The 60948-nt window shown below is 37.2% G+C and overlaps 4 protein-coding genes across 11 annotated transcripts; 1 reads left to right on the top strand and 3 right to left on the bottom strand.

Annotated features, from left to right (window-relative positions):
- Positions 1–4110: 4110 nt before the first annotated feature.
- LOC103707108 (protein GLUTAMINE DUMPER 2) lies at positions 4111–5077 on the bottom strand. Its single transcript, XM_008791477.5, has one exon. It carries the CDS (start codon positions 4997–4999, stop codon positions 4526–4528), a length of 474 nt encoding a protein of 157 aa, XP_008789699.4. The 5' UTR covers positions 5000–5077; the 3' UTR covers positions 4111–4525.
- Positions 5078–10717: 5640 nt separating this feature from the next.
- On the bottom strand, positions 10718–15813 carry LOC103707109 (uncharacterized). Of its 2 annotated transcripts, XM_039128096.3 has the most exons (7): positions 15797–15813; positions 15169–15329; positions 15021–15047; positions 14853–14915; positions 11324–11399; positions 11190–11235; positions 10718–11098 (listed from the first exon to the last, which is right to left on the bottom strand). In XM_039128096.3, the coding sequence occupies exons 2-7, from the start codon at positions 15208–15210 to the stop codon at positions 11089–11091; spliced, it is 264 nt and encodes an 87-aa protein (XP_038984024.2). In that variant the 5' UTR covers positions 15211–15329; positions 15797–15813; the 3' UTR covers positions 10718–11088. The 2 variants fall into 2 exon arrangements, with proteins under 2 accessions (XP_038984024.2, XP_088563502.2); XM_088707376.2 differs by lacking the exon at positions 10718–11098 and having other exon boundaries at positions 11186–11235.
- Positions 15814–19940: 4127 nt separating this feature from the next.
- On the top strand, positions 19941–32065 carry LOC103707110 (uncharacterized). Its single transcript, XM_008791478.6, has 9 exons — positions 19941–20281; positions 20385–20564; positions 20664–20739; positions 22573–22699; positions 22780–22891; positions 28260–28351; positions 28527–28596; positions 28732–28814; positions 31614–32065. The coding sequence occupies exons 1-9, from the start codon at positions 20159–20161 to the stop codon at positions 31702–31704; spliced, it is 954 nt and encodes a 317-aa protein (XP_008789700.1). The 5' UTR covers positions 19941–20158; the 3' UTR covers positions 31705–32065.
- Positions 32066–37456: 5391 nt separating this feature from the next.
- On the bottom strand, positions 37457–53107 carry LOC103707135 (histidine kinase 5-like). 7 transcript variants are annotated; one of them, XM_089926172.1, is made up of 14 exons: positions 52760–53107; positions 51860–51964; positions 50788–51773; positions 50333–50389; positions 48750–48977; positions 45243–45336; positions 44942–45148; positions 44122–44252; positions 43453–43502; positions 42022–42347; positions 41762–41865; positions 39571–40407; positions 38058–38237; positions 37457–37666 (listed from the first exon to the last, which is right to left on the bottom strand). In XM_089926172.1, exons 3-14 carry the CDS (start codon positions 51493–51495, stop codon positions 37541–37543), a joined length of 3048 nt encoding a protein of 1015 aa, XP_089782298.1. In that variant the 5' UTR covers positions 51496–51773; positions 51860–51964; positions 52760–53107; the 3' UTR covers positions 37457–37540. The 7 variants fall into 7 exon arrangements, with proteins under 7 accessions (XP_089782298.1, XP_089782300.1, XP_038984025.3 ...); XM_089926174.1 differs by having other exon boundaries at positions 50788–51734; XM_039128097.3 differs by lacking the exon at positions 51860–51964.
- Between the last annotated feature and the right edge of the window lie 7841 nt (positions 53108–60948).

The following is a 60948-nucleotide window of genomic DNA, read 5'->3' as shown; positions in this document are numbered from 1 at the left end:
TATATATATATATATATAATATTAAGTTTGTAAGTTTTGGAGCCAAATATTTTATTTTTCAAGCTTTAATTTAAAAATTTTCCGAGGTAGTTGAGATTGGTAACTCACGAACTGCCTGGGCCTGGCCCATTTATGCCGCCAGTTGGGAGGGCCTACGGCCTGGAAAGAGACAGGACTTTTTTTTTTTTTTTTTGGTACAACAGGGGTGCAAATGGGTCGGGTCGGGTCGGGTCCTGGGTGACCCCGATTCGACCCGATTTTTTGTTCGGGCCCTAATTTTGGACCCAGACCCGACCCGGTTGAAGATCGGGTCGGGTCGGGTCCGAGTTGGGTCCGGGTCTGAGTCGGGTCGGGTTCGGGTCCGAATTGGATCCAATATTTTTGTATTTTTGGGAAAGAATTTGACAAATCTAATTTGGTCATATCATAATTATGAGGTGCTGGGTGACCCGTGACTTACTAACTAAGTCGGTCTACAAGCCAAATTTCATATCACACTATTTTTTGTCCATGTGACTGATTGGACGGAACTTGGTGTCTCCCAGCTCCCCTCTCACGAGGACAAAAAAATCCCAGACCTTCTTCCAAAATCTAATTCCATTGAAGAAAACTGGCACATGACCCATATTCAGTTCGGTGTTCCCTCACTTCCTCCCTGTAAAAGTTTAAAAAAAACAGAAACCAAAAAACCGATGAAAAAAAAAAAAGAAAAGCCAGCTACCGAGACACGACCCAGAGGTATCAACAGTGTAATAGACCGAGAGAGGATCCTGACGGACCAATAGTGCCACGACCCACACAAAAAAAAGAAAAAAAAACTCTCTTTTGCTTTTTCCCCCTCTCTTTCTCTCTTCGGGTCCATTCGGGTCGGGTCAGGTCCGTTCGGTAAACCCAGACCCGACCCAGAAAATGATTCGGGTCCAATTTTAGGACCCGACCCGGACCCGCGGGTCCTAAAATTCGGGGTCGGGTCGGGTCTACGCGGGTCGGGCCGAGTCGGGTCTCGGGTCAACCCGACCCATTTGCAGCCTTAACAGAGACAGGACTTTCAAAGAAGACAGGACGTATGCACGCACCTGTGCTGGGTGGTTCTATATACACCCCCCCTATTGCTCAGGACACCCCCAAAAATTAAAAAAAAATTAAATACTCTCTACACCCCCCCATTTGCTAAGGACACCCCTAAAAAATTAAAAATTCCTAAATTACCCCCACCCTCCCCACCCCCTCACCTAAATTGCTCTCTACACCCCCCAAACCCCCCCCACCCCGCTCTTCCCCTCTAAAACACCTCGCCAATGCCCAAAACCCCCCGTTCCCCCTTCTCCCTCTCGTCGCCGGCATTCTCCCGATCTCCGACCACCTCGCCGGCTTCTCCCGGAACCACCTCGCCGGCTTCTCCCGAAATTTTTTTTTTTCACGGTTCGTGCTCCGTTCGGCACTGGATCGCCAAACAAAAGGCTTCTGTTCGGCTGAACAGTGCCGGACAGAAGCCTTCTGTTCGGCACTGTGCAGCCGAACAGATCTGTTCGGTTGAGGGTTGCCGAACAGAAGGCTTCTGTTCGGCACTGTTCAGCCGAACAGAAGCTTTTTGTTCGGCGATCCAGTGCCGAACGGAGCACGAACCGTGAAAAAAAAAAATTTCGGGAGAAGCCGGCGAGGTGGTCGGAGATCGGGAGAATGCCGGCGACGAGAGGGAGAAGGGGGAACGGGGGAGGAGGGGTTTAAGGGGGGTTTGAGGGGTGTTTTTTTTTTTTCTTTTCAAAACGAAACGGAGGAGGAGGAAGGGGGGTGTATGAGAAAATTTCAAGGGCAATATGGTAATTACACTAAAGGTTAGTTTGGGTATTTTCTTTTTGGTTTTTGGGGGGTGTCCTGAGCAATAGGGGGGTGTATATAGAACTACCCACCTGTGCTCCCTAAAGAACATGAGAGATTTATAAAATGATCCACAGACTTCTGCCAAAATATCGGTATTGACCCTTAGCATGGTTACCTTCATCCTCCTATGGCTGAAAAAAATTGAGAGTAGAGCAAAAATTGCCAGGAAATAATGCTGACCTCCAATTCTTTACGACATTAGAATTGCTTTATAAAACAGAAAACACTTGTTAAAAAATCTTGAATCTATTGCATTATAACTTTTCTATTGCTCCTTAATTGGGGCAGCATGTATTCTTTCTATTGATTGGAGATTAAGTTTAACCCTCAATTATTATCTAAATCCATGAAACTAGCAATGAATACTTACAAATCGAAATTATCTTTCTTCAATTAGCTCCAAACTACTACCTCAGTTTCCAAAATTTCATACAACTGAAGATGCAGGGAAACACTAGTACAATCATTTTTGAGCCGTGATTGACCATGTAAATTGGGAGTTATGCAAGACTTTACTATAGTAATCAAAACTTTTAGAGTTGCTTATTCAATGGTGCATATTCAAAAATCTGAACCTGAATAATTATAGTATAGGTAGGTCTCTCTCTCTCTAAATTGCAGGTGCTCCAAAAAAAAGATGCAGAACTTGTAAGACCTATAAAAATAGTTATACTATGAAATTTATGATTTACTTGAATTTAAAACGATAAAGGTTATTGCTATTTTTAAAATAAGAAGCTATGAAATATATTAAGACGATTTTATTAATTTTTTTCACCATAAATAGAAAAGTAATTCCAAAACTCTCAATGTCACAATCTTCTGCATGCTTTATCTCAAAAAAATATTGTGTACATGCCCTGCCATCCATTTTATGATTCTTCTTTTTATTTTTTTGCGATAGTTTTTATAACTTGCACTAGTTCCACCAGAAACTTGCGCTAGAATTAAAGAGCACATATTACCTTGCCGAATAATACCTATCATCTAGGTTAAAAATATTATAAAATTATATATATGTAAATTAATCAGATTTTTTATTTGACATCATACATCTTCATGTCCGTCTCCTGTTTTCAGTACAAGCAGCTTGATGACTCATAAGATTCTTGGCATGGGCCAAAAGAAAAAGCTCTATGGTTAATTAAAGATAATCTTACTGTATATAATAGGAAATCTTTAGAAGTCTTTCCATGCAATGAATCTTCAAGGGACTTTAATAATCATCTCACATATCATTCATCAAAGTAGAAAAAGAACATATTGTGTGCTTCCTATCTAACTTCCACAACCTTCCTTTATTTTTAGGAAAAAAAATAAAATATCATATTTTTCCAACATTGATACCCTATTTAAAATACTATTCTACTTCTATTTTTTTAAAAAATTGCAATCATCTTAAAACTAAAAATGCATGCCCATCACATAACCGCATAAGGAACGACAATAGATCAAACATGAATAGGGCAGGGCTGGTAGAATTAAATAGAGCAGGATAGATCAGATAAAATTATAAAAATTAATATTTTTTAACATATAAATTATTTTTTATTTTAAAAAATTATGAAGTTATAAGTTTGGGGTGGATTTTTAATTATTTTTTTATCTATCTTATATCCTTCATGAGTTCGATAAAATTTATTTTACTCATATATCCAATGGAGCAGAGGAAATTACGACGCTCAACCGGGATAAAATAAAAGTAAGGGCACGCCCCGGGTAAAAAGAGATTAGACGGGACAAGTGGGTCAATTCGCCGGTCAAGGATGCTTCTGGAACCGCCCTCGCGCAATGAACCTGACGCGTCCCTGACACCGATTTCTCGTCAACAGTAACACCCAAAAACCGCACAGGCGGCAGTCCGCAAGAGTATGATTTTGACGCCGTCATCTGCCGGTTCGCGCTCTCGCCTCGCCGCGTCCCCCCCTCACGCATCGAAACCTCCGGCTGGTCTCCACCTGCCCCCTTCCATCCAACCAAAACTCGCCGCGTGGCGCGCATTAACTCCGTTTCAACTTTCCGCCTATCCAGATTACCTTCCCCTCCCCCAAGGTTTCCTCAGCAGCAAAACCGCAGGCGCCCAGAAGGAAAGAAGTTTTAAGATGTCCGCCTTTCCGTTTCTTTGTTTGTTTTTCTCGTGCTTTTAAAGTAAACTTCTATTTATTTCTAGGTTCAAGCGATTGCTGAAAGCTAAAAAAGAAAATAAAGCCAGAGAGAAATGTCTGGAGCCATGGGTTGCTACATGCAGAAAACAATGGAGCAAATTAACGATGCATGGAATGGGTGAAATTGGTCTTTGTCGAAAGAAGGGAAAACGCACGGCAAATGGTGGAAATGTGCCGCCGTCTTTGGCTCATTCGTCTAAATCAGTTCCGAGTTCTGCAAATTTTAATAGATTCTGGCAATCTAGAAGTCTGAGATTATGTGAATAGAAAACTAAAAAAAAGACAGAGAAATTGTGGGAACAAATCTTTCTCCATTCCAGTCCAGCTCAAATATTTACAACACCGAGTCAAAATGTTTCTTTTTTTTTTGAGAAAAAAAAAGAAGCAAACTCTAATAAAGGAGGAAAAAAAAGAGAAAAAGAAGAGGTATATTTCAGTGCTCTTGATTCTGGCCATGGCCTTGACCTTGGTGGTTCTGCTCACTCTCCTCCCTCTGGGGTCTGATTCGGCTCAACGGATGGTGCGTTTGCCGCGCTTCCCGGCTTCTTCCCGTTCTCAACGTTCTCGCTCTCGGCGGTGTCAACAGGTTGGTCGCCGCAGGAGGCGGCGCGGCTGGAAATGGGCGTGGCGAGAAAGGTGGGCTTACCAGCCATGATGACCACGATCCGCGGCTCGAAGCTCTCCGGCGGTTTGGCGACTGGGTCGGCACCGGGCTTGCCATCAGCGCCCCGATTCTCAGTATCGCCGTCTCCGCCCTCGAAGTAGCCGGAGAGCTTCCAGTAGGAGCAGGCGAGGATGAAGAGGGCGAAGGCGATGAGGCCCAGCATCGCCGCCAGTCCCCCGAAGAGGTACGGCACCGGAGAGTGCCACGCCGAGTGAGGCACCGACGACGAAGGTGGCGGCGCTGCCAACGCCGCCTCTCCGTTCACGTTGAACCCGGCTCCCGGCCTCATGCTTCCTCTTTCTGGACCTCTTTCTTTTTTACCGTAAAAGAGGGGAGGGGGGAGCTTTGGTCGCGGTATTGTGGATTGGGAGATGGAAAAATAAGGGGAGGGCTGAGGGGTATTTATAGAGGTGGCTTTACAATTTATGAGGTAAAGCTTTGTTTTACTGATGAACCCACCATGGTTATGTGGTAGTGATTTTTCTTTTTCTTTTTTTTTCTTTATAAACATTAACCTTTTAAGCTTCAATTTTGAAAAAAAAAATGGTATATTTGATGATAAAAAATAAGCTTTTACTTTATGATTATTTTTATCTTACAAATGATGATAAATTTGCCATAATGTCGGATGCAAATTTAATATGAATGAAGTCCATGCATATGATACGAACATTAACTACTTTTTGTGAATTCTGATGCATAAGATTTGATCCACACATATACAAAATCTAGATCTAGATATATGGGTATGATTAGGCACTAAACTTAGAATAATTAACCAACATAGATGGATGTGATAAAGATAGACAAGGACCAATATAGTGCATATGTACATCTCATATCAATTTGATTTGAACATATTAATTATAGCATCGGCACCTTTGGTCACCTAAATTTGATAGAAATTGCAGAAAGAGAAGATTAAGGTGAAACTCAACCACAATATAATCAATAATACAAATAGAAAGCCAATCAGCAAGCTAGTTCCTTTTGGATAGGTGATAAGTGTGAGACATGCATCTAAAGAAATACGCAAATTAAGAGATCAAAAGAAATTTGGGCATGACATAAAAACTATGATGACAAAACTAAAATCAACATTAATTTGGACATGGCATGAAAATTTTGATGATGAAACTAAGTGACTACAAAAAAACAATCATCTTCGATCCCAACACTAGCCCATGGTCTGAGGCATACTTAAGCCATTCCATATGGCAACGAGCTTTTTTAGACCTGAACTGCAAAAGTGAATCCCATATCAAAGCCACTATTTCATAGAAATAAAACTAAACCATTTATTATTTATCAACTCTACTGCACCATCTCATAGTTAAGTTTTAGTACGACAAAATATGAAAGGGATTCTAGTTATTGTCATCAGAGTTAGATCTAATAATTTAAGAAGTAAAGCGATATCATTAGAAATTTTATTAACCAAAACATATATTCCTTTTTATTCTCTGCTTTTGAGAAGCATGTTTTATTTGATTGCTACCTATCAAGGTGATGAATCTTTTTGGATGCGGAAAAATGTAATTGGATGTTGGTAGCTGTAAACTTATCCATTAGAGGGACCCACGCGATTCTAATATGCCTTCTCGAGGTATAGTGAGAGCAGCACTAGAGGAGAGCCGAGAGCGACCGAATGATTTAGTGAAGAAAGAGCCCGTGGGGTCTCTCTAGCCACCTTTCTCTCATTAGCTTCATGGTGTGATTTGATTTGAAGGGATGGAAGTACGGCTTATGCTCAACCACTTCTTTCTATTAATATATTTCCTAGGGGCACTAACAAAGTTTAAGATTGCATAAACATTTTAGAGGGCAAGATTTAGCAATTAGGGTTCTCCGAGTTTATTGATTGCATGATTTAAGGAAGTGAAATGATATGGATTCCACTCTAAGTTGCACTAATTGGTTGGGAAAAGTGCAAGCCCTTGGCTGTGATGCTTTGTTCGTCTTGGGAGCAGCACTCGGCCGTTTCTTGTTGGGATTCACATGTTTCCTCTTTGAGTTAGTTTGGTCACATGTTACTTCATTGAATTTGGGTGGTTACATGTTTATGTCACAAAGGGATGTGTCGCCAATTGGAGCCAGAATAGGTCATTATGATCATTGCGATGCACCATTTGAATTTTGGGTCTTAAATCAAATCATGCACTTTGTTGATTATCAATTGCTAGTTAAACCTTATGGTTCACAAGTGTCAAATAGATTTCATAGATTATGATGTTGGTTGTGTCAGCAAAATTGATGCCAGGAAAAGGTGGATCTTAGCCTAGAAAATCTTTATATTAAATAACAGTACATGGTTCTTCCTATATTTCATCGATTTTCTATATCCTTTGGATGGAATAACAGTACATGCTTCACCACTCAATTATTGTCATCTAATTGTGTTTAAAAATTTCATGACAATCTTTGGATTGTTCGCACACACTAACAAGTAATCATATAAAAACCTACCATGCCATCAAATGAATATAATTTGCAAAGAGCAATATCATTGATGAACACAAATAACATAGATAAAAAGGTGATGAAACAAAGGAAAGAAAGTAAGAAAGAAAAACACCTAAATATGTGGCATAAAATAGCATTTTACCACAACATTTATAAATTATACAAAGCATTACCTTCTACCATTCCATTGATGACTAGTGTAGAAATGACCATAAAGTAAATTAAACAAGCTAAAGGAATGTCTGAGTCAAACCAATGTATGGAGAACTTAATCAAATTGTAACAATCCTGCAATAAGGTGTTTTGCCACAAAGTAGCTCTAAGGATACATGTGGAGCAACGATGCATATACGCGGATAAGTAAAGGGGAAATGTAAGACTTCTACCAAATGGAAACTAATTAATTGTGATGAAATCACCACTAGAACACCTGTTTTTTTTTTCAGAGAATAAGATGATTCTAGCAAATCTTGGAGAAGAAATTTTGCACATATATACAGAACATTATTCTCATATCCAAGAAATTCATGAAGCCAAACTCTTCTCTACTTCTCCTCCTTTTTTTTTAATTTGAAATATATTATATAGAAGAAGCAAGTCTTTACTAGGATGCTGATAAAAGGAGCCAGCTTTGCCTTCTGGACCAGGGGTAACCTCACCGGTCAGCGGAGCATGCGATTCAGTTGCGCTGACGTGCGTGCAACACGGTCCCCATTCTCTTGCCGTAATGCCCGCTGAGCTGTCCTCCTCGCAACCAAGCCTAGAACGCGACACCCGGTAACTTGCTCCACCCGTCTCCACCGCCGCATCAGAGACCACTAGTAACGGATCGGACGGTCAGGAGGCTTTGATTGGCATCATGGTCCCGGAGGGCGGGCCCAGTGTGTGGAATTCGCAAAGCATCGCTACGTCAGCCACCATTTTTCCGCTGCCTGCCACCCGGTTGGGTGGGCCCGGCCCAGAGACCGCTGTCGCTGGGCCTCACATCCCACCGTACCGGAATATGACCTCCACCGAACTATCTTCCGTCGTTTAATTAATTGATTAAGATATTGATAGAGGACGGAACTAGGAAGATGCTAGGAAATTGGAAGAAAGCTTAAGACCGTTTCCCACAAACTCTGTGGTTTTATCTAATCATTTTTTGTTGTTCTCATCCCCTATCGTATATAGCAAACATGATAGCGAGGAATGGATATGACACGATAAAAATTCAGGAAAGATCCGATTCACTCTTGAGGTCTGCTTATATTCTCCCATACACCATTCAACTCTAACTAATGTTAATGAATTTGATGCGCAAATTTGAAAATAGTGCAGTAGTTTCAATCCTACGATAAGAGGCTGACGTGATAACATTTGTTGTGAGGGTGCAAGCTTGCATGCGTCTCTTCTACATTAAAATATCAAGATCCACAAGGCTGTCAACTCGTGCAAGAGGACATGCCTGCTTTCTAGAATTTCTTGTGACTTCAATACATATGACGTCGTATCATGCTAGCTAACAATAGAAAATAAGTTAGTCTGTCCTAGACAGAGTAGGTTCGGAATCAACATAGAACATGTCAACAAAAACCATTTTCGTTCACAACGATGCAACGGAGGTTAGAGGAGACATGTCTTGTCATGGCCAGTGAAAAAATAAGTAGATCCAAAGCAGTATGATGCTAGCGGTCTGGTTCTTATCCAAACCGCTATTCCATTCCCATGCATTCCCGACTAAACCAAACCCCGTCCCACAGTCAATAACTCCTTTCCCAACGTTCACACCAGGATAAATTCATAGCATCCAGGCTTTCACTAAAGCTAAGATGAGTTTAACACGCCAATAATTTTCCATGTTTAAATAATATAGGAAGCCAAAGGCTCACGTAATGGCCAGCAGCCTCATCTCCCAATGTTCCCGTCGTGCGGAATCCGTATCCATATATTTGTTTAATCTCGTAAGTGAGCCACTAAGCAAAGATAGTACGAGGGGTAGATGAGCAGCTAATGATGATGATGAAGTAGATGAATAAAGTGTTTGTTGGAAGTTCTCGTCACAAGTCGGGGTGGCGGTATCATGCTGCTGCCCCCCGCCCGGGTCATACGCCCCAGCCGTTCGCGCGGGCGCGCGAATTCCCCCCTTTGCTCCATCACCTGAACTCGCATAACACGGACGCAGCCTGAGACTCTGTAAAAGGTCTGTACCTTCCGCCACCTTTCACCTTTCAGTGGATGAAAGGCGAGAGCCAAAAATGTGAGATGTGACATCGCATTGTTAGGAAATAAAAATGTGTAGGGGCTAAAAATGGTTATCCTCCACGGTGACACCTTGCTTACTGGGGTCGCTGGGGTATGGATGGGTGGTCATTCGCAGGTCCTTTCTTTGTGTGGTTCGATGAAGAGAGCTCCACAATGAGTATGATTACTCTAACTGCTAATGGAGAGAAGCCATGACCTTCCCCTTTTTTTTAAGAAAAAAGAAAAAAAATGGAGTCCATTTACAGAAAAGTCATAAAGATCCCCCAACTTGACTCATAATGAGTAAAATGAAGAAAATGTTGCCCATTTTCAGAAAGCTCATAAAGATCCCCCAAATTTGATTCATTATATGAGTAAAAAATATAATCCTTCGAAAGTATACAAAGCCATGACATCCGTCTCTCTCCGCTCCCACCAAAACCCCAACCACAGAAAAAATGAAAGAGCCCTGGCTCCATGCCAGGCACAGTGGACATACTATGCCAAAGGCGCTTGACTTGACCGACAGTGAAATTTGCCTGCCAACCGTCATGGCGTAATCTTGCGTTTAAACATGCGAACGACATACAACTTAGTTTCAGCAAGTGTTTACGTCTCCTTCCTTGCATCGTCACATCAGGCACTTAACAATTTAGCTTAGTTTAGTTTTGGAGGAAGTGGTGGATAAAGGGCTAACAAGAATGATTATGCTGGCCATTAAAATACTTCGAGTTTCAAAGAACAAGACCAGGTTGGAAGAACAGTCAGATTTATCCATGGGACATTGGTCATGGTGGATTTGGGCCAAACATAAATCACTTATTTTAATCACCACCACAACCTAATAGGATAATGAAGAAGTGAGATTTGCTGGCATCACATATCACATTCAGATAAGGAAAATAAGAGAAAGGTGGGCTGAGCGGCTGTCAGCCCCACAAAAGCATAAGCTTTAATCGCGGGTGGCTCCGTTAACCATCATGATGACTTAAAAAAATGGCTATATCATATAACTGATTAGAGAACGAATGTGGCGAAAATTATATTCTTCACCACGGCCCAACTACAGGATAAGAGCAGGTGATGACAAAATGTCGAGGAAACCAAACCTGCATCCAGGCTGAGCTAACAGCCTTAACTCTTCTCGTCAGATGCTATACTTTGGTCCAGTGGGGTCGGAACAACTTTAGGTCCACATCAACCACATCCTTTTGGCAAAGGGGAAAACAGTGGGATTAAAAAAAAAAAAATCCTGTAAAGACTTAAAGATGCTACAACCCGAATACAGGAGTACGAGAATAAAGTAGTTAAAGACATCTCGTTGTGCAAGGTTCTGATGGTATATCACTTGTTTCAAACCCAATAAAGAGAATCGAGGTACCTACAAGCAAAGATTACATTAGGGAGCAACTGTGACAGGGGACATTCAGGAAGCCTGAATAAACAAGCCCCTTTTTTCACTGGGGCACTAAACAGAACTGAAGGTACCTTGGGTATACTATCTTTTCAAGGACTGCAGTTCAATCTAAAATAGGTAATACAAGGCTCAAATATCCAGAGAACTGTTCTAATATGACAGCCAGTTGGAAAGGCGCACAAACAAAGCTTGCGAATGCTAAAAAGTTAGCCACCATGTACTTCCAGATGAAGCTAATTCAAGCGGAGGTAAAAACTCCCGCAGCACAGGAGCTTTCATTTTCCCCTAAAATGGAAAAAAAAAAAGAAGTTTAAAATTAGAGCCAATAGGAAGAGAAGACTGGGGCCATCGAGACGAAACCTTATGGTTTACTTACGTGTTCATCATCAAAGTTATGTTGTCTCCTTTCAAGAGAATCCTCCCTGGACAAATACAAAGATGTATTCAGCAATAAATCAAAATGAAGAAAGCAAAAAGGCAAATAATAAGAAACAGAGTCACAAGACTAACCCAATGGCTTTCTAGTCTTTTTCTTGACGACTTCATCAGCATCATCCAGCACCAAATTCATGTACTCATCAAAACCCTACAAAATATACCATGAAACTGATGTTAAGCAGCAAAATAGCACCATGTCTAATTTGTCCAAACGTCCACTAAAAAAAAAGGGAGCCCCATGATGTTCACATGTATAGCTATCTCTACTTAGGAGTACAGTTTATTTTCTGCTTTGCGACTGTGTATGATCATGCCTGCCATACATCCAGCATTTGCAACTATAGCAAATATGAATGGAGATGTAACATGTCTGTGTCACTGCCAACAGCACAGGGCACTTTGTCCATAACAAAGATTACTAATAGAGGAATCAGAACTGCAAAATGAGACAAGAAACTAGGAATATAAAGAGTAAGAATGATCTGTGATCCAGAGCACAGCATCAATCAGGATTCAAGGTTTTGCAATGGAGCATAAAAGCCTCAATGAGTATCATCCACCAGAAAAGCCATTACTGCTTAAGAGCTCAGGTGTGCTTCAGATCTGTGTCTGATGCCGTATTAAAGTATTCCCCCATTTCAGGGTATTGATTCATTCTTTTACAAAGCAAAAGGCAAATCAAAAACAGAAAAATTGAAATGAAGCAGCCACAACCAATCTAATATGCAGGTTACATCGGCAGCACAAGAAGCCCCATTAACTCATCCAAGCCATAAAGGGTTTCAGTAACTACTTGCAGTTGGGCATTCAGCTTGTATGATTCTGCAGATGTCACTATAGAAAGTTGGTAATTAAATGGCTTGATAAATTATAAAATGGGGTGCCTGATTCAATACAGGAAACAGAAAAGGAAGGATTTTTGTTCTAAACTTTGGACCAAAAAAACAAAATAGAAAATGATGTGTTTAATTCAATACAACTATGACTTCAGCTAGTGCTAAGGCTTCTCAACATTGAAACATACCCTAGCCACTAATCTCAATCAAAAGAAATAGTCATCCTTGGCAAACAACTTATCCAACCCTAACATGCCATTTAGTCCAGGAATTGCAAGCTCTTTCAAATGCCTAAACTAAGCCTAGTGTGGAAAAAATCACGGTGTTCATAAGACTCAAACTAAGCCTAATCCCCTGAATACAACATGCAATACGAACCCATTAACATGGCTTTTAATTTCTCTTACATGACACTATCGCCCTCAAAATGATTCATCCTGAAATTTCTATGTCATTATAGTTCAGTTCCAATTTGTACCATTGCAGATAGTAAATACCTGCACCACTATGTGATGGTATATCTATTTGTATGGTGCCAAATCCTTACCATTTATAATCTCAATTCGCTTATTTTAATGAAGATGATTCACAGCTTTTGTTTAAATGGTCATAACAAACACTGATCTAGAAGTCTCAGATCATTTTCCTCATTCTCATGATGAATTAGATCATATGTACCATCAAACGCAACTATAGCTGTCCACTTGTGTGTAGTGGATGACCCATCAGATTCCATATAAATTGCCAAGTTAATAATTCAAATCCTTCAAACTATCAGATTGAAAATTCCTAGTGCAGCTATTGCCAAGCTTAGCCAAGAATATGCATCCACCAGTAAAATTTTCCTTGAAGTGAACTTCTTTCAGAAATCGATTTGATCTTTGATGACCTCTTCAATGACCTCTTCAACTATCATCTCCTCGTTGGAGAACTCACCCCAATTTTTGATATCCTTTGAGTCCTTTTTCAAGTGCACAACCTTGTGTAACGCAGACTTCAAAAAGATTCCATTGGAGGAGAATTTCAATCCGCATAAGGCATGCTTGGAAACAAGGTTTGAAGTTTCGGCAGAAATACCAAGCTGAAAATAAATCCCTCTTTTGAGTTTTGGTCCGTTTTGGCTGTTTCTTCCAAAATTGATTGGTTTTGGTCCAGTTTCAGTGATTTCGGACAATTCCAGCTGAAACCAACTCAAACAATCAATTATCTTTTATGACAGCCCATTGTAACTGCATTAAGATCATCTTTTGTTCTCACTGTTTCTCTGCCCCACATAAGTGGACCATTGATTAAATCGCTAAATAAGTTCTCCAAAATGGGAAATCTTGGTGTTTAGTTTTGACAAATTTTGCAAACATCCACTAAAGTTAGGCTACTATGCTTAAAAGTCATGTAAACAACTTCTCTCTTGCATTTTGAAGAAGTTTCTCACCTAAGCTTATTATGAATCAAAATAAACAATGATGCAACCTTCTAGCAGTAGTTATTTAAGGTGCAAGTGTCACACAACTGACATTAGAGAACAAGTATAATCAGCTAGAAAAGGGAACTTAAAATATGTTGGCAATGCCAAACATGGGAATCATCCCTTCTCCAACCACCGAACTTTTGCAACTGATCCACCAAAACAAATGACAACTAGAACCCTACAATTTGTTGATTGGAAATGAGACCATCAAACTTAAATCTCATAATAATGATGGATGGTGTTTTCAAGCATTAAAGGGGCAGTATCATTCGCTTAACTTGTTCCAAAAATTATCCAACAATCATTTTATTAGTTAATATAACAAATATTTATCTGCAAATAGAAGACAGAAAAGATTTTTGGGTCTATGTGAGTGTTGAAAATCTGATCCATCACATGAGAGGACTAACCAGGGTTTACTACCTAATATCTCTCAGAAAAACAAAACTTTTTGAAAGTCGTCTAACTTACAAAAAATATTTTGTTGTGCCAGTTCAAGAAAATACCAAGCATTTCAAGAAGTTACTGTTACCTAAGCATAAACATAGGGACAAGCAACTATCTTTGCAAAATTAACATCTTCTGTTTTACACTTAAGCAAGAGAGAGACCATCCATAAAAAAAAGGCAAAAGAAAAGAAAAGGAACAAGAAGAAATCAGCAATTCTTTCTATCAGAAGTGTCCACCACTTATACAAATTCACCAACTAGACATACATCTAGCACCTTTTACCCTTTATGGTTAAATTTCTCGAAAGTATACACATTGCACGTACCAGGAACGAATATATATAAAAAATGCTACAAAATATATTCGAGAACAAATATGCTACAAAAAAACTCTAGTGATAGTTTGACACCCCAATCTCTTCACTCTTGCCCGACTGCCCATAATATCCAAGTAAGCAACTGATTATTTAACATTTACCCTCTTGAACTCCATTCTAACTCTTTCTTACTTCTTATATTTAAAAATACATAATGTCCATGGTTCACAAGCCTGCACTGGATTCGTTCATTGTCCTGTGTAAGTACATGAAAGATTCGACCACCATCAAGTAAAGAAATCACGAATATCAATATACTGAGTGGCATAATATTACAGCATCTATAATCCTAAGTTAATACGAGCATGTGGCATCAAGCACACAGAACACAGCAGAAAAACACGAAGGAAAAAAAAATCCAAAGTCAATATCTGCTTATGATTTATTAGCAAAATAAAGGTACCGGTATGAAATCGAACGTATAATGCTTAAACCATAAACCCTAGAGAAGATATAGGACCAATAACATACTATAATCCGCCCTTCGATTCTCAAATCCCTTTGCTCAAATAGCCAGATCTGGATGCGTGCTTTCTGGAACAATCCAACAACGAAAAATATCAACAAAATCAGCAATTTTATTGAATCACAAGAACATGAAACTAAATTAAATATACGGAGAGATCCACCAGAACTTACGCTTTGGAGAAACCTGAAGATGAGATTCTGCCGCGCGAGCACCAAATCCCCGCCCACGATCAGAACAAAAGGCAGAAGAAACCAATTGGTTAAGCATAAATAAAAGAAAGATTAGGGTTTCTAGAAGAAGAGTGGGAGAAGAGCGTACAATGGGTTGGGTCATGATCCTCTGCACCTTGGTGGACGCCATGGCTGCCCCTCCTTCGGCTTCCGCGAGCTCTTCGCCTTCTCTCTTGACTCGAGCAAGAGATCGATGGGAACGTTAATAAACCCTAGGTTTCGGGAGAGGTGGCTCGAGTTTTAAATAGAGGGCCCGTTTGGTTCGCAGGAAAAAGGAGGGGGAAAGTGTGGTCAACGAAAAAGTAATGAAATGCCTCTTATTTTGTTTGGTTGGAGTTTTCAAAGGAGAGAAAGTTGTATTTCTATGGGAATATGATTCCCACATTTTATGGGAAAGTCTTTCCCATGAGAAACATGGGAAAGTTACTTTCCCATGAAGTGAGAATCACTCCTTTTTTATTTTTTTCCCAAAAAAACCCTTCAGCATTAAAGAAACATTAAAGAGGCATTAAAGACCTAATTTTTATTAAGAGCATAATAGGAATTATACATAGCTTTCCTAGGAAAGTGGATGGTCAACCAAACATAAGCACTTTGGAAATTTGTTACTTTTCCATGGTTAACCAAACATGCCAAAAGTACTTTCCTAGGTATCCTCTTCCTAGGAATCTGATTCCTGGAGGGAAAATACTTCCCGCGAACCAAACGAGCCCAGAATAGTTGTTTTACGGAAAAACGACGGTGCATACGTACCTATAGGAGAGTTCGCAGGTCTAATGATATATGGAGGGGTTGCAAATGGGCCGGATTAGGTCATGAATGATGCGATCTAATTCAATTTTTTGTTTGGATCTTAAATTTACATGCAAATGCAATTTGGTTGAAGATCGAGTTGGGTTGAATCCAGATCTATAATTTTTGACCCAACGGGTCATTCGGGTTGGGTCTGATCTATATATAACCCATACTCAACCTAAAAACTTTGGATCCGAGTCTGGGTTGGGTCTGAGTCCGAATAGAAATTGTGCTGATTTAGTCATAGAAGGGAGAAATTGTCATTAGCAATGCAAGAATACAAATGCATCTCATCTACAAGAGCTCCTTCATAATCGAATATAGTTATTTTCATGGAAGCTTGGTATTGTAGGCTAAGGTTCTCTAAAATGTATGGAAGGAATTTGTTCTTCTTTTATGGATTTGAAGCCCGGTATTTCTTTCATCTTTCATTAAGTGTGCCTCAACTAACTGATTCATTTTAATAATAAGCAATTGTTTCATATCATGATCGGATCACTTCTTATATTTTCCACTCAGAGGTGAACAAACTAAACAGGTCAGTTATGCTTTTGATCAAAGGTCAGTTGCATTGATTCAACCATAAAGAAGCATCGCATGCATTTTGTGCATGCTCTGTACCTTAAGAAAGAAAATCCATGTGATAAGTGCATGCTCCGTACCTTAAGAAAGAAATCCATGTGATAAGCACCGGTGAAAAATATAATCTTTATATTTTGAAACACAATAGAAGCAGCAGCAACAGAATTTCAAAGTTGGCTCTGTGCAGCCTACTGAAAGTTTAAAGCCCCGAGAACAAACAGCAAAATAAGAAAAGCATAAAAAGCAACACAAACTAAGTACAATAGAAAAACAACGAGAAAGGACATGCACTCTCACAGGAGCAACATCTGACTGTATCAACATCAATAAAACCAGTCAAAGACTCACAATATCAGCATCACATAAGAATTACATATGAATCACAGGATCAGCATCACATAAGAATTACATAACATTTGTTCAGTGAACTACAATTTCCTCCATCTATTCGACTATAGGCCACAGTTAAAGATCACCCGCTCGTCATAAACAATGCTTCGAATTTTTATCCTCCATGGCTTCAGTTAATAAGCACCCATGCAGCTATGGAAAAAGATAATAGATATAATTAACTATGCATTAAAAGTACAGTATTTTTAACAGTGTAAATATAATAATGAAAATGATTGTTACTACTTACCAGCATAAACTAATCATCAGTATTAATAACAACAACAGTTTCGTAATCTTCAACCTTATATTTTGTATGAGAAGGTGGAACATCTACAAATAAAAAAATTATGAAATTAAAAATCTCAAAGTTTTAAAGCATTAGTATTGGTACATGATAAAATTTATGGATGTTCTAGAAATCAAACCTATAAGATGAGGCAAGATGTCTCAAATCCAATCTTGTGTGCATATCAATATCTCAACTGTATTCAGAGATAGACTACTATGAAAATAATCCAGAACCCTGCCAACAGTGCTGAAGGCAGACTCATATGCAACGGTAGAAACAAAAATTGCCAAAATATCATGTACTATCCTAGACAATATTGTATATTTGATTCATTGAATCTTCAATACTCTAGAATGTCAAAATTTGGATCTTCTAATGGATGAACCTGCCCAAAAAATTACATGGCAAGTCATTTTTATTAGTATTATTGCCTTATATTTTAATGTAAGCATCCAAATTAGAGATCATAAAATACTTTCTCTTCTAAATAGGTCTCTAATTCTATCTTAGATGGTTGAGTAACTTCTTCTTCTTGGATAGTCATACATAAAACGATTCTCATCTCCTCTACCTAACGATGTAGACACCGTCTCCTCCACTCGAACTCATATATGTAAAAATTTATTATGAATGGTTAACTTTGGTCCACCGCTGAGGGTTTTAACAAAAAGTTTATATTAGATTTAGGAAACGTTTTAACTTTTTCATGATTTTTTTTTTTGAAGTTGCAACAAGGTTTTGACATTGTTTATTTAAAGATGAAGATTTTCTTGCATAATATCGATTGCCTCGAGGTTCATGCTATGAGGGCTGGAGCTTTCTTGGGTTATACGATATAAATAAGTTTTACATCTCAAATGATCATTTTTTAGAATTATTTTTTACCTTCGACGATAGAGTTGATCATGAGTCAGGCCTGAACTCTATTTTTATTTTTATTCCAACTTCAAACATGGCCAATTTAAAATTTGATATTTCTTATATCTAAGCCCAACCCATGATCAGTTCTATTTGATAGTTATTATAATTTGGTAATGCAATACACATGAGAGGTAGTAGGGATGATTGTACATCCCAATATAGTATAACGAATACGAGGAATAGTAAAATGATTGCAAAATTTTAATCTAGTTAAATATTTTATATAATATACTTATGCGATATGAGAAATATATTCCGGAAAAGTATGCTTCTCTCCCTTTTTTTTTTTTCCTCCTCCTGGAACTATATCAAGGGGTTTATTTAGTTATATTGGGGGGATCTATCAAGTCCCAAGTCAAAGCTTCGTAGGAGCACTCAAGATTTTAAGTTTACCAGGAGGATAAGGCAACCATCTTGATGTTCTTGAACTTGGGATCAATTTTCTTAAATTTCATTAATTGCATGACTTGGTAATAATTGTTCATATCCTCTAATGATCATATATGAATACAAGGTTGAATGATTAATTATTCCCACAGACATTACAATTCCCATCATTTGCTCTCCTAGTGACACCAATCTTTAAACGAATAATTTATTGAAGAAATTAATTAAACTAGCTTGATAGCAAACGATAAGACAACTAATCCCATTTGATATTGAGTAGAAGAAAGCTGCGCATAGGACAATTTTGAACTCAAGAATTTAGAAACCTCAAATTATATGTGAATTTCATGCTTCACATTTAAATGCACCTTCCATCTACTTGAATACTACAAGCCTTTAAGATCAAATTAAACCTTGAAGGGTTATTTACCAACTACACACGCTTGGAGCTGAATTAACAACAAAGTTAACTAACAAACTTTGTTTATCTCTCACCCGATATTCCAACAACCAAGAATTCAAGACTAAGCTATGGAGAATAATGTCATGTTAAAATAATCCAATTCAAATAAACAAGTCAGCATCCATTTTCTCTGTGCAAGTCATATTTTGCCTTGGTTATCCATGCAAAATTAATGTTTAATTCCGCTGGATATCATGTTAACACTGAACTAATCATCATCATTAATTATGATCACCTAATCCATAAATTTTTCATGCCTTTTCTTTAGAAAATATTATCCAACCACATATTTTATCATGCTTAAAGCTAATCACCCTAATTCATTGCAAGTAAAAAGAAAAAATGGTAAATTGGAAAAGAATTAGATTATCCAACTCAATTTTAAAATGGTGATGGAGGGCCTTTTTGCATGTGTCATGTCTATTCCATATATAGCAAGAACCATGATATATATTAGAGGAGGGCATCAAATGAAATTTGAGCTTCCCATCTTTCATTTAGTTTTTTGGTAGTGGTTGCCATTTGTGGAGCATCCAACTTTGATAATGTGCAAACATATAAGGATATACTAGACTGGAATTATTCAACAAAAATAACTAATTATAGAAAAGTAGGGGGTAGACCAGCACGAGAGAAATAAATTAAAATTGTTTCAATTCTAAATCATTTAAAAATATTTCTTTCATACATCTAAGTATTTTGCACAATTAATAAGTGGCCATTTTATTGAGCAAAAAAAAAACAGATGCATCCCACTCAACCCTAATTTTAATGGTTGGGCTTCAAACCTTCACAAAATTGATTATACAAAAAAATTTTCTCGTGCACATCAATGCTTGAACTAGAAATTTTGATAAATGTTTCTCAAGATTTGGGCTTTAGCCAATTTCATGAGATTGAGTTTTCCTCCTTTTCTTTGGAGGGGAATAAATTTTCTATTCTGCTTTTTTTTTAAAAAAAACCTACTCGGCAACCGTTTTATGGCAATTTATCCAAGTAATAACCCTTTCTTCTTTTTTTTTGGTGCAGCTAACCCTTTCTTTCTCCGTAATTAAGAAAAAGGCTTCAAATGTTCCCACGGGGCAGCTGACTGCACTCCGTTCACGCATCGGGTATTTATACTCGAGATGGTGCCAGGGAAGCTCCCACCGCTCTTTGGCGTCCAGGCGAAGCGAAAGACCGAGCGTTTTCCCGGAGCTCTTTCGACAAGAGACGGAAGAGAAACCCTAGGGTTAGGGTTTCGTCACCATGGCCGGTGCTAGCATACACCCCTACCACCAGCAGTGGATGCCACCGCCGCAGGCGCAGCCGGCGGCGGCGGCGGCCCCTCCCATACCCGTCGAAAACCCTAATCGCTCCGCCACCGACGATGTACTGCCTCCGCCTCCCTTCTCTTGGCCCTATCGTTCTTGGCGCTAACCTCTTTGTCCCCTATAAATCACCGACGATTTCTTGGTTTTCTCTCCTCTCGAAGGTTCGGACGATCTTTATCTCGGGTTTCCCGGGGGACGTGAAGGAGAGGGAGCTCCACAATCTCTTAAGGTGGTTGCCGGGCTTCGAGGCATCGCAGATCAACTTCAAAGGGGAGCAGCCCATGGGTTTCGCCCTCTTCTCTTCTCCTCAGCACGCCATGGCAGCAAAAAACGCTCTTCAGGTGATTTCCCCTCTTTTCTCATCGTCTCTGTTGCTTTTCTGGCTTGGATATTTGGACCTTGATCGGTTTGAAAGAGCTAATTCTGGCTCTGGTGTTTAGGACTTGGTCTTCGATGCTGAAACAAAGTCTGTCTTGCACACGGAGATGGCAAAGAAGAATCTTTTCGTCAAGAGAGGTGCGTAACCCTGTTTCCTAGGGTTTCTTTTTTTGATTAGGAGTTTGCTATTCTCTAAGGGGAGGGAGAGATCAACTAAACCTGTTTGATGTCAAAACTTTTTAAGTATATTTTGGTGCCTATTCAGCTGCTAATTCATCTAATGTGTCTGCATCAATTCCTTACTAGATTGTTAAAAAATTGCTTATTGGAAAGTAAATTATGTGTGGAAAAAATCAAATTGGTATCCGTGAACAAGCATAAGCTTAGTGGAATAGCAAGCAAGATGCTGCCTGTGAAGAGAAAAAAAAGGAAGATAGCATCGTGCTGTGGTTGGTTCGTAGAAACAAAAGAATGTGAAATTGTGCTATGTGGCTTTGAAGGTAGACTTGCTGACTTATTGTATTTTTGTGGATGGCCTTGTGTAGCTGAGATGCAGTTGCACTTCTAGAAGAAAATTGGGCATGTGAGTAATGATTTAATGGTAAAAGGGCTAAAAATTTTTGAAGCAGCAAGAGATGGAAATCTGGTGTGTCTGAAACAGTATCTTGGTCATTAAAGGAGTGTTTTTAAAGATGATTCTGACAAACATCCTACTCGATGGCCTATCTGTGGTCTTTTCTTAGCAATATTAGATGTTTTACGTGGTATGATCAATAATAGAAAGGTGAAGTAGACAATGGCTAATGAGATTTCCTAAAAGTAGCAATGACAACTAAAATGTAAATTAGAATATGGTTTTAAGGCTCATGTCGGAGGAGCATAAAATCATTTAAAGTAAAATCCTTTACTAAAGCATTTACATATGACAAACTAAAATCTATCATGAAATGGGTGGCACATTGTCTCTTTGTCTGACATTTGCTTTTTTTTTGGGTTAAATTTTAGTACTTATGATTCTCGGTTGTACATTCTAAGGGAGAGTCACATTGACAAAGGTACAAAAGTTAGATAGATCAAAACCAAATAAATGGGATGCGCATTTGGTAGTCTTAGAAACTATAGAAGAAACATAGGAGTTGCACAGTTTTGGGCCTTTTGGCAGTGAATTTAATATAATGGTATCGGCATAGGTTATAAAATTCAAAGGAGGTCTCTATTTGGACGGTGGTTTGGACTTCTGGGAAGGAGTCTTGGAAGCCCTGATGTTGATGGAGTTATGCAAAAGTATTTGGCAGAGTTGGTAGTAGCAGAGGATGTTGTATCTGTCTAGAAATTAATGGCGAAGGTGGATTTGTTAACCAGACCATAGATAGTTAAAACAGCGCTTGTGGTCATGGTCATGATTATAACTGTAATTTGGCCAGAGCTAGGTAGATTCCTGCATGCTTCATCCGGTCATCGTGTACTTCCGTTTTTTGATATCATAAGTGAACGTATCAGTGTACACAAGCATAACAGCAACAGTATGCTGAAGTCTGTTTTCCTGGATAAACTGATGAGCATATCAGTGTTACATATTTAAAGAGTAGGCCTAGCCAAATTCAATAAGATCTTTTATGTCAAACAATCAATTATTTGTACTTGTTTAATTATCTATTGATTTCATTGAGTATCATATGGTTTCTGTAAGCAACTTGCAATTGGATGGCATCATTTTGTGTGAGTTATGATGGTGAAACAGTTATCTTTGCACCTTGGTCCTTGCATTTCGCAGATACCAAGCACCTTGTAACATCACAAAAATTTATATTTTTTATATGTTCTAGCCTGTATATGCTTGCTTGCGAACATTCAAATTAGGATATTCATAACTTTCATCTGTTTTTTGCCCTTGTGATGTGCTCAACCTAAAATATATTTGTTGAGTTATAAATTATATAACATGTATGCCTATGATTATCTGAGTTTTAGGTGTAGTTGCCAACTCAAGCTCCCTTGACCAGAGTAAACGCCTGCGAACTGGTGGGGACTATAATTATGCAAGCTATCCAACTCCTCCTTTTCACCCTCCACCACCTCCAGTTTATGGAACCCCAGGGTAAATTGGTAAATCCTGTGCACCATATTGCATCTATTTGTGTCTTCCTTTTTTTGATTTTTTTGGGCTTTGAAATTTAGATATATGGCTCCACCTGCTCCATATGACCCATATGGAGGTTATCCAGTACCTCAAGTGTCCATGCATACTCCTGCTCCTATGCCAGCACCCAGTGGTTATGCTCCTATTCAGGTAATTTCCACGTACAAATTGCCATTTTCTAATATTTAATTTATATCTTAAAATCTTATTTTTCCAACATATTAATATATTTTAAACAAATGGTCTTACATCAGTCATTCTTGTTATGTTAAACATTTATTTTTCAAAGTTCCTTTATACTGACAAATCAGTTGATGCCTTTTTTGGTTTGTGCTAATATGTTGTTTGGCTAGATGCCATGTAGTTTGGAGCTTGAATTTTGTTTCACAACATTCTTCTTAGCTTGTCCTAAATGATGCTAATTACTGTCTTGTATCATACATGTAACCTTGCTATTTATCTGTCATGTGTGGATGGTGAACTGTTTGTACTAGATGGCCTGAGGACAACGATTTACCATCCATAGTAAAAAACCAGATATTGTTTTATTGCCAAAACATTCTGTTTCGCTGTTGGTTTGAAAGTTGAAAACAAAATTGAGTTTTGAAACTGTAGGTTAAACTCTAGTTTACTCCCTTGTTGCATGGTCCATATCTTGCTGCTGTTAAATCCATATCATTTAAAATGATGAGGAAACCACCAAAATCGTTGAACTTTGTTTATTTGGTTGATGACAATTTTTAGGCTCTCACTGTCATAGTAATGCTAGAAAAATATACTGTCATAGTAATGCTAGAAAATATTCAATGAATAGACTCTTTTGATGTTCTTGGACATATCTCTTAAGATTCCATGCCATTGCGTAGTATATAATCATCTTTAATATGTTATTGACTCTTAGTGCTTCTTTGGTTTGGATTTATGGATTATGACCTTCATCCAGAAAACCTCTGAAGTTAAACTACACCATGTTTTTGTGCAAACAATATTCTTTCCCAGCAGATTTAGATCAAAACCCACATAGAAGGTAACTTTGTGGTTTTCAACAAGCTAGAGAACCACAACAAACTTAATTTGATGCAGAAAGTATTGTTCTTCCTATAGAAATGCATGTAGGAAAGACTGAAAAATAACACGAGAAGAACACAAAATCTAGCAATCTAGTGTTGAGCACGCAAAATGCAAGGGTAGAAATATAATATCATTAGGCTGCGTTTGGAAACATAATAAGAGAGTGTAGAAGTCATTTAACTTGTTATTTGGCCCTTTCCCAGACACTCGTTGCAGCATGTAGGTCAAACCATTGTTTTAGAAGGGCAAAATAATTATTTGTGAAAAGTTGGTACACAACTTTTTGCCTTCCAGCTCCCTTTACCCGCTTAATCAAGGAACAAATTACTGCATCATATAGGGTGGAGTAATTTATTCTGGAGTAAAAAGGAGTCGGAGGAAGCTGAATAGTTTACTCTCGGTTAACTTGTTCCATATTCCGGTTCATAGACTTCCTTCTTCCTTCCAATAGCCAATGAATGGGTCTCAACCAGAGAACTGATTGGGTCCCTCAATCCTCCAAAAACAGGTTTTCATATAGCTTCACCAAACTTCCAAACCATGTAGTCGTTGCAATGAATTGATGATCCAACCATTTGATTTAGGACTTTGAAGTATTTGGTTGATGGTGGTCATTTTGGAAGTTTTAAATTGTTGGACGTAGTGATTAAGTTATTGTCATATTCAAGGTCCACCGTACCGGGTCCGGTAGGCGTACCGGTTGCCTACCGGACCGGTACGGGCCGGTTCGTACCGTGCTCCGGGCGGTACGAACCGGGAAGCTCTTCCCCGCCGGAACCGGGGAAGAAGAGAACCAGAGGGAGCGCGGGGAAGAGAGGGAGTGAGCCCACCTTCGGCCACCATCGGACAGCCGCGGAGGGGCGTCGGAGGCCGGTGGGGGGCGGCGGAGGCCGGCGGGGGGCGGGGGAGCCCGCGGGGGCGCTGCGGAGGCCGCGGCCGCGGCCGCGTCCACTGTTTCGAAAGAAACAGGGGACGCGGCCGCGTTTTTTAATTTGGGGATTTTTAAGTGAAGTCGGCAAACCGGTTGCCTCCGCAGCGCCCCCGCGGGCTCCCCCGCCCCCCACCGGCCTCCGCCGCCCCCCACCGGCCTCCGACGCCCCTCCGCGGCTGTCCGATGGCGGCCGAAGGTGGGCTCGCTCCCTCTCTTCCCCGCGCTCCCTCTTTTTCTCCTCGTCTTCTTCGTCTCCGGCAAGAAACCGGCCTGTACCGGTTTCCACGGCTCCGCCGTACCGGTAGCTGGCCGGACCGGTTTGTACCGGCCCGTACCGGCCGGTACGGGCCGGTTCGGCATACGCTGGTCATATTGATCTTTTGCTTTTTTTATTGGAGTAGTCTATGGCACTACATTTTTGTTGAAGTCATCTATAAAACAATTTTAATAATGTCACTAGAGAAAAAGGTGCAAAGTTCTAGAGCAATATGGATTTTTAAAAGACAAATTTGGCATCATTCTAGGAAGGGTAGTTAGGTAGCTATTCTTTCTTCTCAATTGCAAAAACATTTAATGTGGATTTAGAAAGTAGAAATAATTTTGTTGACGTGGAATGCATTTTTTAATAGGCTATCATAAGTGTTTCAAGATTGCTTAGGATGCCAAGTAGCCTTAGCTGGGTGAATTCTTCTTTATGAGTGAGAGGTCCAAGGTTAAATTTCTGGTGGTGGCATCCCCACTCTATTTCTCAGAGAGAGAGAGGCAGAGAGACTATATTTTGGACAAACATGCGGGAGTAACAATGACCGCTTGTTTTATGGAAATACTGGTTTTTTTTTGTGGTTGTAGGCTTAGATGTAATGTTAGTTGATATTACTGTTAACACGAGTTCACTTGCATCCATTGGGAGGTCCACATGCTCATGTGGCTTAGATGTGATGTTACTTGATGTTGCCATTGTCAGAAAAATCCAAAACAGGTTATCAAAGAGCTATCTAAATTAGGAGATAAAGTGGATAATATTTCTCAGCCCTCAAAAATTGTTTGTTCAAGCTCTTATCAAGCCAAGTTGCTTGATTGCGAGCAAAACTGGTCAATTTTTTCAGTTTAAAACCAAAATTGATGCAATTCAAACATATCTAGGATATGCTCAAAAGTTTGGCATGTGGTTCTAATAAGACTTTTCTGCAGTCACCAATGTATCTATTTAATGTGATATGTTGAAGGGCAAGTAATTTCCCCATCAATCAGTTTTTCCCCCTTATCCATCGGAAGATCATTTTTATAAAATGGTAGCATTGGCACCATCTCGCGGAATGAAGAATATAAATGATTTTGCGACGAGATGAAAGCAGGGTGGGTGAAGTGAAGATGCTTCTTTGTTTGTGATTTGCAAATATATGCTACCATTTGGATATTAAGGGAAGCTTTTGTAATGCAAAAGTATGACAATTTTTCTTCTATGAAACAAAATTTAGGCCATTAGAATGCCAATGAGCTTAAGATTATGGCAACAAACATGAAGATGTCATAAAATTGGGAGATTACAGACATATATGAGTTTAGTTTATGAGAGGAAAGTCTGGACTTTTAATTACAGAGTGATGAAGCAAGGGCAAACTTTGAGATGATTTTGATGTACACTGTGAGTGAAGGACGACTTCTATGAATAATAATTTCAATTACAGAGGATGGAGCAAGGGCAAACTTTTGAGATGATTTTGATGTGCACTGTGAGTGAAGGACGACTTCTGTGAACAATATTATTTATATATTTGTTGAAAGATTGAAAAAGAGGATAACATGATAGGTAAAAATTGGACTAAGCCATATAGACCATCTTCAGCAGTGAAGTAGGATTCACATAGCTGACCCCACAAATACAGGATGCGGCTTGTTTGTGTATATTTTATGTTCATGTACATCAAATCCTTAATCTAATCTATTTTAAATTTTTCTTTATTTTCAATTATTTTCCATGTTGTTTCTAATTGTCTTTCTTGCTACATTAAATTGGTATAATAGTAGAAGATTTAGAAGTACATACTTGCTCAAAGCCAAATACGTATGGAATCTTGAGTAAAATGTCAGTGTGGTGGATCTAGGAAAATGATGACTTGTGGATGATTTACCAGGCCTAAATAGATGATGGAACTGATCGTAGAAATTCTGGAAAGATCTCAAATTCCCTTTTCCATGGAAAAATTGCTACTTATGTGTTTCCTGACATATCTGAAGCTCTACTAAAGAAAAGGATATATTTACTTGCCAACTGATCATCTTCGTAATGGAATGTATGAAAGGGACAATGGGGACTCACATGACATCTCAAGAATTGAAGTTGTCCCAAAGATTTGAAAAACTTGCTACTTGTGTTTGCATGATCATACCATGGGCCTTTGCAGTTGGTGTAAGAGTTATATATAGAGACAGGATAATGCAGTGGGCATCCATGGGATCTAAGTATTGGGATGGTAGTTACTTGACCCACTTTCGTAGTGGTTCAAATTTCTTGGACAACACATGGGACATGAAGGACAAACATGTAAATTTTGATCTTTCATATAAAACAAATAGTTTTTATGAGAAAAGAGCTCGATACTTTTGAGCCCTTTACTAGGGGGACAAATTTGTAGTTTACTCTGGGCATTTTGTGAGTTTGGTTAATCTCTTAATCCTACTTTAGACATGTAAATATATCGATATATGCCCATAGAATAATATAACTTGATAAGCAGTAGACATGAATAAAATTGAATGTGATGTGAGTACGGAACGTGAGTGATATAAAGTCTATACATAAATAGCATATCAATGCATTTAACAGTACATTAGTTTTTCCCAGATCATGTCCATTGATAGGAATTTCTTATGCTTTCCTAGTTATTTAAGCCTCATAATATTAATTCTGCATTTAGAGCTTGATAAAGCATCGCTTAATAACTTAGGCTGGATCACGGCTGTATCATTCACGCAAAAGAAGGATTCACCTTCCTTCATGCAAATCCACCATTGGATTCAGATCTCAAAGCACTCTGAACCCCGTCATTCATCCATCTGCAAAGATCTCAATGCAAGCAGTGGAGGATCCAATGGTTGGTTGTGGGTTAAAGGAAGGCTAAGTGGATCATAGCGATCTTTGCAAAGATCTCAGAGCGATCCACTTAGCCTGTGTTGGTTGTGTGTTAAATGAGGGTTGGATGGAAAAAGGCCCCTTTACTTATTCCACTTTAGCCTGCCAAAAGCGAGAAAGTAACCAATTCATTATGAGGGTAAAATGGTGGAGCTTTTGCATCATAGTGTTTTGGGAGCTAATTAACCCGTTTATCCAGGTTAACTAACTGATCATGCAACCAAACACAGCCTTAGATCTTTATATTTCAGTTGCATTTTCCTTCAGTCACTTTTTTTATTTTCACTTGGCAAGCATATCACTAAGAAATGCTTCAAGTATCCCATCAAATTTATCCATTCACATTTTACACTCCTTTCGCTGCTTTTGTCTTTCTTTTGCAGAATACAAAAGACAATCCTCCATGCAATACTCTTTTTATTGGTAATCTTGGCGAGAATGTAAATGAGGAAGAACTTAGGGGCCTTTTTAGTGGGTACAAATCTTGACCTTGATACCACACACACATACACATAAAAATAATGGCTCTTTATCTTTAACACCGAGAATGAGATCTTCTCCATATGTATTTAGTTCCCTGTTATAGATCAGGCTGCACATTTCTTTTTCATGGTATCATTCTTTCTTTTTTTTTCTTGCTGACTGTGCAGGCAACCTGGTTACAAACAAATGAAAGTTTTGCATCAGGAGAGAAATACTGTTTGCTTCATTGAATTTGATGTGAGTAGCAAACAAATTGCGTTCTCTAGTCTCACATTTTGCACTCTCTAGTCTCACATTTTAAGCCAGTATATTGCTTTGAGTGTGATTATGTTTTTATATTTAATTCCTTAAAAAATTGAACTATCTATGCAGGATGTGAACAGTGCTACAGCTGTTCACCAGAATCTGCAGGGTGCTGTTCTACCTAGCTTGGGTCGTGGTGGCATGCGAATACAATATCCTTTTCCATAGTTAATTATGTTTCCAGTCACTGTTCAGGCTTTCTGGTGATCTCTGAACTTCATTTTGCCTCCTTGATGGTCATAAAGTATAAATTATCCATTATGCACTACTGTTGCACACATGGTCTCAATAGGGAATTAGCAATTAGGTCTTGTGTCATTCTCTTTCAAATTTTGTACTGCTCTTTTGGCTATTTCTCTATTGGGGTCTAAGACTTATTCATGAGGATGATTTTCTATGCCCTATTGCTAGGGATAGAAATGGGCCGGTTGGGTCGGGCCACACCCCTACTCGAGTCTTGCCCCAAATATTTTTCGACCTTTGAGCTTATGCCCGAGCCCGGGCCCAATGTGAACCCAATTAGGCCGACCCAAATTTGTGGAGTGAACTGCGGTCCATTGAATCACAAATGGCTTACTCATTGATAATTTAGAATTATGATCATTTTAAGACGTCTTGAATCGCATTCAACTATTATGCCTTCATAAGATTGTACATAGGCTTGAAAATATCAATATTCAATAGCTGTAAGCCCTAAGATTTAAGGAAGGATGATAAAGGGTTTGAGACTTGTTCGGGCCTAAATTTAGGCTCCATTTCGGGCTTTGTATGGGCTCAGGCCAGGCCAATGATATACTCAGGCTTGGCTCGAAAAATAAATGAGCTCTATATTTAAGCCTAAACTAGGCCTAAAATCTTTCGGTCCTAACCGCTAGCCCGACCTGAAGTCAGCCTGGCCCATTTCTAGCCCTAGCTATTATAGGTCTGGTGTTGGCCAGAAAATGGTTTACTTAATTAAGATAATACTTAGAATTAATTTTAATGGCTTTATATATTGGGTTCTTTAATGTACAAATTCTTATGTTCTTAGAACGTCTTGTATATGTTCTAGTAGGAAAGGCTTGAAAATGTTTTATTTTGATTCTCTTTTTTTTTTCTTTAGGGAAAGGCTAATAGTATCTTAATCTTTATAGCAAGAATCATCTGTTTAGGGTGAAAGATCGAATCTTTCAAGTCTCCTTGGAAACTCATTCCGTCACCTGCTTCCTAAGTATTTTTTCATTAAATTTTTTTAAGAGACCCACTTCTACCTACCTGCACCAGACCTGCTTTTGGTAACTAAGGTCCTAATATAAGGATGCCTATTTCGTAAACCTTACTGTGTCGAAAACTGTGAAAGGGGAAGAAGAGGGTGCAATTAGTTCTTGGTGAAGAATAAATGATGTTTCTTCTTCTATCTATCTATATTCATCTCTCTAGCTCTTTCATTTTCTATTCGGCCTTGAGGATTGAGCTCCAACTTCGATATGATCACCTGTGGGGTCTTAGGGTTGCTCCTCTCACTGATTTTTCTGTGACAACCTGAGTTATTTAATTTCAGAGTTTTTAACCATTTATAAATTTCAGATGCTACTATACTGTTGATTCTTACGGTCCTGAACTCCTGATCATATCTGCACCACTTGAACTTGAAGGACTTGCAATTAACACAATATATCTGAGTTTGCTTTTGTTGATTAGGTCGAACCAATGGTATAGAAAGTACAATTTGTTGCTGAAGATATTTTCATTTGAACAGAAAATTTCCCACAGTTTTAAATTGACGAGGAAAGATATGATTCTGACCTAGGACTTGCTACTTTTTTGAGTTTTGTCCCAACTGTTTTGGAATTGCTGATTTATATGAGTAAATTATTAATATTTACATTACTATGGAGAAAACTTTGCATTTCATTTTGTTCTCTAGTTGGTTTACTTGACATCAAAAAGAAAGATTTGCATTTTATGCTGTTCTTGGGTTGTTCCACTTGCCATCAAACTAAAAGTTTACTTAAGCTGTTATACCCAATTAGTGATTTAATACAATATAGGAGGTATACAAGCGAACATCATTGTCTTTCCTTCTGATGGGAATGGTCATAGGAGCTGTGGGTGGCATTGCTTCTGATGGGAATGGTTATAGTAGCTGTGGTTGAGAGCTTCTGTTTCAAGAAGAGGGGCATGTGGCAGGGAAGGTAAAATTATATAAGACAACAGGGCAGGTATCCGGTTATTGGGTGTTTGGCCCATCTGAGGTGTCCAACCTTTCACCTGCCTGTTGCAACTGTAACTCTGTAAGCACAGCAGCTGCATAGGCACCTACCCATGGATTGTGCACTTTATATTGGCATAGGCCATCCAGGCCATAGGCGAAGTCCTGGATTACTGCTTTGCCTCAGGTGGGTGCTCTTATGCTTTGGCTGTTGCCTGAGTGCTCTTTAAAAAAGTGTCCACTTGCACTGTAAACTGTTCTTATATGGTCTTGCTTGATTGCTTGCTCAGCCCTACCAGTTCCAAAAGACGTGAGCTCTAGTTTGGACCAAGTTTTGCCGTTTCAGATTTAGTTACCAAGTAAATAATTCTTGGTCAAGTTGGGTGAACCCAACCTCCTGCACTCTTAAAGTGTTTCTTACAAGACATGCTAGCATGTCTTGTTTAGGTGTATTAGCCACAATTTATCCCTCATTCTTAATTGCTAGTGCAACACATTCATAACTTCACATCGGACCCTATCCTTTAAGTTAATTTTTGTTTCCCCAAGTTTATAGGACTTTGACATTTTAGACTTGACATTCATGGCTCCGCCTTTTCTTATATCTGTAAAATGTACATTGATTACCTCCCTTAAACAAATGTTGAAATTCATTTTGTGCGACTACCACCCAGTGCATTTCTATATTTCTTTCCGTTGAATTATATAAGTTCTGATTGTCCAAGTAATTGTTACAGTGTTTTTTCTTGACGGTTCACATGTTTTCGAAGAACCCTTTTGGAAGAAGGAAGGATACAGTCAATGGCTCTGCAGCTGAGCACAATGTAGCTCCCACTACCTACCAGCAGTAACTTGAAGGGATGTATCTTGCTCCTTAAGCTTCCCTTGTGGAGATAACAGAATAGGAAATGGGTCCCATCATGGAAATTATGCTGTTGCATCCTACATCATAAGTTATCATCAGCATCCTGACTGAATACATCATGAGTGCCATTACCATCTTCCATGAGTCGAAGTCACTTGGGGCATCATGAACTGTTATTAAATGTGCATTGGCATTGTCAGCATGGTTAACTAGTGTTTTCTTAGCTTTAATTATGTGCACTTGATGTGGACAAAGTGATCTGTTTTTTAGATGTGCATTGACGACATCATTGACATGGATAATTATTACCTCTTCAATTTTATCTATGTATGCAGTTGAAGGATGCATATTTTGCTTGATTCATCATATAATATGCTGGAAGCTGGCCATGCTTGCATCAGCCTTAGAATTTAATCTTCTAGCAGCACCTTACCCTCTCAGTTCCATTACATTGGAAGATGATGCTCATGCTCAAGTCGTCTCATGGCATATTTATAGCTCAAAAATGTGGAGCATTATCATCAATTCATATTTACCAGTTCTCCATCCATTCTTCTGTTTAGCATGAAACTGATCAGTATGTTCTTACCTCCAGGCTAAGCATAAAGCCAAAATTGGAAAGATTTGCTGGTGTGATCTGTATGCAGGATTTGTTTTACAGATGATGAAGCGCCTTACAAATGGTAGGACATGGGGGCAGTCAGAGCTTGCTGTCTATAATTTCATGTACGGAGGTGCAAGTTGCTCTAAACATGCATGCCCCCAGATGGAGTTTTGGCTCAGGTATGGCTTGCTCCTTAGATGATGGATTGTTGCTCAGATTCCAAGGTGGTCCCACTAATAGCAACAACTGATTAACATGAAACTAGCATTCTGCACGTGCTAGCAAGAATAAGAATTTTTTATATAAAAATATTTTTATTTTAAAAATAATATATATTGGTTTAATATTTCAATCCATGATTTTTTTTTTTGATTATAGAAGCTTAGTTACAATCAAAAAGTTTAAGTGAAACTTCCAATTGAAAAAAGTAAATTAGAAAACTTTTATTTTGGTAAAATTCTAGAAAAGATATATATTTTCCAGAGATTAGGCAAGAGGAGTCTTGTTGGTTTGAAATTGGTGATATGGGCTCGGATTTTCTATGATTTTCTAGGTTTTTTTTTTTTTTTGAAGTTTGGAGAGGGTAGAGCTTTCTCTGTCCTATCCCTTTTATAGGAATGGAGGCTAGCCAGAGGGTTCTTTTCGTTCTTTATTACATGGATTTCTAGTTATGACTATGTGATCATAGCTGGTAACCTGGTCAGCATTTTGGAGAAATTGGTGTCGCCCTAACCGGTGCAACCCTGGTATCTGTAGAACAGTTTTGGTGGATGTACATTACCTGATTCTCAGGTGCTAAATCACTCATTAAAGAATTCAATGTTCAGAATATTGAATTTTAAACATCGTTCTGGCAAATAGTTGTCATAGGTCTATCTTACACCATCTTGTAAGGGATGCTGGGCAAAAGCAAGGTCTTGCTGCGAAGCTTGCCATACTTGATTTCAGAGCCATCACCAAAATTTGTCAGTGTGACACCAGTAGTCCAGTCGAGTAATCTGTTAGATTTTTTTTTCATGTTTTTTTTGTGGTTGGATTTGGGGGTGGGCCGGCGTGCTTGCAGGCTTTGAAGTGGCGGGCAGTTTGCTTCCTGTTCTAATGCATATGTTTCCCTCTTAAGATGAATACCCTGTTAGGGAGCTGTATATATCTACACCCATTCCTTAATATCACGGTAGAAGCGTTTATGATAAAAAGACGAGTTTTGTAAGGCCTCGTAAGGCTGAGGCTAAGATAGTTCAGTGACCAAGAGATTGTAACTTTAAACAAGAATTATGTCTTGTACTAGAACATTTTTCAAACGACAAATACTGTTCCTTGAAAACCGTATGGGCCACCGGCGTTGCCAGGGCCTGTACTGGTACACTAGAATTACAATCCATATATTCGAGAGGAGGGTATAATCCACTCGGTCCGTTGTATATATTCATGGGCAAACAAACCATTAGATAGTGTTAAATAATACGAGGTGTGGTAACTGATGACTTGTGTCTTGTGACGAAGGCTCCATGTGTCTTGTGACGAAGGCTCCATTTGGAAAAAGTGTTGACCGTAGGGCTTTTGAAAATAGAATTTTTATAAAAAATTGTTTGCTGTTTGGTAACTATATTTTTAAACTATTGTGCTATTTTAACGTGTATTTGATAAACAAATTGTACTTTGGGTATGACAAAATGACTATAAAGAGTATTGCAATGTATTATACAACAAAGTATAATAATATATAATATATATTAATGCATAAATATATGATATAGTATAATATTATTGTAATGTAATATATTATTATTATAATATAGTAATATAATATTGTATACTATAGCATAATAATTTAATATAATATTAAATTATTTAATATAATATATCAATATATTATGATATAATGTAATATAATAATATATTTATAGTATAATACAATAATAAAGATATAAAATATTATAATTATTAGCATAAAATAATTTTTTATAATATAATAAATTTTTTGGCTGGGTGATAAATTGGTTAAATAATTATTAAAGGGATGTTTTGTGTAATTGTTATATTTTATCATATGTATTTTGGTAAAAAAAAAAAACTTTTCGACTGAGACTAAAAATATTTTTTCAGAAAGCTTTAAATGGAGCTTCTTCCAAAAAGTTGTTATTAGCTTTCTGAAAAAGCTAAAACGGTTTTTCAAAATTTTTACTAAACATCCTTATTTCATTTAAAAGCGATTTTAGAAGGTCATAAAGTACTTTTTGGCCCTCCAAAAGCTCCCCCCAAAGAAGAATAAAATATAGATTTCCAATCTTTTGCTAGCGGGTCCTCGGCTATCCCCAGGTCTGAAGTTTTCCATATAGTGCATGGTCATGGAAGTAGCCTTGGGGTGCCAATAAGTGAATGTGAAGAGTTCATCTGGTTTATGTAGTGCTGGCTTTACAATTTTGCATTCTACCACTCATCATGTGTCACGGAGTTTGGGCTGTGAAATAATAGTACGACCTTCTCCCATTGGCCATTGGTACAATTGTCTAAAAATCACGTTCATGTGTAAAACTTCCGGTTTGACAAAGCTGCAACATTCTACCACTTTTCCTCGCCGCATACTTTCTTCGAGCTTTTTCTCCATCTTTAGATTAGCACCATCTCTTATCACGGAAAACAATTTGCTAAGGTAATAAGAATATATTCCTTTATTTTATTGTCATTATTTTATTAAATATATTCTGTAACGTCTAACTATTGAAACTGCATTGTATAAATGTTTTGATAATCTAAATTTTTGAGAACTTTGTTTCTCTGCTCTTCTTAATTTTAGTTGCTCAAATAAGGTTGTACTAGTAATATGACCAACTATGCTCTTGGAAACTGACCAATCAGGATTTAGTTTGGTCATGGGTTGTAGGGTCTGGTCACCCCTCATTTATTTCATTCTAGGGGTCATTTCGGTCAGGCTATTTAAATAATTTTTTAATACCGAAACTGATATTGATTATTTACACAAATTGCTGGAAATTGATCTAAAAAATTATGATCGATTATGTTTATCAGGTTAATGTTGAATGGCCTAAGTTTAAATATAAAAAAATTATTTTATATAAGAGAATATTAAAGAAATTTAATTGGGCTGCATGGGTGCGTGCATGTCCAATGGTACGGCTTGAATCGGTTTTTTAAAAATTTAAATTAAAACCTAGCTGAATTTTCTCAGTTCAAGCATTTTTCACACGGACACCGTACCGCACAAAAAACTTTGATTCTTAATTTAATTCTAATTAATGATGTTACAATCTTTCGATACACTATTTTTTCTGGTATATTTTAGGATTTGTATTCCACGCTATTGGATATAGCTTTGCTTTTGTATCCTGACCATGAATACAAAGAAACATATAATGTATGTGATCGATTGATTCTATGTTGAGAAACATTTGAAAGATTTAAAAGATTTATCTTTTTTCTTGAAGAGTTGCTTTAAATAATAGCAATTCAAGAGTTGATCTTAGAGCCAGAGTTGTTCGGTCCTTTTTTTTTTGTGTGCTGAAAATGGGTTTTCATACAATACGTGTACGAATATATTCAATAAAATCAAAAAATACTAACTCGCGGAGTGCCAATGGCAGCTTCTTCTTTTCCGACCAAAGGTGAATGATAAGCTGCAAAGGCAGCCATTTAGTTAGTCGCCCTATTGGCTTCTCTAAAGGGGCGTTTTGTGATTGGCAGAGCTTTTCAGTATGGCACAATGAGGAATCACAACCAACAATACGAGAATAAGATGGAAAAGGATGAGTCAAGATAAAAAACTGTGCAAAGCCAGGTGGTTAAAAGTCCTACAATGTTCTATTCTTGACATGGATATAAGGTAATGGGAACAACTAAAGCTAAAAGTTGAAGACAAGGTCGATGATACCTGAAATGTATGCCAAACAAGTTACGATGAAAATTCAAGAAGCACGTACAATGAATCTTTCAGTGTTCACACCAAACGGTGTTTAATAGAGAAATCATGACCTTGGGCCCTCTGCTATCAGAATGGATGTTATACGAGCTAGATAAATTAGAAGATATGTCCAGTGCATAATGAACGTTATATAAATTAAAAGTAAAATTTGGAAGAACTCAATTAATATAGGAATCGAAGATCGTATGCCAGTTTAGAGAACTAGATTTCGGATGACTTTTCACACTCAATTAGGATACCAACTAAATCTATATTATCAAGAATTAAGTGATGGTGGTAATCATTGCTGTATTAATAAGGGAATACATTCAGAAAATAATTATAGAACTATGCGCAACCGGCATGCACACCTGACAGGCCAAGGTTGCAATTTTGTACTGGAAGAAAACTTTGGTATGATTGTAGAAGGGGAGGAATATAATTGACTGCCAATCTCAAGTGGTATCTGTACTCTTCATGTGCTAAAATGTTCGATACTATGAATTGATAGGCATAGGTAAAAAGGATTCCTTCACTTGTCAGGGCTAAGCTCCATTAAAGCCTAGATTCTCATACCTGCTTGCTGCCAATTCTAAACACCAGAGCAAGAATAAGAAATAGTATACTCATATGCACGTGGAGCAAAAGGAAAACTTAAGAAATCACATCTGTTGATACGTCTAATTCCGGTGGTTAAGTGAAACAACAGGAACATACTGAAAAGAATAATGAAGAGAAAAAACTAGTTCTTGTTGAACTCTCTTACTGTTCTTCCTGGACCAAAATGATGATCAAACAACGTTGCAGATAAAAATCTGATTACTCTTCTCCTGAAAGCTTTATTTCATAAATGACACAAGATGGAAAACTCAAGGAGCAAGGATTCACATCATTTAGTCATCCATACATGTGCAGATCTTTGAACTGGAGTAATATTAACACATACTTCTTTGAGTTTAAACAGGACATTCAATATCCTTTAGGAATTTAATCGCACTTAAAGGGGTAGGCATCATTAACTAATAACAAAATAATTAAAAAGATAGATAAAAATCTCTTTTGAAACATTAATATGAATTATAAAGTCCTTTTTTCTTGCCTCGGCTTCATGAGTCATTTTTGGTCATTTTGTCCTCGCCCGTACAAGTACGGGACATCCGTGTTAGAACTCTAAAGTCGTTAATTTAGGATCTTTAAGGCTAGGATACATTGAGACAATTTAAAGACGATATATTAATTACAAAATTTTTCTTCATTACATTCTTTTTTTTCTATTTTACAAGAACCACTTTACAATATTTAACACGGCAAGTACTGCTGGAGACATTGTTTCAAGTTCTGAAAGGTCACAGGCTTGGATACAAATGAATCCATACCATTGGCAAGGCAGTCGGCAGCGCTCTCAGCTAGTGCATTTGCCGTCATCTGCAATACAACAATAGAAATGAGGCATGACCCTTCCTCATTTTTTTCTCTTACAGTTCAAGTTTGTCCAGATTGTAGGACGCGCCTTGACAGAAGGCATGCATGTAATAGCGGAACAATAGGACTATCTAATGCCTCAGGCCACATTTCTATAGTCACACAAAGTATCAGACTTTTCATTCTTTCAGCGACAGAATAACTTGACACAGGACAATGTGCTACGTAAAAATAATTTGAAAAGGAAAGGAAGCAATAGCATAGCGTGCTGTATAAAAAGATGTCAATTGAAAAGTAATATATTTAAATATATCCATCTTCTTGGTAGCAAAAATATAATAACATGTGAGAATGGTGACCGAAAGTGATGGGCCTGTTCTGTTAGAAAACCTACCGCAATGATAGGAATCCTTTTTCTGCCCCGTCCTGCATCTGGTCCATGCGATAGTGAATCTGGGCAGGCCATAGCATGATCATCTCCATTGGATACAGAAGCATCCCAGTAACCATGTTCTTCAAAAGATCGAATTAATCTGGTGGCTTGCATTCCATCCATTACTGGCATGCAAATATCCTGTAAGAGTACCATGGAGATCAGTATTACTGGCTCATAAAGTTTATACAGTGAGCTGCAATTATGTAGCATACAATTATTGTGCAGTTCTGTTTCCAGTCAATCTATTCTAATGCCAAGGAACAGTCACCAACATTTCATATAATAAAATATGATAAAACCAATCTCTTCACTGCCTGTCAGGTTATAATCTCATTAAGGAAGACTTTTTTCATGTCATGCTTCATATTGGTTGATCGAAAATGCTCTTATGCTTACTGGTTCTACATACAAATGCTATGCTTGACTCATGTACTTTAAGTTCAAAAAAGATCTTGACCTGCAAAAATAATTTCTGGCATGACCTGTGACTACCACATTGAAAATTCATGTCATCCGTCCAATTTTGTGCTAATAACTTGCTGATTTGTGCTTTTTATGGCACTTTATGTCATTCAGACAATAGCATTCCATCCACTTGCCCAACAAACAAATCAGCAAGATGGACTATTTCTGATTGCATTTCGTACAAGAGGGACAACCATGAGTTTCTTGGCATCAGCAGTTCTAAAGCAAGAATTCATAGAGAGAGTTTGGAATTTATTTTCAAGGTCCTTCCAGCATCAAGAATTGCAATAAACAATGAATATATGTTCATGAGATGTGGATGGGCATTAAAGGCCTAGGAATGGTTTTTACAAATTTACTCATAGTTTCCCATACTTTTGACTGTAAATAAGCTAATATTAGATAGACATTTCTTCTGAGTTAATTTAAATAAGACAGACAGTAGATGAGAGGCTATAGCTTCTAAAAGAGTTTCCACAGCACTGTTGATTTCTAAACAAACATAGACATGCTACCACCATTTCTAGTTTCACAAAACCAATTACTGCTACTTGTAGGAAACAAGATGAGATAATAAATATGTATGAGACTTGAATGATTGCATGTGGTTATTTCAAATTTATTCAGGATTTCAAAAACAAGCTTCAAACTGTAACACATAACTAAAACTAGTTGGAGCAACAAGCCAATTATTAGGACACCATTGCACTGCAATATTCATAACACCTGGTATACAATGGTTAGTGCCACAATCTTCTTAAAGAAAGCATGTAAAAGTCCGTGATTTGAATATATTATTCATCACTGAAAAAATTATGAGAACAACTCCCCCTAGGATGAAATCAATGTTTGAAAAGATTAATGCATGGTAGAGTTAAAATGTCATGAAAATGCAAGCACATATACAATACAACCGTCCCCTGTATCAAACAAGCTATGAACAAAACTATAAATGTTTTATCAAACTTGAAATTTGGAAGTAAAAAAAATCACATTGGAATATTACCATCAAAATAAGATCATAACGAGAACGCTGAATTGCCCGAATAGCTTCTAATCCATTATTCACAACATCTATTCTATGACCCAACTGCTTCATCATTGATTGTGCCACCATTACATTGATCTTGTTATCTTCTGCAAGAAGAATTTTGAATGAACTTCTATCTGACGTGCACTTAGATTTATTATCTTCTTTCTCATGCCTCGGGCTTTGACAAGTTGGTACACACTTGCCACTTTCAGCCATATTAGCTCCCTTTGAGGATGCCATTTTGCCTTGCTGCAAACCTGAAATCCAATGGGTTCTGCTGGAATCCATAATAGAACTGTTAAATTTATGCATTACAAAGCCATTTCTAGAATCTTGACATCCTTCATCCCTTCTGTTTATCCTCCTAAAATCATTACCATTATGCCCTAGGCTTTGCTGTACAGGGCCTTTAAGTTCAGTTAATGTCTTTGTTGCATCAGAAATTGGAGAGACCCCATCAACGGAAGTCCTTGATGTGCAATCACTAGAGGAGAATGAGACAGACTCTGACAGACCATTTGAACTATCTAAGGTATCAAGCATGCTACTGCCAGAAAGTTTTGTCTTGCAAACCGTGGATTCATCAGATGAGAATAGAGTACCCCATGTCCGAGGCTTAAAGATAAATGACCCATTTTTTTCATCAATACTATAATCAGTTGTAACATCACTATCAGAAATTGCTGCATCTTCATCACGATCATCAGGACATTCCCTCTTTAAAGGAACCTTATAAGGCAACAGAAAGGTAAATGTCGATCCACAATGCTCTTTGCTGGTCACAGTAAGATTTCCACCCATCAGCTCCACCTATATCAGATGCATTCACAAAGTGTAAGAACCATGTTGACTTTTATAAGACAAAGGGAAAAGAAGAGGAATGATCTTCTATTATGTCATTCACAATATCAATACCAAATCAAGATAAATTTCGAAATCTTCCAACGTGTATGCAGTGCAGAATTCTAAGCAGATATCTTTCACTCCATGGGACCAAACATGGGTTTCACCTTGAAAGTCATACACTAAATAGCCAATTTGATGGTTCTAAGAAACAACAAACAACATTCCACTTCTTATTTGTAAATAAGTATGCTCACTGCAATGTTAGTCAGTATCTGTATAAGAATAATAGCATGAACTGTTTGACTGAACTTCCGAAAACCTTGAGCAAACAGAGTTTCTGTAAAAAAATTGGATATGTACATACAAGAAACGACAACAATATTTGGTAAATATGAAACTATTTTTTCTTTATTTTTCAAGACCATTTTGATAAATTACTTAAGCTAAAAAAAAAAGCCCAAAGATTTGTGCCAAAAAAAAAAGATTCTGAAGGGATCCAAGATGTATGTCCAGGCAACCTAACTACAGACGTTTTGGAAGAGAAAAGCACAAGCAAAGGGTCTAAGTTTGGAATGCTTGATGCTCCAAAAAAGGATGGAGAGAGCGAGATAAAAAAAACTCCCTAATCACGTTAAAAAAAAGAGAAACGTAGGCCAAGAATTGATAACATAAACCTTATTTAATGTTTAGGAACAAGGGTCTGCAAATTTCCAAGCCTGAGAACCCTTGACATGAGAAGTAAAAGATGGATGATACAAACTTTGAGTGGAAATTAAGAGAATGAGTTACATCAAAGCAGGATTTTGATTAAAATTGGAGCCAATGCTCAATTGGAAACTAGATGATGAAGATTTTAGCAAAACCAAAGCTTTATACTGTTGGAAATAAAAAATGAAATGTAAGAAAAGCTCAATATAGGATTTCAAATGTTTAGACTTTAGACCATCTGGTGCTAAGGAAAACAAAATTGTCATCCAACATTATTCACCAACGCAAATAATTGCAGTCACGTATAACATTGCACTGCACCATCTAATATAAGCTTGGTTCAAACTTCTATTGCTTTCGATGGCTGCAGGAATGCTGAAAATCAGAATCTTTAATATATTATTCATCAAGAGGCACTTGGTACAGTCACTCTGTTACCTAATATTGTCCATACAAACTATAGGCAAACCTGCAACCTGTACGGTGCAACAAGAGAGAATAGCTACTTAAGAGGTTGAAAGACTTCTTTCCCATATCAAATACAAAAGTTGATCAAGCCAAGGAATGTGAATGAAAAAGAACGATTATAAAAGAAGCGGATTTGTCTCACCAATTGTTTGCAGATTGCAAGACCAAGCCCTGTTCCTCCATACTTTCGAGCATGATCTGCACTTGCTTGCATATACTTTTTGAACAATGAAGGTAATGCCTTATCTGTTAGATGGAAACAATCATGTGCAGGTAAATAATCCAAGATCAAAGAAAAAGAATTTTTAAAATGGTTATTTTCAGAAAAAAGAAAGAACTAAATTCTATACAGCATAAGTGAATATGGCAGGCTTTGCAGTCTGAAGTGGAGTTAAAAAGAACCTGGTATTCCAATTCCAGTGTCATATACATCACAGCGGAGCCACACAATTTTTTCATACTTCTGATTATGCTTCTCAGTATCTTCATTAGTCAAATGATGCTTCCCATTACTGTTTTGGTCAGGACAATCTTGACAAGTTGAACAATGTGAAGTTTCTCTGTCAATATAACTTTGAGTTTCTGAAGAATTCTTCTTTGCTAGTCTTGTTGATCGTAAAACAGGTGTTAGACCTTGATGGTGTTGTTCTTGACATCCAGGGTTTTGCTCAGAAACCACATGAAGGTTTATCCCAACTTTCCCTTCATGTGTAAACTTGATTGCATTGCTGCAAAATAAGTTTGCATATAAGTTCAAGATATTCACCATAGGTTGTCATCGAACGAAGGAGAAACAAACACAAAAAGGCTTCTTATATCTATTTAATAAGCACAGAAAATATGCATAAAGTTTCAATTGGTAACGGAAAAAATTGCAATATTGTCGCATGGCACATTGTATATCTTTCCTCACCCAAGAACTGAAAAAAAAAAAAAACTGCCCCCATCAGATTGCCCAAATATTTTAATAGTCAGCTGAAAAACTTTTTTCCTTATAAAAGCATTGATTTAGTTAAAAGATATGTATTAGACTTATCTTTGATTAACTATTCTAGTGAATAATCATTTCTATGTTAAATATACAAGATATGGACTAAGCTTCTTGTTTCTACTCCTTGATATTTACTTCAGTGTCTGATACATGTACATGGTACTGAAATTAGGTAATATGAACATGAGTATGCTCCATCAGAAATTGCAGCCACTTGAAATACTCAAAGAAGCATACCTATGTGTAATGCATGCATGTTATAGTTTAACACTCTGAATGTTTTGTATATCTCTATTGTTCCCCTATAAGCATTTGCATAAAATGGTTACCACCCAGACAAATCTTGGTTTCTTCCTTAGATGTCATATTCATGTTCCCTAGTTTCCCTCCCTGTTGTAATGTCTTAATTTCCTTTTTCATCATGATAATAAAGGTAATTGCTAAGATTTCACTATATTGATTTGATATGATAAACTTGAGTAGCAAGTGTTGATCAACAATGGATGTTCAAACTTCGCTTATGGAGCTAGAGAGTTTTTCACGAAGCCCTAAGGAGAAATTCCTCACTTCCAAGCATAGACTTGAGGAGAAGGCTTTGGAATGAATGTGATGAATGCATCCAATAGTCAGAGAAGTTTCCTAATAACTTATACAAGAGTTTGACCTTATTAAACTCAATGTATAAAATTAAAGTGTCTGCAGATGCTACTGAATGTGTAGAACCAGTTTCAGTAACAAGCATGACCATTCAATTCCAAATAGTTTAATGAACTAGGAAGCATTAAACCAATTTCAGTTCAGTCATTACAAACCAAGCATGCAAGTCTAATTTAGATCCTTACCTAATCAAGTTGGTCAGAATTTGCCGAATTCTTAAAACATCACCAATAACCTGAAAGAATATCAGATGACTGTAATTATAAGAATCGCTAAAGGAAAACCAGATTAGACAAACTGTTGTTATAAAAGAAAACTGACATGTTATTTTATCTACAGAACATTTACTGTTTTCAGACACTAGTTATGTTTGATGAATTAGACAAGAAAACATCAAAGGTTATCAGTAGAAAATGGGATAACTATCAGTGTAATACAATACATAAAGGTATGCAAAATAACATACAAGTATCTAGTCTTATACATAATTATAGGTTTAAGGTTAGATGATCTTCTGGAGCAAAAACTCTTTTAACTTGTTTAAGAAGATAAAATTATCCAGTATGCATTATGGACTAAGCTTTCTAAAAATGTTCTTCCAAAGTTCTACCATTCTCTGACTTTGTGTTCTTGCACAGGCTATCAAATTTATTTTCTTATTAAAAATATCTAGATCATTTTTCTGGGTCCATGATTATAAATATAACCACCTTTCTTTTGCAATTTCACTAAGTCGGAAGTTTCCGTAGAGCATGCGGATGCTGTAATCCTGAGAAAGTCTTGCCTCTTGAACTGTACTGAAGAACTGAAATAAAACCATGAATATAGAAAGGAAGCACTAATTAAACTCCTACCTCGACAGGAACATCATCAGCTACATGTCCTTCCAATGTCAATTCCTTCTTCAAAGATGCAGCTGCAGTCTGGAGGACATGTCTAACTACCTCTCTTGGTCTAAATTTTGTAGCCTCCAACTTCATAGCTCCTAACAGAAACAAAAAGGAGCAATGTTAAACTTCCTTTTCGTTGAACTAATATTCAACAATTACTGGTTTTTTTAAAATAATGAAAATGACCCCATCAGAGGTCATCATAGTAAATGCAGTTCCCTTTTCTAATTAGAGAATTGATATACTAATACAAATGGAAAAGTGTTTTCGAAGTTGAAAATGATAAAGAAAAGTTGGAGAAGCCCAAGAAAACTGCTGAACTTCAGATACTTTTAAAGATATTTTTTTTAATCATATTACATAGTCATCAATATAGGCCATGATTTTTACTCGCATGGAATACTTTGAAGGGTACCAGAACTTTCTTTAACATATATAATCAGTATGAAGCACAATGAACACAGCACATTCTTGAACAACTGGAGCCACTAAGTTGACCATAACCGGTCATGTTGAATAAGCAACTATCTCATATCAAAACCGTCAATGATTTCACTACCATTATCAGTGTGGCACTTTTTCCCTACATTTCTATATATTTCTTCCCAAATGCAAACTACATAAACCCCCAAATGACATACTTAAACCATTATGACTAGTTGAATATCAAAAGATAAAGCTAATAAAAATCACGACTGCTACAAATCAATTCAAGGCAGAAATATGTATGTGTATTCCTGCAGTTTTCAGCGTGAGAACTCTCCAAGAAAATCTAAAGCAATACCTGATTCAAACTTGGCAAGGTCAAGTATATCATTTATAAGTTGGAGAACCATATCTCCAGAGGATAGCATCACATCCAGCAACTGACTTTGTTCTCTATCCAATTTGGTGGTCGCCAGAATCTCAGCCATACTCACAACCCCAGTAAGAGGAGACCTAATCTCGTGAGACATAGTTGCTAGCATTTGCTTTGCCCGCATTGTTTCCTCTACAAGTATTGATACAGGGTAAGTATGCCTAACAAAACCATTATTTTTCAAAAGAAAAACAATAATAGAATTTCAACAAATAAATTAATAAACCTGTTATGTGAATCGTTCTATTAAGTTCTGTCTCTTTGGCCTTTTGGACAGCAATCTCCTCCCTTAGCTTAGCCATTTTCTCCCTTTTTGCCACCTGTTATGTGATCAAACTGGAATTTAGTTTTCACCATCATAGAAGTTGGAAAACAATAAAAAAATCTAAAAACAGGCATTGCATGTAATATAAATAGTGTGTATCGCTTAAAGCCACTAGCTATTTAACCAAAAAAGGCATTATATGTAATGTATATGTAATGCAACAAATCACAAAATCTGATATATGTTGTCGAACAATTTTAACAATTCTTATGGGGATGGATAACCATGAAATAACCTATAATCATCTTCTTGGTTTTTCATGCAGTCCAGTATTTAATATCAGATAAATATATTGTTTTTATATTATCATAATAACGTCTCATAGCATCTAATACATTACAGAGCCCCAAACTATGAAAGTAAAAACTACCTTCTGGATTTCAATAAAATGTAGATGCATAAAATTCATTAGTTGATCAGGAATATTTAAATACCCATTGTATTCTCACATGCCCATCTCACTCCTATGATCCAATGCCTCGAAATTATCAGATAAATCTAAACTAGGGTACGTATGAAAACTTTTACTTCATTTTAGAAGATCTAAACTACATATTAAGATAAGGACAATATTAATCAAAATCTTCCTTTTCAAAAGCAGACAAAAACTGAGATAAAATTCTAGAAGATGGTAAATAGCAACATTTTGTTGCAACATTTAGCAGGAAAGAGGGGTCAAACACATAATATGAGCAGAGCAGTAACGAGAATGCAGAGTTCAGTTACATAAGGAGTGGGAAGAGAAGAGTTGGAAAATAATTGTATCAGAGGAGACTAGAACTTGCAACAATAGATTAAAAAATATCTTCCAATCAAGATGGTATGATGATGATAACAGAAGTCTCCAGTAGGGCAACACTTCACATCTATGCAGAAATTACAGGTTTCATCAGTAGATAATAAGCTAAGTATATATGAAAGATGGACTAAAGAAGACCAGAGGACTCCATAATTAGAAGCAGGGCTTCAGACTTGTGTAGAAGGGACGAAAGAAACATGTAAAGAAAAAAACGGAGTGTAAAATGATAAGAAACTTAAATAGTATGCCCAAATAATTACCTCCTGATAAGAAAAAAATTCTAACTTTCAAGAATTTGGTGATGTATAATTTCTATGGAAACAGACAACAAAGACAGCATCTTTCATTATATTTAAACAAGCACTTCTTATAGGTTCTCTTCAAATATGAACCATGTCATGTGATGCTTTATATGGTGTTAGAACTCCAGGAGAACCGCAAAATGAGGTTTTTGATCCAGGAGGATCACTGAATCTGCTGTTGACCACTCTAGCCACACTGAGTATAGGTTTGGACTGGCTCTTGGAAGCAAGATCCACCATACTCAGGACTCCATCGCGAACAAAAACTTCGGAAAGCCATAACTTTCCAATCTGAAAGAGTTAGGCAGTGCATTAAGAAAGTTGATTAGGAGTCAAGATCTACCTCTAGGATGAATTTCATCTCAATATAAATTTGTTACTATTTTAGAAACTTTTTACCTCTTTTAACTAGAAGGGGAATCCAATCAGAATTCTAAAAGAGCAGATTTCACTAGTACAAATACAAGCTTAGGACAACAATTTTGTATGTATTGATTGGAAGAAAGTAAAAAGGGCTTTATCTAACTTTTCATCCAATTCATTTTTAACTTGAAGAAAAATTCGACACAAATTTGGCAACTCGAACCTCACTAGTATAAATAGAGGACAGGTGTAACAATTTTATTTATCTTTAATGAAAGTGAAGGGCTTAGAACCTCGTCTTCAAAAATTCTTAGTATTCTTTATTATTTTGTTTTGAGAGATTCAAATTGTGCAAGTCGAAGAAAAGAACCTATTAGATGAAGTTAGCATCAGAGCCTAGAATCCTATCAATTCAGCTTTAGTTTATGGATAGACTGCGAGCAATACAAGTAGCTGGGAGAAAAGCTTTCGATACTTGTATATTGAAAGACAAATGAATATGACTTCTATCTCAGCATATAATGATATGAAATGATGTCTCACTCAATTGGAAGAGAAAATTGCACAGTTCCCAGAGCTGTGAGTCGTTTGATGCCTACGCTCCGACACTTGCTTCTATCATGAAACCATCTTTGATGTTTAGTAAGATGATTGCGCCCCAATTGAAGGGGAGGACCAATCCATAGGTATCCAAAATTTAGATAGGGAAACCGGAGTTTCACCATCTTTAATATTGAATTAGCAGGAGCTAAAGCCTTCAATAGGAGGAGCTTTGATCTAGGAGGATTACCAAACTTGTTGTGGACCACTTTGGCCACTTCGGGTAGGTCTGTATAGTGTTTTGGAAGCAAGATCCGCCACATGCAGGATCATCATGATCCAAAACTTCAAAAAGCCATCACTTTCCAATTCGGGAGGAGTTAGGCAAGCAGCAAGAGATAAAGTTGATATAGGGTTCTAGATCAAGGATAAATTGCATCTCAATAAAAAAATTTACTATTTTAGAAAACTATGTACCTTTTCTAACTAGGGTGGGAATCCAGCCTGGATTCTACAAGGATGAACTTCACTAGGATAATCAAAGATCTTGTACCACATTTTTGTATATTTGATTGGAAGAAAGCAAAAAGGGTTTTACTCTACTTCACTCAAGTCCTCTTTTAGCTAGAGAAAGAATTAGACTCATATTTGGGGACTCAAACCTCACTACTATATATAGAGAATCTGTGTAACAATTTTATTCATCTCTAACAATAGCAAAGGGCTTACAAATGCATTTGATAGTTTTTTATTATTTTATTCCTAGAGAGTCGTGTTGAGCGGGTTGAAGAAAATTCTTTCTTCTTCTTGATCGGATCAGTTTTTCTATAAAAAGAAAACATCAAAACATGTTTCTAGTAAGTTTTTGTGGAGTTAGTCCTTTAATTTAACTAGCTTTGGCTTATTTATAGCACATTATTACTTGAAATGTATCCAAAGAAGACATCTTTCATATATCTGTAACAAAGAGTTATAATCATTCTCATTACACATACAGATTCAGTATGATTCATTAAGAAAAAATATAAGTCAACTAGGTTGTGATGGATAAAGAAATAACAGATCTATTTATGTTACATATACAACATGTATATACTGTGTGTGAAATAAAAATAATATAAATTATTTTTTAGTCAAAATCAAGAATCATGAACATATGATGTAACCATGGGGTATTTTTAACCAATATAGTTTTCACAAAGAATCTTTTAGAAGCCCTTTTCTCCATTTCTTTCTATTTCAGTTTAGCATCAGCAATTCAGACTGAAAGCTTATATTTCCCAGAGATTGAAGTGCATAAAAAATTGATATATTAAATGAGTAGCATTACCAATACAGCATAGGAGGATTGCAGAAACCAAAAACAAGAAAGCAGAAAAGTTTAAATTTTGAAAGGATGGATACCTGATCAGTAACATCCATTCCCATATAATTCACACCAATTCTGTCTCCTGCCTTGCTAAATACTGGTTCTACATATATCATAAAAGTCTTTGATCCAAATAGCGGGGTATCAAATGTGAATTCCCTCTTTGCAGGTGAACCTCGCTCCAAGACTTCTCTCTTGAAATCCTGAATCTCTTTTACACCAGCACCACAGAATATTTCCTCATCAGTTTTACCTATAATGTCCTGAAAAATCAGTTACAATCATATCAAAGCTTGAGAAAGCTTGAAAATAAGCTGTCAAAACACCGTGCACTTTTTTAAAAAAAGAAAATTGGAACCACAGCTTCAACACTAACTAGATTGAATCGCTTTCTTTTTCACTGTCATAAGGTCGTTACATTTCATTAATAAATGGGAACAATATATCTACCTATTCTACCTCTTTATCACACACACATACACACATACACACACACACACAGAGAGAGAGAGGAAGCAACTAAAATATTAAAGCTCTTGGAAATAGATAGTCAACAGGACAATGAAAGGTACATTTTTTTTAAGTAAAGTATTATTTGCATATTTTGATTGTTTTGAATCCTGGAAATTCACAGTTGGAAAAGATCAAATTTCTTCTACATAACTGGATTTAAGACTCCGAGGTCTTTCAAATAAAAAAGGGAAAACTCTGTCAAAGATTTTTTTTTTTTTTTTTTACATCAATAGTTCAATGGGAAGGCTGCAATATTACATAAAAACAAGAGGATATGGCAAGCAAATTATATTTTTTGGAAACAACCTTACAAATGTTACTTTCATGCATTAAAGGCTTGATATAGTCTGGAAAGATACATATAAAAATTAACTTTTTGGTTGAAGGTAGTGATTTGTGAAGTGATAAAAAAATAAATGATGCAAATTGCATTTAGGGCACTAAAAAGGAACCACTTGATGGGTGTCTAACCTTCAACAAGTCAATGAGTTAGCATAAAACACCACAAGACAAGGATGTAGAAAGTTTCAGATATCAAGTTTGTCATTCCAAGTGTAGATCTTCTAACTGAAACAAGGAATAATATCATGCCGCTCTTTGGAACTAAACCTTCAATAATATTTTGAGGAAGAGAGTTCATAAATGCTATTTATTATCACAAACACCATTTTGTTCAAATCAGATTATTGCAGAATCACATTTTTTTTCTGATTTTTGTTCTTTAACATATCAAACATGCGATTCCTCGTTTGATGGAACTTCACTTTTTTTCCCATGTAAATCGTTGTTACATTTTCACCATTTCCTCTAACTGCTACGTCTTTCCATTTCTTTACTTTCTTTTATATGTTTATAAAATATTTGACAGATGACCTCTATAGAGGTGCAATCTATGTGGCCAACATTTTGGACATGTAAAATCTGTAAACATTATGAATTGTGAGGTCACTGGGATGTCCCCATATATGAATTTCAGTTTGGCAACCTTACCGACAGCTTTCGTTACCACTTCTTTACTTCACTTCTATAAAACCCTGAAACTTCTAGAATTTCATATACCACATTATTTGTCAGATGAAAACTCAAGTAGTTGATGGCTTAATACCTCCTCTTCGAGCCGTGGAAAGTGATTATAGATGAATCGATACCGCAACTCTTTGTCCTGAAACCAAATAACAAGAAAAGGTTATTCCTAGGGACCATGAAAATATTGACCAAAATAACCATGAGAAAAACAGGACCGACCATCAGCAATATTGTTAATACAACTATGAAAGATGGACATGATTTATATTTGCATAATCATACCATCAAAAGGTTCTGTTAGAACAACTGCGCTAAGTTGACATGGTTCAATTTTTTTTTAATCATGATATTTAATATATCCATTATTTGTTTAAGAGAGAGTTTTGGAGATTTCAGAATAGTTCTCTATATTATCAAACAGGAAAGCTGAAAAACCAAATCAGTTGGTTCTGTTATCATAACATGGGCTAATATATTGAAGAGATGTTTAGGTATATACGTTTGAACAGATTTTTTGATTGATTAGTCAAATACCTGATGACCAATAACAATAGGAGCAGTCTGAAGAATAAAGTGTAGAAAATTATCAGCTCTTTTTAAGATCTGAGACAATTCCTCAACTGGTGACGACTGTGTTTCAAGGTCCTTAATGTTCTCCTCCAACTTTTGCGTGAGTATGTGCTCCCTTTCAATACTTTCCTCCAGCATTTTATCTAATTGCATAGCCCGCTGCTTCCAGTACATGACAGTATCATAGTCGGCATCTATGTCAAGTTTTCTACTATAAGCAAGAATGTCATTTCTCCTCCTTGGAACTCTTCCCCATATGTCACAAGCGTCCTCCAAAATAGAAACTGAACGTTTGGAACCAGCATAACTATCTTCCTCAAAACGATGCTCCTCTAGGATCTCTAGTTTCTTGAGTTCAACTTCCTGCCTTTGTTTGCTGAGGATGTTGATCTCTTCATTGAGAAGCCGAACAGCATTATTGTGCTTATACTCCCAGTGTTTTACAAGGTATGCCAGCTGAGAAGAACCCTTCTCACTGTAACTGGTTAGTTCTAAGAGGCGTTTGAAATCCACAACAGAAGGGTCGTCCTTGATCGTAACATCCTCCAGCATATCCCGATTCACACCAGGTCTTTCCATGTTGAACTGCTTCCTGGCTTCATTCCCAATATCATCAGGCCACATAGAAGGCAAGACATCCATGTCTCCTTCTTCAATAAACTCACCTCCCATCTTAAAGATAGTGTAAAACAACTACACAGTCGCATCAGTTTATCACTTTTAACATATCAGCTCAAAGCACAAAAAGTTCTAGGCATCATCTCATCAGCATAACCTATTGCCACTGACAGTAAAGTAACATTCAGCTCAGCATTATACTCAACATTCAGCAAAATTCGGTTGCAGTACAAGTGGACTTTCAATGGACAGCAGAGCAGTGATATTTCAGCTGTAGCTTGGTCTTGACTCTCCTTCAAAATACATCAACAGGGTAAAACCAACATAATACCCTGTTAGAATCGATATCAGTAAGTTTCATACAACATGGAACGAAAAAAAAGAAAGAAAGAAAGAAAGAAACGAAATATATTCATACCAAAGTGAGTAACGATGATTGCAATGAACAAGCGAAGTATGGTACATGCTCTAAACTTGTTAACGGCATTTAAAGCGAGGAAAGCATGGTATCAAAACAAGTTAACTGAAAATGAAATTGCCTGTTAGTAAATCAACAACAATTTCTATGACAAACACCATCAAAATAGAACAAGTGCAGAGGAACAGAAAAGATAAAACTCAGCGCTTTTGGAACCATGCATAAAAATCTAGTTCAAATTTGTTACAGCACCAGATATATATGTCCACTTCTGTCTTGGAGCAAATTGGAAGAGCACTATTGATACAGGAAACTATTTTTCAAAAAATCATTGATTTGGCATGGCCCAGCCTCCTGTCTATTATTAAAAAACTAGTTCTACATTGTTGAGGTTACCTCCCTTCAAATAGCTACATAAAGCTAAAGTCGACTAGCTAGGGCATTATTATGACAAACTTCTATCTGCTTTGGATTGGAAACTTTTTACCGAACAGCAAATGTGTCCATAAAACAAATAACAACTACAAACCCGTTGAAATTGTGCAGTTTCAAACTAAAACGGGTCCGTCTAAAAGGACCCGCATTTCCCACACGACAAGGTAAGATCACAGCACCATTTGTCTTCTTACCAATCCCAATTCCTTGCCATCCCTATAAACCACTACCAGAATGGTCTTTCTAAAGAGCCTTCTCTTTATAATCTAGTCTTCCATAAGACCACAACCCAATAGAATCTCAGCAAAAGGGATTTGAACTTTGAGAAGAACACATTCCAAAACAGAAGCGATGCAGTCGAATTGAAACCTATCCCAGAACCACTTGGAAAAATCTTCACATCGAAACAGATAGCAAGATGATCCTTTACTATATATATATATATATATTTATATGTAAAATTACCTGAAACGTAGATCACGAATCCAGTGCAGCCAATACGAAAAAAAAATATAAATTGTTGTCGGAAAAACAAGCGAAATTTTCCTCTTTCTGTAGCTCTGAGGGAGTGGTTTTGGAGTTTTCCAGAGTGGAGGAAGCGAGGAGGGAACGGGCTAGGGATCTAAGAACTGGGGGAGGAGACGGCCATGTGAGGGAAAATAATTTAAAATTGGGAGGTGAAAACGGATTGGAAGTTGAAAGAGCCCATGTGCGGCGAGAAAACGGGTGGACTTTTTTTATTTTTTTAATTTTATATTTTATTTGTTTGGGCTACAAGAAGCGACGAAGACAAGTTTTTTCTTCAAAAAAAAAAAAGGGCAAAAAAAAGCCCCCTTCCTCCGTCGCCCCCGCGCTTTTCGATTGGCGACTTTCCCGCCGTCGCACTGCATGCCATGGAGTGGCAACCTTTTTTATATTAAAAAAATGTATTTATTTATTTATTTATTTATTTATTGGAAGCCCTCCCACCAAATCACGCCCGTAAACACGTGATCCAACTTTATCTTGGACGGCCGAGGCCGGGGAGCCTATTTAATTAAACTTATCAGACAAGGGTGGTAATTAATTTGGACGGCCTAGATCTACTGGGAGTGGAGTTTGCATGAGAGGATTGGGAAGAGGTCAAAATGTCTTCTCATCGTAGGTTCTTTAGTGCCTCGTCCCCTGCCTTGCTGACTTAACACCTGATGATGATTTATGTGGGTCCATCATTTCATTTTGATATTTTTTTTTTATTTTCGGAATTCTCTGTTGTATTTATTATTTAACATGAATTTCGGGGAGTCATTTGATTCAGTTTGGTTGTTAAAAAAAAAACATTTACACGAGAAAAATGTGATTCAATTTTTGAAGGATCTCGGCTATTTCTTTTCAATTAGGATATAGTTTTATGCGCCGATGTTATCAATAGCTAGTAAAACCATTGATATGTGTGCTTACCTCCAGCCATGTTGTAGTTTATGTGATAATGACGTGAATAGGATGAACAATTCTTGACATATCTTGCTTGCTCGAGTGAAAGAACTACACTTTATAATATTTTTGGACATCTTATAATATTCCTCGGTGAATAAAAATAACTTCTTCTTAGATACAGAGGTGAAAACTATATGCTGCATGGTTATTAGAGCCGGTCATGAGCCAAACTTTAGGCCTAAACTATATTTATTTTTAGTATAACTTATTTATATTTAATATTTTCTATGCCTAAGTTCGACTAATGATCAGTTCTAATGGTTATATAGCAATTGCATTACCACATAATTGTAGCCATCCATCCTCTGTGCCAGAGTCATAACCAAACTTTGATCCCTTCTATAACAAGACCTTGGACTCAACGATTGTGATGCTTGTATTGCAACAGCGAATGCAATAAACTACAAATCATGATGCGGCTGACGTTGAACTGCACTAATTGTAGTTTTTTTCGCTTCCAGTAGGGTCTAATCCTTATTTACGCATGGTTTCTTTATCGCGAGATTGTCATGAATGATTGGCGCACTGACATTAGGTTCCTTTTTGCATAGCCCATCATCTTGGCACGGCGCGGCGTGGAGTGGTTGAGCTTAGAACAATGATTAAATCAATATACGCTAAAAGCAGTGGAATGCTCAGGTGACGTGATCTACCTGAAATAAGTTCCCCTCAAATAACTAGATTTCGTACAGCAGTTGCTTTGAGAATTATGATGTTTGAAAAGTAAACCACAATGGAAGTGGAAGCAAAGAAGAAAATTGAATGGAAGTGGGCAAATTTAATTGCATACTTAGCTAATGCTCAGCTGAGTCGACAGACTGCCCCTCCTTCTTGTGTGTTGGTGCCGTAAGGCTTCGAGTGTCGAGGATAGATGGTGCAACATCCATGGATTCAGTTGATTGTACTTATACAAGATTAGTATGAGTAGCCGATGTATTAAAAAAAAAAGATATACGTATAGCACGATGCAACCAGTACCGCATCGATACATGAGCTATGATTGAAAGTGGTGTTCACTGGTTTGGTCCTGCACTCAGCTCCCAGCCCTAGACCATCCCCCCATGAGCTATGGTCAAAGTTGCATTCCACACGTGCACGAACATGCGGATAGCCTTGCATTAAGAGTCGGTTCTCCACCTTTTTTTGGTAAGGAAAAAGAAAGTTGCATGCATATTGTCGACCACTTAGGGCATTAATCCTACCTCCTCATTCACACGCACCAAATCAAATGACTCTTATTTCATGGAAACAAAGATAAGGCCACTCCATATTTAAAGTTGAAAGAAGTAGGTCCCTCCCATCTCTAGAAGCGCATGAGTCTCTACTAGTAATTGCATTTCAATCTGTAAGCTCATTTTTATATCTCAGCTGAACCAAATAGGTGTATCATACAAGCCTGGCCAACCTCACACTACCTTAATGGCAAAGATCAAGGTGGGTGAAGGGCTTCAAGTTCGAACAAAAATCATATAGAGCGGGCGCTATAAAATATTTTATGGGACGAGATTTTTGTTTTGCCACGTTTTTTTTAGCGCCCATCTTCGAGAAAAAAATTCAAAAGTCAAATAAGAATAAGACTCATACTACTAATATAGTCCGTCAATCTCATAACTTTAAAAAAATAAGTGCGAGATGATTAATTGCTTGGTGTGCATCATCTGACCATATAGTGTATAATGATAAAAAGCATATTCTGAAAACTGTGTATTGATTTATCTAAAAGTGTAGATTGGATTACTGCTAAGTATGTATTAAAAAGTCAACGAGTGTAAATCACTGACCATATAGTATGTATTAGTGAATATGATATTCTTTCATCAAAAAAAAAAATGATATTCTGAATATTGTGTATTAATCTGCTTGAAAGCGTGTATTAGGTTGTTAGATGATAAATTTGCTAAGTGTATATTATCTGACCATATATTGTGTACTGATAATGGTATATTCTAGAAATTATGTATCGATTTATCTAAATATGTGTATTGACTTGCTAAATAATTAATTTATTTGGTGTGTATTACTTGGCCACATATGTAATGCAATTTTTTTTTTATTTTTTAAATTATGTAACCGACGACTCTGTTAGTAGAAAGAATCTATAACTTTTGAATTTCTTCTTAAGATGCGTACTAAAGAAAAAATAGCAAAATAGGAAGCCCCTCCGATATTAATTTTTTTTAGTTCCCGCCCCATATGATTTTTGTTCTTAAAGATCAACATGTCGACGCTAAGCCTAAATTCGCCAAGCTTTCATTGATGACATCCTGCGAGGAGAGTGGGATAATAGATCAAGATGTAACAACCCAGTTCACCTTATGAAAGTCTACATACTTCAACTTTCCCAAACGTTAACAAATATGTCATGATAGAAAATGTTGACGAGAAAGCTGAAAACCGGAGATCACTGAAGCGTCCACACATTTCTCTAGACATTTTTGGAGCTTAAGATGAATGCTATTCGATGCAATCATATAGGATCTTTAGATAAAGAAGGATGTAAAATATTGGAAGATGGTCCTTTTATTTGACATAAAAGATAGGGTGACCCATTGACCTAGATGGCATGCAGTCCCTACACTTTCAATCAGGTAGATAAAATTTTAAGCAATTCAGATATTTGTGGAAGTTGCTAATCTTATTTCTACTGCTCTTTCGTGAGAGGGGGTGGTTCAAAAGTAGTTTACTATCTTGCTGGGGTTGAGACAAGTTGCTTTTAACGTCCACTTCCTAAATACAAGCTTGATTTATTCTTGGCATATAACTCCTTTGGTATGACACTCAATGCCAAATCGAAGATAGCTTCTTATGATTAATTTGAGAATTCTCATTGCAAGGGGCCAATCTTTAACAAATTCCTGCGCCTCGCAATTAATAGAAAGTATTTTATTTATCTCCATTTCCCATGATGGTAATCCAAATATCTAGCACGGCTACTATCTTTTTTTGCATTCATCAAGGAAAGAACACTCTCCTGTAATTAAATAACTACGAAAGAGGGAAACATTTCTTTTTTAAAAGATGAACAGTGTACATAAGCTAAAACAAGGATTATATTTATAAGGTCTATCTCAAATAAAGTTATGATTGATCGTGTTTAAAAAATGCAATTAATTGACAGAATGGCAGCCAACCATCAAATATTCTTTTATTTAAAAATTATAAATTAAATTCTGTTTCCGCTTACCAACTACCCTGATGTGTACGTGAGTGGAATAACTTCGCTATCATGCAAACGTAACGACACTAATTTGATGAAGAGGCGACGTCTTCCTTCTATCGGGCAGCTTAATTAGAAACCTTATGACATGTACACTTGATTCGTGAGGTGACTCCTCCAAGGGTCCACATACACCTGGTGGGGTGAGCTCGTCAGCGCATTAGTTTTCTGGAGCCATATAATTAAGCCAGTCAAAATCACATGGTGTTTGGTTGGAGGCCATCCTGTAACCTTCTTATGGTCCAATTTTCAAAAAAATTATCAGTTGGATCAAGCCGCTCAATGGTAGATCAGTTCCATCATAGAAGGATATGTCTGTACATGAACACAGGAAAAAAAAAATCGAAAGGAAAGAAAGAAATTTAGATATATATTTTTGCAGCTAGACTGGTCTATAATTGAGCTAGTGGATGTGGCCAATCAATTCAATTATAGAAGGATATGTCTGTACATGAACACACGGAAAAAAAAAAAATCAAAAGGAAAGAAAGAAATTTAGATATATATTTTTGTAGTGAGACTGGTTTACAGCTCAGCTAGTGGATGTGGCCCAACTAATAATTACACCAATTTTTAGGTCGACCGGATGACCACCTCACAGGGTAGGCCCACCACCTCAGGAACCGGTCTCTAACATGGACCGCTCGAACACCGATCGCATGTGGTACTAAAAACGACTGAGAGTTCATCCTGGAGAGTAATTCTAATATTAAAACTTGGCTCACCAAGCCTACCTTAGAGGGGTAGGTGGGTAAAGTTCTTAGTTTTGTTGTAAGAATATGCAGTAACATGGAGAGTAATTTTTAAAAAAAGGGTAGGTTAAACACAAGGAGTTTGTGCTATATATAAACAAATAACACTGTTTACAAGGCGCGTGATAGACTCCAATTGAATTATACAAATTGGAGTCGATTATTATAGTGAGAATGTGACTAGATTCTTGCATTGTCATGTAAGATCGGAATTAAACTATAGAGAGGTTTTTTCGATCCATCCTTCGAGATAAAATTTAGTGGGCTCAACTCAAATATCATCTTGGTCCATACTGAAGGAAGTTTAGAAAGAAGGTGTACTCTTAGATCACTCTTTGTTAAGGCCCATCGAATTGTCCGGTGGGCAACCAAGCAACCAAGATTAGTGGCTTCTAAGACATTATAGTATTTTTATTTCCTTTTCAAGCTCCTATAAACACGAAACTACATCATATCCTTCTCACTTCATTCTAGAAGTTGATGGAGGAGCATACATGTCATAATCTTGCCCTTCGCCTTTAGGAATAACAACTTGCTTTTGAGAATTCCAATTTGCCTTTTTGCCTTTAAGAACTTACAACTTGCCTTCTCTCTCATGTTACAATCTTGGAGGAGCCTACGTGCAAAAGGCAAAACTTTTAAGGCATTTAAGTTTGTTTACGCAGCAATAGCCAAGTTGCAATGACTTAAGAGGACCTTGGAAGGCAACTTGGTAGTTCTTAAAAATTGGACGCACTGGGCGCCACAGCTGTATGGCATTTACACAACGGAACCCTCCATGCTATGCCGATAAAGTATACAACCATTTGACCACGCTCGTAACCTGTAACAGAGGCGGCTACGTGTGGGAACCCAATAGATAGTATTACACCTAATCCTTGCCTTCTCTCTCATTAAGAGACTGAAAGAGATGGAGATAAGAGGCACAAATGATTGGAAACAGGATGGGGCCATGCACAACTGTATGAACAAGTACAGTTGGATGTATGTTTAAAGCTTTGCATCTCTCTCTCTCTCTCTCTTTTTCAATAATCATAATGCATCTGGTCTCCACATGAACCATTTCATGTGTGTTTAAAGCTTTGCATCTCTCTCTCTCTCTCTCTCTCTCAATAATAATGCTATAACATAATGCATCGGGTCTCCACAAGATAAGTTACATGAACCATTTCATGTGTGTTTAAAGCTTTGCATCTCTCTCTCTCTCTCTTTTTCAATAATAATGCTATAACATAATGCATCTGGTCTCCACAAGATAAGTTACATGAACTATTTCATTTGATCAAAGCATCGTCGTCTTCCAGAACGCCGTCCACACTAATTTAATTAGACGTTGGCATCTTCTAACGTGCACTGTGTTTTTCTAAACTCTCAGCACGTGCCAGCTTAAGTTGAGTTCAATGAAACGGAACAGTTCCCGGCCCCCACGTGGCGCCACAGACCGTAGCAGAATCCAACAATAATTGAAGTCTCCTTGACGGAGGTGCTCAGGTATCTAATAATTGAAGTCTCAAAACAAAATACACCAAATACATCCAATCAAAAGATTTCTAGGGATTTGCGAGCTCTGGTTATAAAAGCACCTACACCGTTCGTCTACCGAAGTTGCAGTCCGTTCAATGAAGACTAGTCAACAGGTCAATAGTCCTGATACAGAATACATCTATGGAAATGTATTATGTAAACGGGAATGTATATATTGGTGTAAACTGGTTTAACTGGTAAATTTATTGCAACTTATTTTGGATGAAATAAGATATACATTCTTCAATTTGGGTGTGAGACAGAGTATGAGATGGTCAAATACATCAATCTTAACTAGATGAAGAATATCCAACAGCTAATGATCCAATTCGTTGGATATAATCGATTTCTAACTTGCTTATACAACAAAAACTATATGATTTAAAGATTCATAACCTACATATTGAATAATCAAAAATATACTATTTTATATTATTAAATTCTTCATTTTTAATTCATCGATCCATAGACCAAGAATATTCAAATTATATGATTTTTTTTATGTATAGATAATTTAGAGAGAGTAAATCATATCAATGGTTAGTATATTGATATCGGTTCTATGGTCCAATCAAGACTCACTAGATTTGACCTAATATATGGTCAACCAAATTTTGGAATGTATGTGTGTGTGAATTAGCTACTTTACTCTTTCCTATCTTTATGTACAACATGAATGCTTGAGGTTGAACTCCAACCTGGGCGTTTGACTCCACTCTTTTACGTTTTTGGCAATCAACTCCACTTTTTTATTTAATGGAGTTCTTGGGTGTGCAAAAAATACGATGATAATGTAAGCATTATGTCAAAACATGTTCCCTCTCTTGATCGGATTAGGTAATAATCTCCAAAAATATGCAACTAGAATCACAATATTTTAGAAAAGTGGATGCCCCATTATAGAAAATTCTATGTATAGACTCATGATGTCTCCACTCAGGCGAGGTTCAAAGGTTGTTGCACGACAGATGGGGAAAAGATTCCACCTTTTTATTGGATCGAGACGCGAAAAGAAGCGCATCCCAAAGCAAGGAGCCGCCCAGGAGCTGAGGGCTCCATTTTAATCAAAGCATAATAACAGATGAGTCTTAACAAACCCCACGGCTCCCCCAAACCACCACCATGGGGAAAAAAAAAAGAGAAAGGAATTGGATCTGTCACGACCTTCTCGCCACCTGTAGATGCCTTGTTTTGTGTTTGTGTTGGCCAAATAATTTCACTCAAATTAGCGCCAATGTTCAGTTTTTTTTTTTTTTTTTTTTTGGGTACAACGTGACACACACATACAGATATGGGTGCAGCCCATAAGATTAAAGAGGATAAGAGAATACAAAAAAGATGGAACCAAAAAATGGTCATCCCAAGTGAATTCTCTGAAATGCTAAGCCACAAAAGATGTCATCCAGTCCGCCGCACTATTTGCCTTCCTGTGGGCATGAGTAGTCCGATGAAAGGTGTACTCACTCAAAAATCGGCAAATATCGTGGATCAGTCGCATGCCACTGGAAATATGATCCGGATCCTAGATCCACTTGATCACCATGGCTGAATCCTCCTTAAGAATGATACGGTCTGTGTTCAACACTCGTCTCTTATATACAAGACACTGTCCCATGCAGCTCTAGCTTTAGCATCGATCACGGTCTGCTCGAAGATTTGTCGATCTTTGGCTGCCATAAGTTTGA

This window comes from Phoenix dactylifera, chromosome 11 (genome assembly GCF_051530095.1).
Source record: "Phoenix dactylifera cultivar Ajwa chromosome 11, Ajwa_hap1_PhDact_Kaust_v1.1, whole genome shotgun sequence".
In the NCBI taxonomy this organism is placed as follows: Eukaryota; Viridiplantae; Streptophyta; class Magnoliopsida; order Arecales; family Arecaceae; genus Phoenix; species Phoenix dactylifera.
Note: the sequence above shows the minus strand (reverse complement) of the source record. Positions and strands in the feature narration are given on the sequence as shown.

Bases quoted from the DNA above. Each gene is read 5' to 3' on its own strand.
- LOC103707110 (XM_008791478.6), top strand. From the start codon at position 20,159: ATGGCCGGTGCTAGCATACACCCCTACCACCAGCAGTGGATGCCACCG. The intron at 20,740-22,572 runs GTGCGTAACCCT...TCTGAGTTTTAG, and splicing joins GAATCTTTTCGTCAAGAGAG to GTGTAGTTGCCAACTCAAGC. The intron at 22,892-28,259 runs GTAATTTCCACG...TTTCTTTTGCAG, and splicing joins GTGGTTATGCTCCTATTCAG to AATACAAAAGACAATCCTCC.
- LOC103707135 (XM_089926172.1), bottom strand. From the start codon at position 51,495: ATGGGAGGTGAGTTTATTGAAGAAGGAGACATGGATGTCTTGCCTTCT. The intron at 48,978-50,332 runs GTATTAAGCCAT...CTGATTTTTCAG, and splicing joins TTCCACGGCTCGAAGAGGAG to GACATTATAGGTAAAACTGA. The intron at 45,149-45,242 runs GTTTATTAATTT...CAATACTTGTAG, and splicing joins TAGAACGATTCACATAACAG to AGGAAACAATGCGGGCAAAG.
- LOC103707108 (XM_008791477.5), bottom strand. From the start codon at position 4,999: ATGAGGCCGGGAGCCGGGTTCAACGTGAACGGAGAGGCGGCGTTGGCA.
- LOC103707109 (XM_039128096.3), bottom strand. From the start codon at position 15,210: ATGGCGTCCACCAAGGTGCAGAGGATCATGACCCAACCCATT. The intron at 15,048-15,168 runs GTACGCTCTTCT...CTCGCGCGGCAG, and splicing joins GGATCATGACCCAACCCATT to AATCTCATCTTCAGGTTTCT. The intron at 11,400-14,852 runs GTATGTTATTGG...TATATTTTGTAG, and splicing joins GAATCGAAGGGCGGATTATA to GGTTTTGATGAGTACATGAA.